Genomic DNA, 70,258 nt, shown 5'->3' on the forward strand with positions numbered 1-70,258 from the left:
AGCGGAGCGGATCAGAGCGTCTCAGAGCGGAGCGGAGCAGAGCGTCTCAGAGCGGAGCGTCTCAGAGCGGAGCGTCTCAGAGCAGAGCGTCTCAGAGCGGAGCGGAGCAGAGCGTCTCAGAGCGGAGCGGAGCAGAGCGTCTCAGAGCGGAGCGTCTCAGAGCGGAGCGAAGCAGAGCGTCTCAGAGCAGAGCGTCTCAGAGCGGAGCGGAGCAGAGCGTCTCAGAGCGGAGCATCTCAGAGCGGAGCGGAGGAGAGCGTCTCAGAGCGGAGCAGTCTCAGAGCGGAGCGTCTCAGAGCGTCTCAGAGCAGAGCGTCTCAGAGCAGAGCGTCTCAGAGCAGAGCGGAGCGGAGCGTCTCAGAGCGGAGCGTCTCAGATCGTCTCAGAGCGGAGCGTCTCAGAGCGGAGTGGAGCGGAGCGTCTCAGAGCGTCTCAGAGCGGAGCGTCTCAGAGCGGAGTGGAGCAGAGCGGAGCGGAGCAGAGCGGAACAGAGCGTCTCAGAGCAGAGCGTCTCAGAGCGGAGCGTCTCAGAGCGTCTCAGAGCAGAGCGTCTCAGAGCGGAGCGGAGCAGAGCGTCTCAGAGCGGAGCGGAGGAGAGCGTCTCAGAGCGGAGCGGAGGAGAGCGTCTCAGAGCGGAGCAGTCTCAGAGCGGAGCGTCTCAGAGCGGAACGTCTCAGAGCGTCTCAGAGCAGAGCGTCTCAGGGCAGAGCGTCTCAGAGCGGAGCGTCTCAGAGCGTCTCAGAGCAGAGCGTCTCAGAGCAGAGCGTCTCAGAGCAGAGCGGAGCGGAGCGTCTCAGAGCGGAGCGTCTCAGAGCGTCTCAGAGCGGAGCGTCTCAGAGCGGAGCGTCTCAGAGCGTCTCAGAGCGGAGCGTCTCAGAGCGGAGTGGAGCAGAGCGTCTCAGAGCGGAGCGTCTCAGAGCAGAGCGTCTCAGAGCAGAGCGTCTCAGAGCGGAGCAGAGCGGAGCAGAGCGGAGCAGAGCGTCTCAGAGCGGAGCGGAGGAGAGCGTCTCAGAGCGGAGCAGTCTCAGAGCGGAGTTTCTCAGAGCGGAGCGGAGCAGAGCGTCTCAGAGCGGAGCGTCTCAGAGCGGAGCGTCTCAGAGCAGAGCGTCTCAGAGCGGAGCGGAGCAGAGCGTCTCAGAGCGGAGCGGAGCAGAGCGTCTCAGAGCGGAGCGTCTCAGAGCGGAGCGAAGCAGAGCGTCTCAGAGCAGAGCGTCTCAGTGCGTCTCAGAGCGGAGCATCTCAGAGCGGAGCGGAGGAGAGCGTCTCAGAGCGGAGCAGTCTCAGAGCGGAGCGTCTCAGAGCGTCTCAGAGCAGAGCGTCTCAGAGCAGAGCGTCTCAGAGCAGAGCGGAGCGGAGCGTCTCAGAGCGGAGCTTCTCAGATCGTCTCAGAGCGGAGCGTCTCAGAGCGGAGTGGAGCGGAGCGTCTCAGAGCGTCTCAGAGCGGAGCGTCTCAGAGCGGAGTGGAGCAGAGCGGAGCGGAGCAGAGCGGAGCAGAGCGTCTCAGAGCAGAGCGTCTCAGAGCGGAGCGTCTCAGAGCGTCTCAGAGCAGAGCGTCTCAGAGCGGAGCGGAGCAGAGCGTCTCAGAGCGGAGCGGAGGAGAGCGTCTCAGAGCGGAGCAGTCTCAGAGCGGAGCGTCTCAGAGCGGAACGTCTCAGAGCGTCTCAGAGCAGAGCGTCTCAGAGCAGAGCGTCTCAGAGCGGAGCGTCTCAGAGCGTCTCAGAGCAGAGCGTCTCAGAGCAGAGCGTCTCAGAGCAGAGCGGAGCGGAGCGTCTCAGAGCGGAGCGTCTCAGAGCGTCTCAGAGCGGAGCGTCTCAGAGCGGAGCGTCTCAGAGCGGAGCGTCTCAGAGCGTCTCAGAGCGGAGCGTCTCAGAGCGGAGTGGAGCAGAGCGTCTCAGAGCGGAGCGTCTCAGAGCAGAGCGTCTCAGAGCAGAGCGTCTCAGAGCGGAGCAGAGCGGAGCAGAGCGGAGCAGAGCGGAGCAGAGCGTCTCAGAGCGGAGCGTCTCAGAGCATCTCAGAGCAGAGCGTCTCAGAGCGGAGCGTCTCAGAGCGGAGCGGAGCAGAGCGTCTCAGAGCGGAGCGGAGCAGAGCGTCTCAGAGCAGAGCGTCTCAGAGCAGAGCGTCTCAGAGCGGAGCAGAGCGTCTCAGAGCGGAGCGGAGCAGAGCGTCTCAGAGCGGAGCGGAGGAGAGCGTCTCAGAGCGGAGCAGTCTCAGAGCGGAGCGTCTCAGAGCAGTCTCAGAGCGGAGCGTCTCAGAGCGGAGCGTCTCAGAGCAGACGACTCAGAGCGGAGCAGTCTCAGAGCGGAGCGTCTCAGAGCGGAGCGTCTCAGAGCAGACGACTCAGAGCGGAGCAGTCTCAGAGCGGAGCGTCTCAGAGCGGAGCGTCTCAGAGCAGACCGTCTCAGAGCGGAGCAGTGTCAGAGCAGAGCCTCTCAGAGCGGAGCGTCTCAGAGCAGAGCGTCTCAGAGCAGAGCAGTCTCAGAGCGGAGCGTCTCAGAGCAGAGCAGTCTCAGAGCGGAGCGTCTCAGAGCGGAGCGGAGCAGAGCGTCTCAAAGCAGAGCGGAGCATCTCAGAGCGGAGCGGAGCAGAGCGTCTCAGAGCGCAGTGGAGCGTCTCAGAGCGGAGCGTCTCAGAGCAGAGCGTCTCAGAGCAGAGCGTCTCAGAGCGGAGCGGAGCAGAGCGTCTCAGAGCGGAGCGGAGCAGAGCGTCTCAGAGCAGAGCGGAGCATCTCAGAGCGGAGCGGAGCATCTCAGAGCGGAGCGGAGCAGAGCGTCTCAGAGCGGAGCGGAGCAGAGCGTCTCAGAGCGGAGCGGAGCAGAGCGTCTCAGAGCAGAGCGTCTCAGAGCGGAGCGGAGCAGAGCGGAGCAGAGCGTCTCAGAGCGGAGCGTCTCAGAGCAGAGCGTTTCAGAGCGGAGCGTCTCAGAGCGGAGTGTCTCAGAGCGGAGCGGAGCAGAGCGTCTCAGAGCGGAGCGGAGCAGAGCGTCTCAGAGCAGAGCGGAGCATCTCAGAGCGGAGCGGAGCAGAGCGTCTCAGAGCGGAGCAGAGCGTCTCAGAGCAGAGCGTCTCAGAGCAGAGCGTCTCAGAGCAGAGCGTCTCAGAGCGGAGCGGAGCAGAGCGTCTCAGAGCAGAGCGGAGCGGAGCGTCTCAGAGCGGAGCGTCTCAGAGCGGAGCGGAGCGGAGCAGAGCGTCTCAGAGCGGAGCAGAGCGTCTCAGAGCGGAGCGTCTCAGAGCGGAGCATCTCAGAGCGGAGCGGAGCAGAGCGTCTCAGAGCGGAGCGGAGCGGAGCAGAGTGTCTCAGAGCGGAGCGGAGCAGAGCGTCTCAGAGCGGAGCGTCTCAGAGCAGAGCGTCTCAGAGCAGAGCGTCTCAGAGCGGAGCGGAGCAGAGCGTCTCAAAGCAGAGCGGAGCATCTCAGAGCGGAGCGGAGCAGAGCGTCTCAGAGCGCAGTGGAGCGTCTCAGAGCGGAGCGTCTCAGAGCAGAGCGTCTCAGAGCAGAGCGTCTCAGAGCGGAGCGGAGCAGAGCGTCTCAGAGCGGAGCGGAGCAGAGCGTCTCAGAGCAGAGCGGAGCATCTCAGAGCGGAGCGGAGCATCTCAGAGCGGAGCGGAGCAGAGCGTCTCAGAGCGGAGCGGAGCAGAGCGTCTCAGAGCGGAGCGGAGCAGAGCGTCTCAGAGCAGAGCGTCTCAGAGCGGAGCGGAGCAGAGCGGAGCAGAGCGTCTCAGAGCGGAGCGTCTCAGAGCAGAGCGTTTCAGAGCGGAGCGTCTCAGAGCGGAGTGTCTCAGAGCGGAGCGGAGCAGAGCGTCTCAGAGCGGAGCGGAGCAGAGCGTCTCAGAGCAGAGCGGAGCATCTCAGAGCGGAGCGGAGCAGAGCGTCTCAGAGCGGAGCAGAGCGTCTCAGAGCAGAGCGTCTCAGAGCAGAGCGTCTCAGAGCAGAGCGTCTCAGAGCGGAGCGGAGCAGAGCGTCTCAGAGCAGAGCGGAGCGGAGCGTCTCAGAGCGGAGCGTCTCAGAGCGGAGCGGAGCGGAGCAGAGCGTCTCAGAGCGGAGCAGAGCGTCTCAGAGCGGAGCGTCTCAGAGCGGAGCATCTCAGAGCGGAGCGGAGCAGAGCGTCTCAGAGCGGAGCGGAGCGGAGCAGAGTGTCTCAGAGCGGAGCGGAGCAGAGCGTCTCAGAGCGGAGCGTCTCAGAGCAGAGCGTCTCAGAGCAGAGCGTCTCAGAGCGGAGCGGAGCAGAGCTTCTCAGAGCGGAGCGGAGCAGAGCGTCTCAGAGCGGAGCGTCTCAGAGCGGAGCGAAGCAGAGCGTCTCAGAGCAGAGCGTCTCAGAGCGGAGCGGAGCAGAGCGTCTCAGAGCGGAGCGTCTAAGAGCGGAGCGAAGCAGAGCGTCTCAGAGCAGAGCGTCTCAGAGCGGATCGGAGCAGAGCGTCTCGGAACGGAGCAGAGCGGAGCGGAGCAGAGCGTCTCAGAGCGGAGCGTCTCAGAGCGGAGCGTCTCAGAGGGGAGCGTCTCAGAGGGGAGCGAAGCAGAGCGTCTCAGAGCAGAGCGTCTCAGAGCGGAGCGTCTCAGAGCGGAGCGTCTCAGAGCAGAGCGGAGCGGAGCGTCTCAGAGCGGAGCGTCTCAGAGCGGAGCGTCTCAGAGCGGAGCGGAGCAGCGCGTCTCAGAGCGGAGCGGAGCAGCGCGTCTCAGCGGAGGGTCTCAGAGCGGAGCGTCTCAGAGCGGAGTGGAGCAGAGCGTCTCAGAGCGGAGCATCTCAGAGCGGAGCGGAGCAGAGCGTCTCAGAGCGGAGCGTCTCAGAGCGGAGCGTCTCAGAGCGGAGCGGAGCGGAGCAGAGCGTCTCAGAGCGGAGCAGAGCGTCTCAGAGCGGAGCGTCTCAGAGCGGAGTGGAGCAGAGCGTCTCAGAGCGGAGCATCTCAGAGCGGAGCATCTCAGAGCGGAGCGGAGCAGAGCGTCTCAGAGCGGAGCGGAGCAGAGCGTCTCCGAGCAGAGCGGAGCGTCTCAGAGCGGAGCGGAGCAGAGCGGAGCGGAGCAGAGCGTCTCAGAGCGGAGCGGAGCAGAGCGTCTCAGAGCGGAGCGTCTCAGAGTGGAGCGGAGCAGAGTGGAGCGGAGCAGAGCGTCTCAGAGCAGAGCGTCTCTAAGCGGAGCGTCTCAGAGCGGAGCGTCTCAGAGCGGAGTGGAGCAGAGCGTCTCAGAGCGGAGCATCTCAGAGCGGAGCATCTCAGAGCGGAGCGGAGCAGAGCGTCTCAGAGCGGAGCGGAGCAGAGCGTCTCCGAGCAGAGCGGAGCGTCTCAGAGCGGAGTGGAGCAGAGCGTCTCAGAGCGGAGCATCTCTGAGACGCTCTGCTCCACTCCGGAGCGTCTCAGAGCGGAGTGGAGCAGAGCGTCTCAGAGCGGAGCATCTCAGAGCGGAGCGGAGCAGAGCGTCTCAGAGCGTTGCGTCTCAGAGCAGAGCGTCTCAGAGCAGAGCGTCTCAGAGCAGAGCGTCTCAGAGCGGAGCGGAGCAGAGCGTCTCAGAGCGGAGCGTCTCAGAGCAGAGCGTCTCAGAGCAGAGCGTCTCAGAGCGGAGCGGAGCAGAGCGGAGCAGAGCGTCTCAGAGCGGAGCGTCTCAGAGCAGAGCGGAGCATCTCAGAGCGGAGCAGAGCGGAGCAGAGCAGAGCGTCTCAGAGCAGAGCGTCTCAGAGCGGAGCGGAGCAGAGCGTCTCAGAGCAGAGCGGAGCGGAGCGTCTCAGAGCGGAGCGTCTCAGAGCGGAGCGGAGCGGAGCAGAGCGTCTCAGAGCGGAGCAGAGCGTCTCAGAGCGGAGCGTCTCAGAGCGGAGCGGAGCGGAGCAGAGCGTCTCAGAGCGGAGCGGAGCAGAGCGGAGCAGAGCGTCTCAGAGCGGAGCGTCTCAGAGCAGTGCGTCTCAGAGCAGAGCGTCTCAGAGCGGAGCGGAGCAGAGCGGAGCGGAGCAGAGCGGAGCAGAGCGGAGCAGAGCGGAGCGTCTCAGAGCGGAGCGGAGCAGAGCGTCTCAGAGCGGAGCGTCTCAGAGCGGAGCGAAGCAGAGCGTCTCAGAGCAGAGCGTCTCAGAGCGGAGCATCTCAGAGCGGAGCGGAGCAGAGCGTCTCAGAGCGTTGCGTCTCAGAGCAGAGCGTCTCAGAGCAGAGCGTCTCAGAGCGGAGCGTCTCAGAGCGGAGCGGAGCAGAGCGTCTCAGAGCGGAGCGTCTCAGAGCAGAGCGTCTCAGAGCAGAGCGTCTCAGAGCGGAGCGGAGCGGAGCAGAGCGGAGCAGAGCGTCTCAGAGCGGAGCGTCTCAGAGCAGAGCGGAGCATCTCAGAGCGGAGCGTCTCAGAGCGGAGCAGAGCGGAGCAGAGCAGAGCGTCTCAGAGCAGAGCGTCTCAGAGCGGAGCGGAGCAGAGCGTCTCAGAGCAGAGCGTCTCAGAGCGGAGCGTCTCAGAGCGGAGCGGAGCGGAGCAGAGCGTCTCAGAGCGGAGCAGAGCGTCTCAGAGCGGAGCGTCTCAGAGCGGAGTGGAGCAGAGCGTCTCAGAGCGGAGCGGAGCGGAGCAGAGCGTCTCAGAGCGGAGCGGAGCAGAGCGTCTCAGAGCGGAGCGGAGCAGAGCGTCTCAGAGCGGAGCGTCTCAGAGCAGAGCGTCTCAGAGCAGAGCGTCTCAGAGCGGAGCGGAGCAGAGCGGAGCGGAGCAGAGCGGAGCAGAGTGGAGCAGAGCGGAGCAGAGCGGAGCAGAGCGTCTCAGAGCGGAGCGTCTCAGAGCGGAGCGGAGCAGAGCGGAGCGGAGCAGAGCGTCTCAGAGCGGAGCGTCTCAGAGCGTAGTGAAGCAGAGCGGAGCGTCTCAGAGCGGAGTGGAGCAGAGCGTCTCAGAGCGGAGCGGAGCGGAGCAGAGCGTCTCAGAGCGGAGCGGAGCAGAGCGGAGCAGAGCGTCTCAGAGCGGAGCGTCTCAGAGCAGTGCGTCTCAGAGCAGAGCGTCTCAGAGCGGAGCGGAGCGGAGCGGAGCGGAGCAGAGCGGAGCAGAGCGGAGCAGAGCGGAGCAGAGCGGAGCAGAGCGTCTCAGAGCGGAGCGTCTCAGAGCGGAGCGGAGCAGAGCGTCTCAGAGCGGAGCGTCTCAGAGCGGAGCGAAGCAGAGCGTCTCAGAGCAGAGCGTCTCAGAGCGGAGCATCTCAGAGCGGAGCGGAGCAGAGCGTCTCAGAGCGTTGCGTCTCAGAGCAGAGCGTCTCAGAGCAGAGCGTCTCAGAGCAGAGCGTCTCAGAGCGGAGCGGAGCAGAGCGTCTCAGAGCGGAGCGTCTCAGAGCAGAGCGGAGCGGAGCAGAGCGTCTCAGAGCGGAGCGGAGCAGAGCGGAGCAGAGCGTCTCAGAGCGGAGCGTCTCAGAGCAGTGCGTCTCAGAGCAGAGCGTCTCAGAGCGGAGCGGAGCAGAGCGGAGCGGAGCAGAGCGGAGCAGAGCGGGGCAGAGCGTCTCAGAGCGGAGCGTCTCAGAGCGGAGCGGAGCAGAGCGTCTCAGAGCGGAGCGTCTCAGAGCGGAGCGAAGCAGAGCGTCTCAGAGCAGAGCGTCTCAGAGCGGAGCATCTCAGAGCGGAGCGGAGCAGAGCGTCTCAGAGCGTTGCGTCTCAGAGCAGAGCGTCTCAGAGCAGAGCGTCTCAGAGCAGAGCGTCTCAGAGCGGAGCGTCTCAGAGCAGAGCGTCTCAGAGCGGAGCGGAGCAGAGCAGAGCGTCTCAGAGCGGAGCGGAGCGGAGCGGAGCAGAGCGTCTCAGAGCGGAGCGGAGCAGAGCGTCTCAGAGCGGAGCGTCTCAGAGCGGAGCGAAGCAGAGCGTCTCAGAGCAGAGCGTCTCAGAGCGGAGCGGAGCAGAGCGTCTCAGAGCGGAGCATCTCAGAGCGGAGCGGAGGAGAGCGTCTCAGAGCGGAGCAGTCTCAGAGCGGAGCGTCTCAGAGCGTCTCAGAGCAGAGCGTCTCAGAGCAGAGCGTCTCAGAGCAGAGCGGAGCGGAGCGTCTCAGAGCGGAGCGTCTCAGATCGTCTCAGAGCGGAGCGTCTCAGAGCGGAGCGTCTCAGAGCGGAGTGGAGCGGAGCGTCTCAGAGCGTCTCAGAGCGGAGCGTCTCAGAGCGGAGTGGAGCAGAGCGGAGCGGAGCAGAGCGGAACAGAGCGTCTCAGAGCAGAGCGTCTCAGAGCGGAGCGTCTCAGAGCGTCTCAGAGCAGAGCGTCTCAGAGCGGAGCGGAGCAGAGCGTCTCAGAGCGGAGCGGAGGAGAGCGTCTCAGAGCGGAGCGGAGGAGAGCGTCTCAGAGCGGAGCAGTCTCAGAGCGGAGCGTCTCAGAGCGGAACGTCTCAGAGCGTCTCAGAGCAGAGCGTCTCAGGGCAGAGCGTCTCAGAGCGGAGCGTCTCAGAGCGTCTCAGAGCAGAGCGTCTCAGAGCAGAGCGTCTCAGAGCAGAGCGGAGCGGAGCGTCTCAGAGCGGAGCGTCTCAAAGCGTCTCAGAGCGGAGCGTCTCAGAGCGGAGCGTCTCAGAGCGGAGCGTCTCAGAGCGTCTCAGAGCGGAGCGTCTCAGAGCGGAGTGGAGCAGAGCGTCTCAGAGCGGAGCGTCTCAGAGCAGAGCGTCTCAGAGCAGAGCGTCTCAGAGCGGAGCAGAGCGGAGCAGAGCGGAGCAGAGCGTCTCAGAGCGGAGCGGAGGAGAGCGTCTCAGAGCGGAGCAGTCTCAGAGCGGAGTTTCTCAGAGCGGAGCGGAGCAGAGCGTCTCAGAGCGGAGCGTCTCAGAGCGGAGCGTCTCAGAGCAGAGCGTCTCAGAGCGGAGCGGAGCAGAGCGTCTCAGAGCGGAGCGGAGCAGAGCGTCTCAGAGCGGAGCGTCTCAGAGCGGAGCGAAGCAGAGCGTCTCAGAGCAGAGCGTCTCAGAGCGGAGCAGAGCGGAGCGGAGCGGAGCGTAGCGTCTCAGAGCGGAGCATCTCAGAGCGGAGCGGAGGAGAGCGTCTCAGAGCGGAGCAGTCTCAGAGCGGAGCGTCTCAGAGCGTCTCAGAGCAGAGCGTCTCAGAGCAGAGCGTCTCAGAGCAGAGCGGAGCGGAGCGTCTCAGAGCGGAGCTTCTCAGATCGTCTCAGAGCGGAGCGTCTCAGAGCGGAGCGTCTCAGAGCGGAGTGGAGCGGAGCGTCTCAGAGCGGAGCGTCTCAGAGCGGAGTGGAGCAGAGCGGAGCGGAGCAGAGCGGAGCAGAGCGTCTCAGAGCAGAGCGTCTCAGAGCGGAGCGTCTCAGAGCGTCTCAGAGCAGAGCGTCTCAGAGCGGAGCGGAGCAGAGCGTCTCAGAGCGGAGCGGAGGAGAGCGTCTCAGAGCGGAGCAGTCTCAGAGCGGAGCGTCTCAGAGCGGAACGTCTCAGAGCGTCTCAGAGCAGAGCGTCTCAGAGCAGAGCGTCTCAGAGCGGAGCGTCTCAGAGCGTCTCAGAGCAGAGCGTCTCAGAGCAGAGCGTCTCAGAGCAGAGCGGAGCGGAGCGTCTCAGAGCGGAGCGTCTCAGAGCGTCTCAGAGCGGAGCGTCTCAGAGCGGAGCGTCTCAGAGCGGAGCGTCTCAGAGCGTCTCAGAGCGGAGCGTCTCAGAGCGGAGTGGAGCAGAGCGTCTCAGAGCGGAGCGTCTCAGAGCAGAGCGTCTCAGAGCAGAGCGTCTCAGAGCGGAGCAGAGCGGAGCAGAGCGTCTCAGAGCGGAGCGTCTCAGAGCATCTCAGAGCAGAGCGTCTCAGAGCGGAGCGTCTCAGAGCGGAGCGGAGCAGAGCGTCTCAGAGCGGAGCGGAGCAGAGCGTCTCAGAGCAGAGCGTCTCAGAGCAGAGCGTCTCAGAGCGGAGCAGAGCGTCTCAGAGCGGAGCGGAGCAGAGCGTCTCAGAGCGGAGCGGAGGAGAGCGTCTCAGAGCGGAGCAGTCTCAGAGCGGAGCGTCTCAGAGCAGTCTCAGAGCGGAGCGTCTCAGAGCGGAGCGTCTCAGAGCAGACGACTCAGAGCGGAGCAGTCTCAGAGCGGAGCGTCTCAGAGCGGAGCGTCTCAGAGCAGACGACTCAGAGCGGAGCAGTCTCAGAGCGGAGCGTCTCAGAGCGGAGCGTCTCAGAGCAGACCGTCTCAGAGCGGAGCAGTGTCAGAGCAGAGCCTCTCAGAGCGGAGCGTCTCAGAGCAGAGCGTCTCAGAGCAGAGCAGTCTCAGAGCGGAGCGTCTCAGAGCAGAGCAGTCTCAGAGCGGAGCGTCTCAGAGCGGAGCGGAGCAGAGCGTCTCAAAGCAGAGCGGAGCATCTCAGAGCGGAGCGGAGCAGAGCGTCTCAGAGCGCAGTGGAGCGTCTCAGAGCGGAGCGTCTCAGAGCAGAGCGTCTCAGAGCAGAGCGTCTCAGAGCGGAGCGGAGCAGAGCGTCTCAGAGCGGAGCGGAGCAGAGCGTCTCAGAGCAGAGCGGAGCATCTCAGAGCGGAGCGGAGCATCTCAGAGCGGAGCGGAGCAGAGCGTCTCAGAGCGGAGCGGAGCAGAGCGTCTCAGAGCAGAGCGTCTCAGAGGCGACATTACAAAGTCTAAACCAGTTGTGCTATAAACACGCCCCCTTCTGTGGCCAACGCGGAAGTGCCTTTTTCAAACAACCGCGGACTCTTTTTTTTCGCCGATAAAGTATAGTTTTGGACCATGACGGAGGCGCGCCGACTCAGCAGACCTTGAGGCCGAGGAGACGCGCCCGAGCGCCTCCAGGCGCGAGTGCCCGCGTCGACCGGCCGAAGGTCTGCTAGTCGACTCAGCGCCGTTCGAGTTGTGTACCGATAGGGACAGAATAGTAAATAATGTTTTGCTGAGAGCGTTTGACCCAACTGTCACTCAAAGTGGCTACTGGCCAATCGCAGCGCGTCCTTGCACAAGCGTATTGGCCAATCATGCACAACTGGTTTAGACTATGGAGTCACGCGTCTCAGAGCGGAGCGGAGCAGAGCGTCTCAGAGCAGAGCGTCTCAGAGCAGAGCGTCTCAGAGCGGAGCAGAGCGGAGCGGAGCAGAGCGGAGCAGAGCGTCTCAGAGCGGAGCGTCTCAGAGCAGAGCGTTTCAGAGCGGAGCGTCTCAGAGCGGAGTGTCTCAGAGCGGAGCGTCTCAGAGCGGAGCGGAGCAGAGCGTCTCAGAGCAGAGCGGAGCATCTCAGAGCGGAGCGGAGCAGAGCGTCTCAGAGCGGAGCAGAGCGTCTCAGAGCAGAGCGTCTCAGAGCAGAGCGTCTCAGAACGGAGCGGAGCAGAGCGTCTCAGAGCAGAGCGGAGCGGAGCGTCTCAGAGCGGAGCGTCTCAGAGCGGAGCGGAGCGGAGCAGAGCGTCTCAGAGCGGAGCAGAGCGTCTCAGAGCGGAGCGTCTCAGAGCGGAGCATCTCAGAGCGGAGCGGAGCAGAGCGTCTCAGAGCGGAGCGGAGCAGAGTGTCTCAGAGCGGAGCGGAGCAGAGCGTCTCAGAGCGGAGCGTCTCAGAGCAGAGCGTCTCAGAGCAGAGCGTCTCAGAGCGGAGCGGAGCAGAGCTTCTCAGAGCGGAGCGGAGCAGAGCGTCTCAGAGCGGAGCGTCTCAGAGCGGAGCGAAGCAGAGCGTCTCAGAGCAGAGCGTCTCAGAGCGGAGCGGAGCAGAGCGTCTCAGAGCGGAGCGTCTCAGAGCGGAGCGAAGCAGAGCGTCTCAGAGCAGAGCGTCTCAGAGCGGATCGGAGCAGAGCGTCTCGGAACGGAGCAGAGCGGAGCGGAGCAGAGCGTCTCAGAGCGGAGCGTCTCAGAGCGGAGCGTCTCAGAGGGGAGCGTCTCAGAGGGGAGCGAAGCAGAGCGTCTCAGAGCAGAGCGTCTCAGAGCGGAGCGTCTCAGAGCAGAGCGTCTCAGAGCAGAGCGGAGCGGAGCGTCTCAGAGCGGAGCGTCTCAGAGCGGAGCGTCTCAGAGCGGAGCGGAGCAGCGCGTCTCAGAGCGGAGCGGAGCAGCGCGTCTCAGCGGAGGGTCTCAGAGCGGAGCGTCTCAGAGCGGAGTGGAGCAGAGCGTCTCAGAGCGGAGCATCTCAGAGCGGAGCGGAGCAGAGCGTCTCAGAGCGGAGCGTCTCAGGGCGGAGCGTCTCAGAGCGGAGCGGAGCGGAGCAGAGCGTCTCAGAGCGGAGCAGAGCGTCTCAGAGCGGAGCGTCTCAGAGCGGAGTGGAGCAGAGCGTCTCAGAGCGGAGCATCTCAGAGCGGAGCATCTCAGAGCGGAGCGGAGCAGAGCGTCTCAGAGCGGAGCGGAGCAGAGCGTCTCCGAGCAGAGCGGAGCGTCTCAGAGCGGAGCGGAGCAGAGCGGAGCAGAGCGTCTCAGAGCGGAGCGGAGCAGAGCGTCTCAGAGCGGAGCGTCTCAGAGTGGAGCGGAGCAGAGTGGAGCGGAGCAGAGCGTCTCAGAGCAGAGCGTCTCTAAGCGGAGCGTCTCAGAGCGGAGCGTCTCAGAGCGGAGTGGAGCAGAGCGTCTCAGAGCGGAGCATCTCAGAGCGGAGCATCTCAGAGCGGAGCGGAGCAGAGCGTCTCAGAGCGGAGCGGAGCAGAGCGTCTCCGAGCAGAGCGGAGCGTCTCAGAGCGGAGTGGAGCAGAGCGTCTCAGAGCGGAGCATCTCTGAGACGCTCTGCTCCACTCCGGAGCGTCTCAGAGCGGAGTGGAGCAGAGCGTCTCAGAGCGGAGCATCTCAGAGCGGAGCGGAGCAGAGCGTCTCAGAGCGTTGCGTCTCAGAGCAGAGCGTCTCAGAGCAGAGCGTCTCAGAGCGGAGCGGAGCAGAGCGTCTCAGAGCGGAGCGTCTCAGAGCAGAGCGTCTCAGAGCAGAGCGTCTCAGAGCGGAGCGGAGCAGAGCGGAGCAGAGCGTCTCAGAGCGGAGCGTCTCAGAGCAGAGCGGAGCATCTCAGAGCGGAGCGGAGCAGAGCGTCTCAGAGCGGAGCAGAGCGGAGCAGAGCAGAGCGTCTCAGAGCAGAGCGTCTCAGAGCGGAGCGGAGCAGAGCGTCTCAGAGCAGAGCGGAGCGGAGCGTCTCAGAGCGGAGCATCTCAGAGCGGAGCGGAGCGGAGCAGAGCGTCTCAGAGCGGAGCAGAGCGTCTCAGAGCGGAGCGTCTCAGAGCGGAGTGGAGCAGAGCGTCTCAGAGCGGAGCGGAGCGGAGCAGAGCGTGTCAGAGCGGAGCGGAGCAGAGCGGAGCAGAGCGTCTCAGAGCGGAGCGTCTCAGAGCAGTGCGTCTCAGAGCAGAGCGTCTCAGAGCGGAGCAGAGCGGAGCAGAGCGGAGCAGAGCGTCTCAGAGCGGAGCGTCTCAGAGCGGAGCGGAGCAGAGCGTCTCAGAGCGGAGCGTCTCAGAGCGGAGCGAAGCAGAGCGTCTCAGAGCAGAGCGTCTCAGAGCGGAGCATCTCAGAGCGGAGCGGAGCAGAGCGTCTCAGAGCGTTGCGTCTCAGAGCAGAGCGTCTCAGAGCAGAGCGTCTCAGAGCAGAGCGTCTCAGAGCGGAGCGGAGCAGAGCGTCTCAGAGCGGAGCGTCTCAGAGCAGAGCGTCTCAGAGCAGAGCGTCTCAGAGCGGAGCGGAGCAGAGCGGAGCAGAGCGTCTCAGAGCGGAGCGTCTCAGAGCAGAGCGGAGCATCTCAGAGCGGAGCGGAGCAGAGCGTCTCAGAGCGGAGCAGAGCAGAGCGTCTCAGAGCAGAGCGTCTCAGAGCGGAGCGGAGCAGAGCGTCTCAGAGCAGAGCGGAGCGGAGCGTCTCAGAGCGGAGCGTCTCAGAGCGGAGCGGAGCGGAGCAGAGCGTCTCAGAGCGGAGCAGAGCGTCTCAGAGCGGAGCGTCTCAGAGCGGAGTGGAGCAGAGCGTCTCAGAGCGGAGCGGAGCGGAGCAGAGCGTCTCAGAGCGGAGCGGAGCAGAGCGTCTCAGAGCGGAGCGTCTCAGAGCAGAGCGTCTCAGAGCAGAGCGTCTCAGAGCGGAGCGGAGCAGAGCGGAGCGGAGCGGAGCGGAGCAGAGCGGAGCAGAGCGGAGCAGAGCGTCTCAGAGCGGAGCGTCTCAGAGCGGAGCGGAGCAGAGCGGAGCGGAGCAGAGCGGAGCGGAGCAGAGCGTCTCAGAGCGGAGCGTCTCAGAGCGTAGCGAAGCAGAGCGGAGCGTCTCAGAGCGGAGTGGAGCAGAGCGTCTCAGAGCGGAGCGGAGCGGAGCAGAGCGTCTCAGAGCGGAGCGGAGCAGAGCGTCTCAGAGCGGAGCGTCTCAGAGCAGTGCGTCTCAGAGCAGAGCGTCTCAGAGCGGAGCGGAGCAGAGCGGAGCGGAGCAGAGCGGAGCAGAGCGTCTCAGAGCGGAGCGTCTCAGAGCGGAGCGGAGCAGAGCGTCTCAGAGCGGAGCGTCTCAGAGCGGAGCGAAGCAGAGCGTCTCAGAGCAGAGCGTCTCAGAGCGGAGCATCTCAGAGCGGAGCGGAGCAGAGCGTCTCAGAGCGTTGCGTCTCAGAGCAGAGCGTCTCAGAGCAGAGCGTCTCAGAGCAGAGCGTCTCAGAGCGGAGCGGAGCAGAGCGTCTCAGAGCGGAGCGTCTCAGAGCAGAGCGGAGCGGAGCAGAGCGTCTCAGAGCGGAGCGGAGCAGAGCGGAGCAGAGCGTCTCAGAGCGGAGCGTCTCAGAGCAGTGCGTCTCAGAGCAGAGCGTCTCAGAGCGGAGCGGAGCAGAGCGGAGCGGAGCAGAGCGGAGCAGAGCGTCTCAGAGCGGAGCGTCTCAGAGCGGAGCGGAGCAGAGCGTCTCAGAGCGGAGCGTCTCAGAGCGGAGCGAAGCAGAGCGTCTCAGAGCAGAGCGTCTCAGAGCGGAGCATCTCAGAGCGGAGCGGAGCAGAGCGTCTCAGAGCGTTGCGTCTCAGAGCAGAGCGTCTCAGAGCAGAGCGTCTCAGAGCAGAGCGTCTCAGAGCGGAGCGGAGCAGAGCGTCTCAGAGCGGAGCGTCTCAGAGCAGAGCGTCTCAGAGCAGATCGTCTCAGAGCGGAGCGGAGCAGAGCGTCTCAGAGCGGAGCGTCTCAGAGCGTCTCAGAGCAGAGCGTCTCAGAGCAGAGCGTCTCAGAGCAGAGCGGAGCGGAGCGTCTCAGAGCGGAGCGTCTCAGAGCGTCTCAGAGCGGAGCGTCTCAGAGCGGAGCGTCTCAGAGCGGAGCGTCTCAGAGCGTCTCAGAGCGGAGCGTCTCAGAGCGGAGTGGAGCAGAGCGTCTCAGAGCGGAGCGTCTCAGAGCAGAGCGTCTCAGAGCAGAGCGTCTCAGAGCGGAGCAGAGCGGAGCAGAGCGTCTCAGAGCGGAGCGTCTCAGAGCATCTCAGAGCAGAGCGTCTCAGAGCGGAGCGTCTCAGAGCGGAGCGGAGCAGAGCGTCTCAGAGCGGAGCGGAGCAGAGCGTCTCAGAGCAGAGCGTCTCAGAGCAGAGCGTCTCAGAGCGGAGCAGAGCGTCTCAGAGCGGAGCGGAGCAGAGCGTCTCAGAGCGGAGCGGAGGAGAGCGTCTCAGAGCGGAGCAGTCTCAGAGCGGAGCGTCTCAGAGCAGTCTCAGAGCGGAGCGTCTCAGAGCGGAGCGTCTCAGAGCAGACGACTCAGAGCGGAGCAGTCTCAGAGCGGAGCGTCTCAGAGCGGAGCGTCTCAGAGCAGACGACTCAGAGCGGAGCAGTCTCAGAGCGGAGCGTCTCAGAGCGGAGCGTCTCAGAGCAGACCGTCTCAGAGCGGAGCAGTGTCAGAGCAGAGCCTCTCAGAGCGGAGCGTCTCAGAGCAGAGCGTCTCAGAGCAGAGCAGTCTCAGAGCGGAGCGTCTCAGAGCAGAGCAGTCTCAGAGCGGAGCGTCTCAGAGCGGAGCGGAGCAGAGCGTCTCAAAGCAGAGCGGAGCATCTCAGAGCGGAGCGGAGCAGAGCGTCTCAGAGCGCAGTGGAGCGTCTCAGAGCGGAGCGTCTCAGAGCAGAGCGTCTCAGAGCAGAGCGTCTCAGAGCGGAGCGGAGCAGAGCGTCTCAGAGCGGAGCGGAGCAGAGCGTCTCAGAGCAGAGCGGAGCATCTCAGAGCGGAGCGGAGCATCTCAGAGCGGAGCGGAGCAGAGCGTCTCAGAGCGGAGCGGAGCAGAGCGTCTCAGAGCAGAGCGTCTCAGAGGCGACATTACAAAGTCTAAACCAGTTGTGCTATAAACACGCCCCCTTCTGTGGCCAACGCGGAAGTGCCTTTTTCAAACAACCGCGGACTCTTTTTTTTCGCCGATAAAGTATAGTTTTGGACCATGACGGAGGCGCGCCGACTCAGCAGACCTTGAGGCCGAGGAGACGCGCCCGAGCGCCTCCAGGCGCGAGTGCCCGCGTCGACCGGCCGAAGGTCTGCTAGTCGACTCAGCGCCGTTCGAGTTGTGTACCGATAGGGACAGAATAGTAAATAATGTTTTGCTGAGAGCGTTTGACCCAACTGTCACTCAAAGTGGCTACTGGCCAATCGCAGCGCGTCCTTGCACAAGCGTATTGGCCAATCATGCACAACTGGTTTAGACTATGGAGTCACGCGTCTCAGAGCGGAGCGGAGCAGAGCGTCTCAGAGCAGAGCGTCTCAGAGCAGAGCGTCTCAGAGCGGAGCGGAGCGGAGCGGAGCAGAGCGGAGCAGAGCGTCTCAGAGCGGAGCGTCTCAGAGCAGAGCGTTTCAGAGCGGAGCGTCTCAGAGCGGAGTGTCTCAGAGCGGAGCGTCTCAGAGCGGAGCGGAGCAGAGCGTCTCAGAGCAGAGCGGAGCATCTCAGAGCGGAGCGGAGCAGAGCGTCTCAGAGCGGAGCAGAGCGTCTCAGAGCAGAGCGTCTCAGAGCAGAGCGTCTCAGAACGGAGCGGAGCAGAGCGTCTCAGAGCAGAGCGGAGCGGAGCGTCTCAGAGCGGAGCGTCTCAGAGCGGAGCGGAGCGGAGCAGAGCGTCTCAGAGCGGAGCAGAGCGTCTCAGAGCGGAGCGTCTCAGAGCGGAGCATCTCAGAGCGGAGCGGAGCAGAGCGTCTCAGAGCGGAGCGGAGCAGAGTGTCTCAGAGCGGAGCGGAGCAGAGCGTCTCAGAGCGGAGCGTCTCAGAGCAGAGCGTCTCAGAGCAGAGCGTCTCAGAGCGGAGCGGAGCAGAGCTTCTCAGAGCGGAGCGGAGCAGAGCGTCTCAGAGCGGAGCGTCTCAGAGCGGAGCGAAGCAGAGCGTCTCAGAGCAGAGCGTCTCAGAGCGGAGCGGAGCAGAGCGTCTCAGAGCGGAGCGTCTCAGAGCGGAGCGAAGCAGAGCGTCTCAGAGCAGAGCGTCTCAGAGCGGATCGGAGCAGAGCGTCTCGGAACGGAGCAGAGCGGAGCGGAGCAGAGCGTCTCAGAGCGGAGCGTCTCAGAGCGGAGCGTCTCAGAGGGGAGCGTCTCAGAGGGGAGCGAAGCAGAGCGTCTCAGAGCAGAGCGTCTCAGAGCGGAGCGTCTCAGAGCAGAGCGTCTCAGAGCAGAGCGGAGCGGAGCGTCTCAGAGCGGAGCGTCTCAGAGCGGAGCGTCTCAGAGCGGAGCGGAGCAGCGCGTCTCAGAGCGGAGCGGAGCAGCGCGTCTCAGCGGAGGGTCTCAGAGCGGAGCGTCTCAGAGCGGAGTGGAGCAGAGCGTCTCAGAGCGGAGCATCTCAGAGCGGAGCGGAGCAGAGCGTCTCAGAGCGGAGCGTCTCAGGGCGGAGCGTCTCAGAGCGGAGCGGAGCGGAGCAGAGCGTCTCAGAGCGGAGCAGAGCGTCTCAGAGCGGAGCGTCTCAGAGCGGAGTGGAGCAGAGCGTCTCAGAGCGGAGCATCTCAGAGCGGAGCATCTCAGAGCGGAGCGGAGCAGAGCGTCTCAGAGCGGAGCGGAGCAGAGCGTCTCCGAGCAGAGCGGAGCGTCTCAGAGCGGAGCGGAGCAGAGCGGAGCAGAGCGTCTCAGAGCGGAGCGGAGCAGAGCGTCTCAGAGCGGAGCGTCTCAGAGTGGAGCGGAGCAGAGTGGAGCGGAGCAGAGCGTCTCAGAGCAGAGCGTCTCTAAGCGGAGCGTCTCAGAGCGGAGCGTCTCAGAGCGGAGTGGAGCAGAGCGTCTCAGAGCGGAGCATCTCAGAGCGGAGCATCTCAGAGCGGAGCGGAGCAGAGCGTCTCAGAGCGGAGCGGAGCAGAGCGTCTCCGAGCAGAGCGGAGCGTCTCAGAGCGGAGTGGAGCAGAGCGTCTCAGAGCGGAGCATCTCTGAGACGCTCTGCTCCACTCCGGAGCGTCTCAGAGCGGAGTGGAGCAGAGCGTCTCAGAGCGGAGCATCTCAGAGCGGAGCGGAGCAGAGCGTCTCAGAGCGTTGCGTCTCAGAGCAGAGCGTCTCAGAGCAGAGCGTCTCAGAGCGGAGCGGAGCAGAGCGTCTCAGAGCGGAGCGTCTCAGAGCAGAGCGTCTCAGAGCAGAGCGTCTCAGAGCGGAGCGGAGCAGAGCGGAGCAGAGCGTCTCAGAGCGGAGCGTCTCAGAGCAGAGCGGAGCATCTCAGAGCGGAGCGGAGCAGAGCGTCTCAGAGCGGAGCAGAGCGGAGCAGAGCAGAGCGTCTCAGAGCAGAGCGTCTCAGAGCGGAGCGGAGCAGAGCGTCTCAGAGCAGAGCGGAGCGGAGCGTCTCAGAGCGGAGCGTCTCAGAGCGGAGCGGAGCGGAGCAGAGCGTCTCAGAGCGGAGCAGAGCGTCTCAGAGCGGAGCGTCTCAGAGCGGAGTGGAGCAGAGCGTCTCAGAGCGGAGCGGAGCGGAGCAGAGCGTGTCAGAGCGGAGCGGAGCAGAGCGGAGCAGAGCGTCTCAGAGCGGAGCGTCTCAGAGCAGTGCGTCTCAGAGCAGAGCGTCTCAGAGCGGAGCGGAGCGGAGCAGAGCGGAGCAGAGCGGAGCAGAGCGTCTCAGAGCGGAGCGTCTCAGAGCGGAGCGGAGCAGAGCGTCTCAGAGCGGAGCGTCTCAGAGCGGAGCGAAGCAGAGCGTCTCAGAGCAGAGCGTCTCAGAGCGGAGCATCTCAGAGCGGAGCGGAGCAGAGCGTCTCAGAGCGTTGCGTCTCAGAGCAGAGCGTCTCAGAGCAGAGCGTCTCAGAGCAGAGCGTCTCAGAGCGGAGCGGAGCAGAGCGTCTCAGAGCGGAGCGTCTCAGAGCAGAGCGTCTCAGAGCAGAGCGTCTCAGAGCGGAGCGGAGCAGAGCGGAGCAGAGCGTCTCAGAGCGGAGCGTCTCAGAGCAGAGCGGAGCATCTCAGAGCGGAGCGGAGCAGAGCGTCTCAGAGCGGAGCAGAGCAGAGCGTCTCAGAGCAGAGCGTCTCAGAGCGGAGCGGAGCAGAGCGTCTCAGAGCAGAGCGGAGCGGAGCGTCTCAGAGCGGAGCGTCTCAGAGCGGAGCGGAGCGGAGCAGAGCGTCTCAGAGCGGAGCAGAGCGGAGCAGAGCAGAGCGTCTCAGAGCAGAGCGTCTCAGAGCGGAGCGGAGCAGAGCGTCTCAGAGCAGAGCGGAGCGGAGCGTCTCAGAGCGGAGCGTCTCAGAGCGGAGCGGAGCGGAGCAGAGCGTCTCAGAGCGGAGCAGAGCGTCTCAGAGCGGAGCGTCTCAGAGCGGAGTGGAGCAGAGCGTCTCAGAGCGGAGCGGAGCGGAGCAGAGCGTGTCAGAGCGGAGCGGAGCAGAGCGGAGCAGAGCGTCTCAGAGCGGAGCGTCTCAGAGCAGTGCGTCTCAGAGCAGAGCGTCTCAGAGCGGAGCGGAGCGGAGCAGAGCGGAGCAGAGCGGAGCAGAGCGTCTCAGAGCGGAGCGTCTCAGAGCGGAGCGGAGCAGAGCGTCTCAGAGCGGAGCGTCTCAGAGCGGAGCGAAGCAGAGCGTCTCAGAGCAGAGCGTCTCAGAGCGGAGCATCTCAGAGCGGAGCGGAGCAGAGCGTCTCAGAGCGTTGCGTCTCAGAGCAGAGCGTCTCAGAGCAGAGCGTCTCAGAGCAGAGCGTCTCAGAGCGGAGCGGAGCAGAGCGTCTCAGAGCGGAGCGTCTCAGAGCAGAGCGTCTCAGAGCAGAGCGTCTCAGAGCGGAGCGGAGCAGAGCGGAGCAGAGCGTCTCAGAGCGGAGCGTCTCAGAGCAGAGCGGAGCATCTCAGAGCGGAGCGGAGCAGAGCGTCTCAGAGCGGAGCAGAGCAGAGCGTCTCAGAGTAGAGCGTCTCAGAGCGGAGCGGAGCAGAGCGTCTCAGAGCAGAGCGTCTCAGAGCGGAGCGTCTCAGAGCGGAGCGGAGCGGAGCAGAGCGTCTCAGAGCGGAGCAGAGCGTCTCAGAGCGGAGCGTCTCAGAGCGGAGTGGAGCAGAGCGTCTCAGAGCGGAGCGGAGCGGAGCAGAGCGTCTCAGAGCGGAGCGGAGCAGAGCGTCTCAGAGCGGAGCGTCTCAGAGCAGAGCGTCTCAGAGCAGAGCGTCTCAGAGCGGAGCGGAGCAGAGCGGAGCGGAGCGGAGCGGAGCAGAGCGGAGCAGAGCGGAGCAGAGCGTCTCAGAGCGGAGCGTCTCAGAGCGGAGCGGAGCAGAGCGGAGCGGAGCAGAGCGGAGCGGAGCAGAGCGGAGCGGAGCAGAGCGTCTCAGAGCGGAGCGTCTCAGAGCGTAGCGAAGCAGAGCGGAGCGTCTCAGAGCGGAGTGGAGCAGAGCGTCTCAGAGCGGAGCGGAGCGGAGCAGAGCGTCTCAGAGCGGAGCGGAGCAGAGCGTCTCAGAGCGGAGCGTCTCAGAGCAGTGCGTCTCAGAGCAGAGCGTCTCAGAGCGGAGCGGAGCAGAGCGGAGCGGAGCAGAGCGGAGCAGAGCGTCTCAGAGCGGAGCGTCTCAGAGCGGAGCGGAGCAGAGCGTCTCAGAGCGGAGCGTCTCAGAGCGGAGCGAAGCAGAGCGTCTCAGAGCAGAGCGTCTCAGAGCGGAGCATCTCAGAGCGGAGCGGAGCAGAGCGTCTCAGAGCGTTGCGTCTCAGAGCAGAGCGTCTCAGAGCAGAGCGTCTCAGAGCAGAGCGTCTCAGAGCGGAGCGGAGCAGAGCGTCTCAGAGCGGAGCGTCTCAGAGCAGAGCGGAGCGGAGCAGAGCGGAGCGGAGCAGAGCGTCTCAGAGCGGAGCGGAGCAGAGCGGAGCAGAGCGTCTCAGAGCGGAGCGTCTCAGAGCAGTGCGTCTCAGAGCAGAGCGTCTCAGAGCGGAGCGGAGCAGAGCGGAGCGGAGCAGAGCGGAGCAGAGCGTCTCAGAGCGGAGCGTCTCAGAGCGGAGCGGAGCAGAGCGTCTCAGAGCGGAGCGTCTCAGAGCGGAGCGAAGCAGAGCGTCTCAGAGCAGAGCGTCTCAGAGCGGAGCATCTCAGAGCGGAGCGGAGCAGAGCGTCTCAGAGCGTTGCGTCTCAGAGCAGAGCGTCTCAGAGCAGAGCGTCTCAGAGCAGAGCGTCTCAGAGCGGAGCGGAGCAGAGCGTCTCAGAGCGGAGCGTCTCAGAGCAGAGCGTCTCAGAGCAGATCGTCTCAGAGCGGAGCGGAGCAGAGCGGAGCAGAGCGTCTCAGAGCGGAGCGTCTCAGAGCAGAGCGGAGCATCTCAGAGCGGAGCGGAGCAGAGCGTCTCAGAGCGGAGCAGAGCGGAGCAGAGCAGAGCGTCTCAGAGCAGAGCGTCTCAGAGCGGAGCGGAGCAGAGCGTCTCAGAGCAGAGCGGAGCGGAGCGTCTCAGAGCGGAGCGTCTCAGAGCGGAGCGGAGCGGAGCAGAGCGTCTCAGAGCGGAGCAGAGCGTCTCAGAGCGGAGCGTCTCAGAGCGGAGTGGAGCAGAGCGTCTCAGAGCGGAGCGGAGCGGAGCAGAGCGTCTCAGAGCGGAGCGGAGCAGAGCGGAGCAGAGCGTCTCAGAGCGGAGCGTCTCAGAGCAGAGCGTCTCAGAGCAGAGCGTCTCAGAGCGGAGCGGAGCAGAGCGGAGCAGAGCAGAGCGGAGCAGAGCGGAGCAGAGCGGAGCAGAGCGTCTCAGAGCGGAGCGTCTCAGAGCGGAGCGGAGCAGAGCGTCTCAGAGCGGAGCGTCTCAGAGCGTAGCGAAGCAGAGCGTCTCAGAGCAGAGCGTCTCAGAGCGGAGCGGAGCAGAGCGTCTCGGAGCGGAGCAGAACGGAGCGGAGCAGAGCGTCTCAGAGCGGAGCGTCTCAGAGCGGAGCGTCTCAGAGGGGAGCGAAGCAGAGCGTCTCAGAGCAGAGCGTCTCAGAGCGGAGCGGAGCAGAGCGTCTCAGAGCAGAGCGTCTCAGAGCAGAGCGTCTCAGAGCAGAGCGTCTCAGAGCAGAGCGGAGCGGAGCGCCTCAGAGCGGAGCGTCTCAGAGCGGAGCGGAGCAGCGCGTCTCAGAGCGGAGCGGAGCAGCGCGTCTCAGAGCAGAGCGTCTCAGAGCGGAGCGTCTCAGAGCGGAGTGGAGCAGAGCGTCTCAGAGCGGAGCATCTCAGAGCGGAGCGGAGCAGAGCGTCTCAGAGCGGAGCGTCTCAGAGCGGAGCGGAGCGGAGCAGAGCGTCTCAGAGCGGAGCGTCTCAGAGCGGAACGGAGCGGAGCAGAGCGTCTCAGAGCGGAGCAGAGCGTCTCAGAGCGGAGCGTCTCAGAGCGGAGTGGAGCAGAGCGTCTCAGAGCGGAGCATCTCAGAGCGGAGCGGAGCAGAGCGTCTCAGAGCGGAGCGGAGCAGAGCGTCTCAGAGCAGAGCGGAGCATCTCAGAGCGGAGCGGAGCAGAGCGCCTCAGAGCGTCTCAGAGCAGAGCGTCTCAGAGCGGAGCGGATCAGAGCGTCTCAGAGCGGAGCGGAGCAGAGCGTCTCAGAGCAGAGCGGAGCATCTCAGAGCGGAGCGGAGCATCTCAGAGCGGAGCGGAGCAGAGCGGAGCAGAGCGTCTCAGAGCGGAGCGGAGCAGAGCGTCTCAGAGCAGAGCGTCTCAGAGCGGAGCGTCTCAGAGCGGAGCGGAGCAGAGCGTCTCAGAGCGGAGCGGAGCAGAGCGTCTCAGAGCGGAGCGTCTCAGAGCAGAGCGTTTCAGAGCGGAGCGGAGCAGAGCGTCTCAGAGCGGAGCGGAGCGGAGCGGAGCAGAGCGTCTCAGAGCAGAGCGTCTCAGAGCGGAGCAGAGCGTCTCAGAGCGGAGCGGAGCAGAGCGTCTCAGAGCGGAGCGGAGGAGAGCGTCTCAGAGCGGAGCAGTCTCAGAGCGGAGTTTCTCAGAGCGGAGCGGAGCAGAGCGTCTCAGAGCGGAGCGTCTCAGAGCGGAGCGTCTCAGAGCAGAGCGTCTCAGAGCGGAGCGGAGCAGAGCGTCTCAGAGCGGAGCGGAGCAGAGCGTCTCAGAGCGGAGCGTCTCAGAGCGGAGCGAAGCAGAGCGTCTCAGAGCAGAGCGTCTCAGAGCGGAGCGGAGCAGAGCGTCTCAGAGCGGAGCATCTCAGAGCGGAGCGGAGGAGAGCGTCTCAGAGCGGAGCAGTCTCAGAGCGGAGCGTCTCAGAGCGTCTCAGAGCAGAGCGTCTCAGAGCAGAGCGTCTCAGAGCAGAGCGGAGCGGAGCGTCTCAGAGCGGAGCGTCTCAGATCGTCTCAGAGCGGAGCGTCTCAGAGCGGAGCGTCTCAGAGCGGAGTGGAGCGGAGCGTCTCAGAGCGTCTCAGAGCGGAGCGTCTCAGAGCGGAGTGGAGCAGAGCGGAGCGGAGCAGAGCGGAGCAGAGCGTCTCAGAGCAGAGCGTCTCAGAGCGGAGCGTCTCAGAGCGTCTCAGAGCAGAGCGTCTCAGAGCGGAGCGTCTCAGAGCGGAGCGGAGCAGAGCGTCTCAGAGCGGAGCGGAGCAGAGCGTCTCAGAGCAGAGCGTCTCAGAGCGGAGCAGAGCGTCTCAGAGCGGAGCGGAGCAGAGCGTCTCAGAGCGGAGCGGAGGAGAGCGTCTCAGAGCGGAGCAGTCTCAGAGCGGAGCGTCTCAGAGCGGAGCGGAGCAGAGCGTCTCAGAGCGGAGCGTCTCAGAGCAGACGACTCAGAGCGGAGCAGTCTCAGAGCGGAGCGTCTCAGAGCGGAGCGTCTCAGAGCAGACGACTCAGAGCGGAGCAAACTCAGAGCGGAGCGGAGTAGAGCGGAGCGTCTCAGAGTGGAGCGGAGCAGAGCGTCTCAGAGCAGAGCGTCTCTAAGCGGAGCGTCTCAGAGCGGAGCGTCTCAGAGCGGAGCAGAGCAGAGCGTCTCAGAGCGGAGCAGTCTCAGAGCGGAGCGTCTCAGAGCAGAGCGTCTCAGAGCGGAGCGTCTCAGAGCGGAGTGGAGCAGAGCGTCTCAGAGCGGAGCATCTCAGAGCGGAGCGGAGCAGAGCGGAGCAGAGCGTCTCAGAGCGGAGCGTCTCAGAGCAGAGCGTCTCAGAGCAGAGCGTCTCAGAGCAGAGCGTCTCAGAGCGGAGCGGAGCAGAGCGTCTCAGAGCGGAGCGTCTCAGAGCAGAGCGTCTCAGAGCAGAGCGTCTCAGAGCGGAGCGGAGCAGAGCGTCTCAGAGCGGAGCGTCTCAGAGCAGAGCGGAGCATCTCAGAGCGGAGCGGAGCAGAGCGTCTCAGAGCGGAGCAGAGCGGAGCAGAGCAGAGCGTCTCAGAGCAGAGCGTCTCAGAGCGGAGCGGAGCAGAGCGTCTCAGAGCAGAGCGGAGCGGAGCGTCTCAGAGCGGAGCGGAGCGGAGCAGAGCGTCTCAGAGCGGAGCAGAGCGGAGCGTCTCAGAGCGGAGTGGAGCAGAGCGTCGCAGAGCGGAGCATCTCAGAGCGGAGCGGAGCAGAGCGTCTCAGAGCGGAGCGTCTCAGAGCGGAGTGGAGCAGAGCGTCTCAGAGCGGAGCATCTCAGAGCGGAGCGGAGCAGAGCGTCTCAGAGCGGAGCGTCTCAGAGCAGAGCGTCTCAGAGCAGAGCGTCTCAGAGCAGAGCGGAGCGGAGCGCCTCAGAGCGGAGCGTCTCAGAGCGGAGCGGAGCAGCGCGTCTCAGAGCGGAGCGGAGCAGCGCGTCTCAGAGCAGAGCGTATCAGAGCGGAGCGTCTCAGAGCGGAGTGGAGCAGAGCGTCTCAGAGCGGAGCATCTCAGAGCGGAGCGGAGCAGAGCGTCTCAGAGCGGAGCGTCTCAGAGCGGAGCGGAGCGGAGCAGAGCGTCTCAGAGCGGAGCGTCTCAGAGCGGAACGGAGCGGAGCAGAGCGTCTCAGAGCGGAGCAGAGCGTCTCAGAGCGGAGCGTCTCAGAGCGGAGTGGAGCAGAGCGTCTCAGAGCGGAGCATCTCAGAGCGGAGCGGAGCAGAGCGTCTCAGAGCGGAGCGGAGCAGAGCGTCTCAGAGCAGAGCGGAGCATCTCAGAGCGGAGCGGAGCAGAGCGCCTCAGAGCGTCTCAGAGCAGAGCGTCTCAGAGCGGAGCGGATCAGAGCGTCTCAGAGCGGAGCGGAGCAGAGCGTCTCAGAGCAGAGCGGAGCATCTCAGAGCGGAGCGGAGCATCTCAGAGCGGAGCGGAGCAGAGCGGAGCAGAGCGTCTCAGAGCGGAGCGGAGCAGAGCGTCTCAGAGCAGAGCGTCTCAGAGCGGAGCGTCTCAGAGCGGAGCGGAGCAGAGCGTCTCAGAGCGGAGCGGAGCAGAGCGTCTCAGAGCGGAGCGTCTCAGAGCAGAGCGTTTCAGAGCGGAGCGGAGCAGAGCGTCTCAGAGCGGAGCGGAGCGGAGCGGAGCAGAGCGTCTCAGAGCAGAGCGTCTCAGAGCGGAGCAGAGCGTCTCAGAGCGGAGCGGAGCAGAGCGTCTCAGAGCGGAGCGGAGGAGAGCGTCTCAGAGCGGAGCAGTCTCAGAGCGGAGTTTCTCAGAGCGGAGCGGAGCAGAGCGTCTCAGAGCGGAGCGTCTCAGAGCGGAGCGTCTCAGAGCAGAGCGTCTCAGAGCGGAGCGGAGCAGAGCGTCTCAGAGCGGAGCGGAGCAGAGCGTCTCAGAGCGGAGCGTCTCAGAGCGGAGCGAAGCAGAGCGTCTCAGAGCAGAGCGTCTCAGAGCGGAGCGGAGCAGAGCGTCTCAGAGCGGAGCATCTCAGAGCGGAGCGGAGGAGAGCGTCTCAGAGCGGAGCAGTCTCAGAGCGGAGCGTCTCAGAGCGTCTCAGAGCAGAGCGTCTCAGAGCAGAGCGTCTCAGAGCAGAGCGGAGCGGAGCGTCTCAGAGCGGAGCGTCTCAGATCGTCTCAGAGCGGAGCGTCTCAGAGCGGAGCGTCTCAGAGCGGAGTGGAGCGGAGCGTCTCAGAGCGTCTCAGAGCGGAGCGTCTCAGAGCGGAGTGGAGCAGAGCGGAGCGGAGCAGAGCGGAGCAGAGCGTCTCAGAGCAGAGCGTCTCAGAGCGGAGCGTCTCAGAGCGTCTCAGAGCAGAGCGTCTCAGAGCGGAGCGTCTCAGAGCGGAGCGGAGCAGAGCGTCTCAGAGCGGAGCGGAGCAGAGCGTCTCAGAGCAGAGCGTCTCAGAGCGGAGCAGAGCGTCTCAGAGCGGAGCGGAGCAGAGCGTCTCAGAGCGGAGCGGAGGAGAGCGTCTCAGAGCGGAGCAGTCTCAGAGCGGAGCGTCTCAGAGCGGAGCGGAGCAGAGCGTCTCAGAGCGGAGCGTCTCAGAGCAGACGACTCAGAGCGGAGCAGTCTCAGAGCGGAGCGTCTCAGAGCGGAGCGTCTCAGAGCAGACGACTCAGAGCGGAGCAAACTCAGAGCGGAGCGGAGTAGAGCGGAGCGTCTCAGAGTGGAGCGGAGCAGAGCGTCTCAGAGCAGAGCGTCTCTAAGCGGAGCGTCTCAGAGCGGAGCGTCTCAGAGCGGAGCAGAGCAGAGCGTCTCAGAGCGGAGCAGTCTCAGAGCGGAGCGTCTCAGAGCAGAGCGTCTCAGAGCGGAGCGTCTCAGAGCGGAGTGGAGCAGAGCGTCTCAGAGCGGAGCATCTCAGAGCGGAGCGGAGCAGAGCGGAGCAGAGCGTCTCAGAGCGGAGCGTCTCAGAGCAGAGCGTCTCAGAGCAGAGCGTCTCAGAGCAGAGCGTCTCAGAGCGGAGCGGAGCAGAGCGTCTCAGAGCGGAGCGTCTCAGAGCAGAGCGTCTCAGAGCAGAGCGTCTCAGAGCGGAGCGGAGCAGAGCGTCTCAGAGCGGAGCGTCTCAGAGCAGAGCGGAGCATCTCAGAGCGGAGCGGAGCAGAGCGTCTCAGAGCGGAGCAGAGCGGAGCAGAGCAGAGCGTCTCAGAGCAGAGCGTCTCAGAGCGGAGCGGAGCAGAGCGTCTCAGAGCAGAGCGGAGCGGAGCGTCTCAGAGCGGAGCGGAGCGGAGCAGAGCGTCTCAGAGCGGAGCAGAGCGGAGCGTCTCAGAGCGGAGTGGAGCAGAGCGTCGCAGAGCGGAGCATCTCAGAGCGGAGCGGAGCAGAGCGTCTCAGAGCGGAGCGTCTCAGAGCGGAGTGGAGCAGAGCGTCTCAGAGCGGAGCATCTCAGAGCGGAGCGGAGCAGAGCGTCTCAGAGCGGAGCGTCTCAGAGCAGAAAGTCTCAGAGCAGAGCGTCTCAGAGCAGAGCGTCTCAGAGCGGAGCGGAGCAGAGCGTCTCAGAGCGGAGCGTCTCAGAGCAGAGCGTCTCAGAGCAGAGCGTCTCAGAGCGGAGCGGAGCAGAGCGTCTCAGAGCGGAGCGTCTCAGAGCAGAGCGGAGCATCTCAGAGCGGAGCGGAGCAGAGCGTCTCAGAGCGGAGCAGAGCGGAGCAGAGCAGAGCGTCTCAGAGCAGAGCGTCTCAGAGCGGAGCGGAGCAGAGCGTCTCAGAGCAGAGCGGAGCGGAGCGTCTCAGAGCGGAGCGTCTCAGAGCGGAGCGTCTCAGAGCGGAGCGGAGCGGAGCAGAGCGTCTCAGAGCGGAGCAGAGCGTCTCAGAGCGGAGCGTCTCAGAGCGGAGTGGAGCAGAGCGTCTCAGAGCGGAGCGGAGCGGACCAGAGCGGAGCGGAGCGGAGCGGAGCGGAGCGGAGCGGAGCAGAGCGTCTCAGAGCGGAGCGGAGCAGAGCGGAGCAGAGCATCTCAGAGCGGAGCGTCTCAGAGCAGAGCGTCTCAGAGCAGAGCGTCTCAGAGCGGAGCGGAGCAGAGCGGAGCGGAGCAGAGCGGAGCGGAGCAGAGCGGAGCAGAGCGGAGCAGAGCGTCTCAGAGCGGAGCGTCTCAGAGCGGAGCGGAGCAGAGCGGAGCGGAGCAGAGCGTCTCAGAGCGGAGCGTCTCAGAGCGGAGCGAAGCAGAGCGTCTCAGAGCAGAGCGTCTCAGAGCGGAGCGGAGCAGAGCGTCTCGGAGCGGAGCAGAACGGAGCGGAGCAGAGCGTCTCAGAGCGGAGCGTCTCAGAGGGGAGCGAAGCAGAGCGTCTCAGAGCAGAGCGTCTCAGAGCGGAGCGGAGCAGAGCGTCTCAGAGCAGAGCGTCTCAGAGCAGAGCGTCTCAGAGCGGAGCGGAGCAGCGCGTCTCAGAGCGGAGCGGAGCAGCGCGTCTCAGAGCAGAGCGTCTCAGAGCGGAGCGTCTCAGAGCGGAGTGGAGCAGAGCGTCTCAGAGCGGAGCATCTCAGAGCGGAGCATCTCAGAGCGGAGCGGAGCAGAGCGTCTCAGAGCGGAGCGTCTCAGAGCGGAGCGGAGCGGAGCAGAGCGTCTCAGAGCGGAGCGTCTCAGAGCGGAGCGTCTCAGAGCGGAACGGAGCGGAGCAGAGCGTCTCAGAGCGGAGCAGAGCGTCTCAGAGCGGAGCGTCTCAGAGCGGAGTGGAGCAGAGCGTCTCAGAGCGGAGCATCTCAGAGCGGAGCGGAGCAGAGCGTCTCAGAGCGGAGCGGAGCAGAGCGTCTCAGAGCAGAGCGGAGCATCTCAGAGCGGAGCGGAGCAGAGCGCCTCAGAGCGTCTCAGAGCAGAGCGTCTCAGAGCGGAGCGGAGCAGAGCGTCTCAGAGCGGAGCGGAGCAGAGCGTCTCAGAGCAGAGCGGAGCATCTCAGAGCGGAGCGGAGCATCTCAGAGCGGAGCGGAGCAGAGCGTCTCAGAGCGGAGCGGAGCAGAGCGTCTCAGAGCAGAGCGTCTCAGAGCGGAGCGTCTCAGAGCGGAGCGTCTCAGAGCGGAGCGGAGCAGAGCGTCTCAGAGCGGAGCGTCTCAGAGCAGAGCGTTTCAGAGCGGAGCGTCTCAGAGCGGAGTGTCTCAGAGCGGAGCGGAGCAGAGCGGAGCAGAGCGTCTCAGAGCGGAGCGTCTCAGAGCGGAGCACTCTCAGAGCGGAGCGTCTCAGAGCAGAGCGTCTCAGAGCGGAGCGTCTCAGAGCGTCTCAGAGCAGAGCGTCTCAGAGCAGAGCGTCTCAGAGCGGAGCACAGCGTCTCAGAGCGGAGCGGAGCAGAGCGTCTCAGAGCGGAGCGGAGCAGAGCGTCTCAGAGCGGAGTGGAGGAGAGCGTCTCAGAGCGGAGCAGTCTCAGAGCGGAGTGTCTCAGAGCGGAACGTCTCAGAGCGTCTCAGAGCAGAGCGTCTCAGAGCAGAGCGTCTCAGAGCGGAGCGTCTCAGAGCGTCTCAGAGCAGAGCGTCTCAGAGCAGAGCGTCTCAGAGCAGAGCGGAGCGGAGCGTCTCAGAGCGGAGCGTCTCAGAGCGGAGCGTCTCAGAGCGGAGCGTCTCAGAGCGGAGCGTCTCAGAGCGGAGCGTCTCAGAGCGTCTCAGAGCGGAGCGTCTCAGAGCGGAGTGGAGCAGAGCGTCTCAGAGCGGAGCGTCTCAGAGCAGAGCGTCTCAGAGCAGAGCGTCTCAGAGCGGAGCAGAGCGGAGCAGAGCGTCTCAGAGCGGAGCGTCTCAGAGCATCTCAGAGCAGAGCGTCTCAGAGCGGAGCGTCTCAGAGCGGAGCGGAGCAGAGCGTCTCAGAGCGGAGCGGAGCAGAGCGTCTCAGAGCAGAGCGTCTCAGAGCAGAGCGTCTCAGAGCGGAGCAGAGCGTCTCAGAGCGGAGCGGAGCAGAGCGTCTCAGAGCGGAGCGGAGGAGAGCGTCTCAGAGCGGAGCAGTCTCAGAGCGGAGCGTCTCAGAGCGGAGCGGAGCGGAGCGTCTCAGAGCGGAGCGTCTCAGAGCAGACGACTCAGAGCGGAGCAGTCTCAGAGCAGACCGTCTCAGAGCGGAGCAGTCTCAGAGCAGAGCCTCTCAGAGCGGAGCGTCTCAGAGCAGAGCGTCTCAGAGCAGAGCAGTCTCAGAGCGGAGCGTCTCAGAGCAGAGCAGTCTCAGAGCGGAGCGTCTCAGAGCGGAGCGGAGCAGAGCGTCTCAGAGCAGAGCGGAGCATCTCAGAGCGGAGCGGAGCAGAGCGTCTCAGAGCGCAGCGGAGCGTCTCAGAGCGGAGCGTCTTCTCAGAGCAGAGCAGTCTCAGAGCGGAGCGTCTCAGAGCAGAGCGTCTCAGAGCAGAGCAGTCTCAGAGCAGAGCAGTCTCAGAGCAGAGCAGTCTCAGAGCGGAGCGGAGCAGAGCGGAGCGTCTCAGAGTGGAGCGGAGCAGAGCGTCTCAGAGCAGAGCGTCTCTAAGCGGAGCGTCTCAGAGCGGAGCGTCTCAGAGCGGAGCGTCTCAGAGCGGAGCAGAGCAGAGCGTCTCAGAGAGGAGCAGTCTCAGAGCGGAGCGTCTCAGAGCGGAGCGTCTCAGAGCGGAGCGTCTCAGAGCGGAGCGTCTCAGAGCGGAGTGGAGCAGAGCGTCTCAGAGAGGAGCATCTCAGAGCGGAGCAGAGCGTCTCAGAGCGGAGCGTCTCAGAGCAGAGCGTCTCAGAGCAGAGCGTCTCAGAGCAGAGCGTCTCAGAGCGGAGCGGAGCAGAGCGTCTCAGAGCAGAGCTTCTCAGAGCGGAGCGTCTCAGAGCAGAGCGTCTCAGGGCAGAGCAGTCTCAGAGCGGAGCACTCTCAGAGCGGAGCGTCTCAGAGCAGCGGAGCAGAGCGGAGCGGAGCAGAGCGGAGCGGAGCAGAGCGTCTCAGAGCGGAGCATCTCAGAGCGGAGCGGAGCGTCTCAGAGCGGAGCGGAGCAGAGCGTCTCAGAGCAGAGCGGAGCCTCTCAGAGCGGAGCGGAGCAGAGCGTCTCAGAGCGGAGCGTCTCAGAGCGGAGTGGAGCAGAGCGTCTCAGAGCGGAGCATCTCAGAGCGGAGCGGAGCAGAGCGTCTCAGAGCGGAGCGGAGCAGAGCGTCTCAGAGCAGAACGGAGCATCTCAGAGCGGAGCGGAGCAGAGCGTCTCAGAGCGTCTCAGAGCAGAGCGTCTCAGAGCGGAGCGGAGCAGAGCGTCTCAGAGCGGAGCGGAGCAGAGCGGAGCAGAGCGTCTCAGAGCTGAGCGGAGCATCTCAGAGCGGAGCGGTGCATCTCAGAGCGGAGCGGAGCAGAGCGTCTCAGAGCGGAGCGGAGCAGAGCGTCTCAGAGCAGAGCGTCTCAGAGCGGAGCGGAGCAGAGCGGAGCAGAGCGTCTCAGAGCAGAGCGTTTCAGAGCGGAGCGTCTCAGAGCGGAGTGGAGCAGAGCGTCTCAGAGCAGAGCGGAGCATCTCAGAGCGGAGCGGAGCAGAGCGTCTCAGAGCGCAGCGGAGCGTCTCAGAGCGGAGCGTCTCAGAGCAGAGCGTCTCAGAGCAGAGCAGTCTCAGAGCAGAGCAGTCTCAGAGCGGAGCGGAGCCTCTCAGAGTGGAGCGGAGCAGAGCGTCTCAGAGCAGAGCGTCTCTAAGCGGAGCGTCTCAGAGCGGAGCGTCTCAGAGCGGAGCAGAGCGGAGCGTCTCAGAGTGGAGCGGAGCAGAGCGTCTCAGAGCGGAGCGTCTCAGAGCAGAGCGTCTCAGAGCGGAGTGGAGCAGAGCGTCTCAGAGCGGAGCATCTCAGAGCGGAGCGGAGCAGAGCGTCTCAGAGCGGAGCGTCTCAGAGCAGAGCGTCTCAGAGCGGAGCGTCTCAGAGCGGAGCGTCTCAGAGCGGAGCGGAGCAGAGCGTCTCAGAGCAGAGCGTCTCAGAGCGGAGCGTCTCAGAGCAGAGCGTCTCAGGGCAGAGCAGTCTCAGAGCGGAGCACTCTCAGAGCGGAGCGTCTCAGAGCAGCGGAGCAGAGCGGAGCGGAGCAGAGCGGAGCAGAGCGGAGCGGAGCATCTCAGAGCGGAGCGTCTCAGAGCGGAGCGTCTCAGAGCGGAGCAGAGCGGAGCAGAGCGTCTCAGAGCGGAGCGGAGCATCTCAGAGCAGAGCGTCTCAGAGCGTCTCAGAGCAGAGCGGAGCAGAGCGTCTCAGAGCGGAGCGGAGCAGAGCAGAGCGTCTCCGCTCTGAGACGCTCTGATCTGCTCCGCTCCGCTCTGAGACGCGGAGTGGAGCAGAGAGCGGAGCGGACTGGAGTCTCAGAGCGGAGCGGAGCAGAGCGTATCAGAGCAGAGCGTCTCAGAGCGGAGCGTTTCAGAGCGGAGCGGAGCAGAGCGTCTCAGAGCGGAGCGTTTCAGAGCGGAGCGGAGCAGAGCGTCTCAGAGCGGAGCGGAGCAGAGCGGAGCAGTCTCAGAGCAGAGCAGTCTCAGAGCAGAGCAGTCTCAGAGCGGAGCAGTCTCAGAGCGGAGCAGTCTCAGAGCAGAGCAGTCTCAGAGCAGAGCGTCTCAGAGCGGAGCAGTCTCTGAGCAGAGCGTCTCAGAGCAGAGCATCTCAGAGCAGAGCTGTCTCAGAGCGGAGTGTCTCAGAGCGGAGCTTCTCAGAGCGGAGCGTCTCAGAGCGGAGCGTCTCAGAGCAGAGCAGTCTCAGAGCGTCTCAGAGCAGAGCGTCTCAGAGCAGAGCGTCTCAGAGCGGAGCAGTCTCAGAGCAGAGCAGTCTCAGAGCAGAGCAGTCTCAGATCAGAGCGTCTCAGAGCAGAGCAGTCTCAGAGCAGAGCGGAGCGTCTCAGAGCGGAGCAGTCTCAGAGCAGAGCGGAGCGTCTCAGCGCGGAGCAGTCTCAGAGCAGAGCGTCTCAGAGCAGAGCGTCTCAGAACAGAGCGTCTCAGAGCAGAGCAGTCTCAGAGCAGAGCGTGTCAGAGCAGAGCGTGTCAGAGCAGAGCGGTCTCAGAGCAGAGCGTCTCAGAGCAGAGCAGTCTCAGAGCAGAGCGTCTCAGAGCGGAGCAGTCTAAGAGCGGAGCAGTCTCAGAGCAGAGCGTCTCAGAGCATAGCGTCTCAGAGGAGAGCGTCTCAGAGCAGAGTGTCTCAGAGCATAGCAGTCTCAGAGCATCTCAGAGCAGAGCAGTCTCAAAGCAGAGCGACTCAGAGCAGAGCGTCTCAGAGCAGAGCAGTCTCAGAGCAGAGCGTCTCAGAGCAGAGCGTCTCAGAGCAGAGCAGTCTCAGAGCAGAGCGTCTCAGAGCAGAGCGTCTCAGAGCAGAGCAGTCTCAGAGCAGAGCGGAGCGTCTCAGAGCGGAGCAGTCTCTCAGAGCAGAGCGTCTCAGAGCAGACCAGTCTTAGAGCAGAGCGTGTCAGAGCAGACCAGTCTCAGAGCAGAGCGTCTCAGAGCAGAGCGTCTCAGAGCAGAGCGTCTCAGAGCAGAGCGGAGCGTCTCAGAGCGGAGCGTCTCAGAGCGGAGCGTCTCAGAGCGGAGCAGTCTCAGAGCGGAGCAGTCTCAGAGCAGAGCGTCTCAGAGCAGAGCGTCTCAGAGCAGAGCGGAGCGTCTCAGAGCAGAGCGTCTCAGAGCAGAGCGTCTCAGATCAGAGCGTCTCAGAGCGGAGCAGTCTCAGAGCAGAGCGGAGCGTCTCAGAGCAGAGCAGTCTCAGAGAAGAGCAGTCTCAGAGCGGAGCGTCTCAGAGCGGAGCGTCTCAGAGCAGAGCAGTCTCAGAGCAGAGCGTCTCAGAGCAGAGCGTCTCAGAGCAGAGCAGTCTCAGAGCAGAGCGTCTCAGAGCAGAGCGGAGCGTCTCAGAGCAGAGCAGTCTCAGAGCAGAGCGTCTCATAGCAGAGCGTCTCAGAGCAGAGCAGTCTCAGAGCAGAGCGGAGCGTCTCAGAGCGGAGCAGTCTCAGAGCGGAGCGGCGTCTCAGAGCGGAGCAGTCTCAGAGCAGAGCAGTCTCAGAGAAGAGCGTCTCAGAGCAGAGCGTCTCAGAGCAGAGCGTCTCAGAGCAGAGCAGTCTCAGAGCAGAGCGTCTCAGAGCAGAGCAGTCTCAGAGCAGAGCGTCTCAGAGCAGAGCAGTCTCAGAGCAGAGCGTCTCAGAGCAGAGCGTCTCAGAGCAGAGCAGTCTCAGAGCAGAGCGTCTCAGAGCAGAGCAGTCTCAGAGCAGAGCGTCTCAGAGCAGAGCAGTCTCAGAGCAGAGCGTCTCAGAGCAGAGGCGTCTCAGAGCAGAGCGTCTCAGAGCAGAGCAGTCTCAGAGCAGAGCGTCTCAGCCTACATTGTAAAATCCTCATTGTACACTCATTTGAATTATATTAACACTAAGAATTTTACTTTGTATGAATTCATAACTTACAGACTAAATGAAAACCATTTGACGACTATGAATTGAATACTAAGGACCTCAATGAAAACAAGTATTTTAAATTGTATTTAAAGGGCAAGACCACTTTGGTAGAGGTTTGGGTTGTGTATTTACCTTGCCAATAATTTATTATTAATAATTGCTGCTGTAAAACATATTGATAATCCTCACATCTTTACAAGAGACCATGGGGCACATTGATATATAGTTGTTGGGTGATAACTATGTTTTTTGAATTGTTTATGATCTTTTGAAAAATTACATTGAAATGGATGGGGATTCTGTAATATTTCAATATTTTATTATTAATAATTGCTACTGTAAAACATATTGGTAATCATCACAGGTGTACAAGAGACCATGGGGCACATTAATATATAGTTGTTGGGTGATAACTACGTTTTTAGATTTTTTTATGATTTTACAAAAAATTACATTAAACTGTATGGGATTCTGTAATATTACAATATTTTATTATTAATAATTTGTGCAGTAAAACATTTCGGTAATAATCACAGACGAGAACATTAGACACAAACAATGTTTTTAGTTTGTTTTATTACATTTTTACATGTATATATTGAAGTAACTGGGATTTACGATTTCATTGAACGCACCATCAGTTCGCCTAACCGTAAAAAGCCACGTAGCTGCGCAATCATTTTTGAAGCACGGCTAGTGCGACTGACTCTCTCTGAAGAGCGGCCAGCGTGACCGTAGTTGCTAAAGGATACAGACAAAAGGGTTCCCATAAGGGTTCATGCATGCGTGCCCATATGTAATAATCAGAAATGTAATCATGCAAATATAGCTTTTATTGTAATTTTATAGCTGTTTCCTGACTTGTTTCAGCTCGGACAGTACATTTCCACACAATCCACAGCAGGTATAAATGTATTACTGAATGTGGATGCATGGAGTTTATTTAGGATTAAGTTATATCATCCCCCTGAGAGTAGTATATTAAGAAGGAGTGATTGTCTGATTACAACAGCAAAATCAATGTTAGATTAGAAACAATTAATTTAGAGCGAATTTTCATGACATTATTCCCAAATAACCTACACAGCAAAATCCCCAGTTAGCTGAGGATTTTGCTGCTGTTTATTTAATTCCTAAATCCCCTTTGATTTCGATTGATGTTGATTTACACCTCTAGTTAATGTTGTTTACGGTATATAACATTTTCAACTTGTTCTGACCATAAGCACCAGCTGATTTCATCCCAATAGCGTGAAGTAGTTTAACTAGGCTACCTGGCTACTTAACTTCTATTTCCAGTAGTATGATTTCAAAATAAACTGTGTTTTGAATTATAACATTACAAGTATAGAGTGAAAAAAATATATATTTATTTTGAAATGTGCATCGTTTTGAAAGGAAACAGATGTCTGGGGGCTCCTTGACTACGTGCGTCAAGCCGTAAAAAGTAAACAACACGGACATGGTGGGACATTTATGGAATATAAAGACTTTGGGGCAAAACTAAAAGTTCATATTTACCACCATGCTCTGAAACCAAGACAATGTGGGCACATGTGTGGGATAAGCCTAAAATAAGCCTAAGCCACCCCCTATTTTTTGTGTTTATTGAGCTATATTTTGTTGTTTATTTCATTGTAATTCATGCTATTCAAGTTCATAGTATTTTTCATGGTATTACAAGTTAAATAGTTAAAAAGAGAGTTCATGCTTAAGTGTATTTCATTTCTGTCATATTGTTTTCTGTAATGTTAGTCTTTACTAAAATAGTCAGTGTGTTCCAATCCTGCCAAAGATAACACATACAGAGCAATAGCAAGGGGGCACAAGGGGGCATTACACTCCAGTGAGCGCTACAGGTGGCTGTCAGTCAAAGAGAAGGATCCAGTACATGTCCTGAAGCAGACTGGACAGAAACGTGCCTAATTCATGTTTATGTGTTTAAACTGTCTTGTTGCAGGTGAGATATGATAAAGTGGGTTAACTGAGACACATGAAGTAGAATATGACCAGGGGGTATTTTGATGGTGGAAAAGTTGGCCGTTTTGACTCCACAATGTTTGTTTGGTAGTAATTGCCCTCCATGCTGGCAGTTTAGCTTAGCAGCTTAGCTTAGCCTACTAGCTTAGCAGCTAAGGCTAACTCCAGGTAGTGACTGCAGAGGCCCCAAGCTGCTACTGTGTGACTCTTGCTGTGAATAATTAATTAATTCTACCCCACAATAATAGTAATACTATGTTGGAACAGAACTATTTGGTGCCATGTATGTTATTTTGTGTAAAACTGATTTTTGTATGAATGTGATGTTATTTCTGTGTATGTATGATTCAGTCCAGTTACAGTATCCACCTGTTTCCTTGGCTTTTCACTGTGTTCCACTTCCTGTCTTTTGATCCAATGAAATCCAATGAAACCGGTCAGATGACTAATGATATCCAATGAAATCCGACAGGAAGTGGAAAACATAAGCCTAGGAAACAGGTGGATAAGTGTCAGTCAAGAAGGACCCAGTACATGTCCTGAAGCAGACTGGACAGAAACGTGCCTAATTCATGTTTATGTGTTTAAACTGTCTTGTTGCAGTAAAAGGATGAACAACCCAAATCACACTGATATGGACTCCTTCATTCATTGAAGTGTGTAACATATGGAACAAAAGTGTGTTATTTTTCGTCATTTTGCAGAAGGTGAGTAAGTAATTCATCTAATGCTGACAGTGGTGGAAAGCAACTAAGTACATGTACTCAAGTATACTGTACTTGAGTATAATTTTAAGGTATTTTTACTTGACTGGAGTATTTCCAATTTGCAATACTCAATGCTCCAGCCTGTCCGGGCTCCAAACATGTACAAATGCAAAAATAAAGGTGCTTACCCCCACGCCCCAAATGTTACTAACTGTCCGGAGTTCTAGTGCAAGTGCAATGTAATAATCCATATTCTTCAATAAAGAAGTGTTTTAATGCCGTCTGTGGCCGATTCTGTCGGAAATTCACAATGGGCGGTAGTGATGAAGCGCATCCAGAAATACAAAAAAATGTAACCAGGAAGTCAACGAGGGGCGGGGGAGACAGACGGCATTAAAACACTTCTTTATTGAAGAATATGGATTGGAGCCTGGACAGGCTAGGAGCTGAAAGTCCAGTTGTCCATGGGGGATAGTGTCTACCACTCTCACATTGAAAATGTCAGAATCATTCCAATACATCTCAGAGGCAAATATTATGCTTTTACTCCACTACAATTATTTGAAAACTTTCGTAACTAGTTGCTTTGTAGATTTTAATTATTATGGCAAAACATATATTAACCACTTCAGCCCTATTTAAACTTTTGCTATTTGAAAATAGCTGATCTACAAGCTCACAAGCGATGCGATGCGTTGTGAGCTTGTAGATCTGCTATTTTCAAAATATTTTAATACATTTGATTTTAGCCATGGACCCCCATCTGAAAATGGTTTGTGCCAGGGACCCCATGACTGGAATCACGTTTATTAAGATTAACATTTAAAAAGTATGCTGTGTTATATTTTGTTTAAAAATACAATGTGAAATTCATGGTAGCTTACAATTTAATTTATTGGGAGTTTATTTTTGTTTTGTTAAGAAGAGCTAAACCAGCTGAATTTAAAGGGATATTTCACTTTAAAAAAAAACTTCGGTCGTTTTATCGTCTACTCAGGCTTTTGTGAGCCCCCCAGACCGCTTTTAAGTTGCTTGATTCATTATTTAGATATTTGATATTCATTTTATCAGACACGCCCCCTTCCTATAAAGAACCCATTATAACTTCAAACTCCATTTTTAACATGTTAGATTCATCAAAAACACCCGTCCTTGGTTCTGGTGACTCACCCTGCCCTCCTAATACGCGAGGGGGCCGTGTTTTTTCGATTATTATTTAAATTTATTTTATTTAATTTTTTTATTGGATTTTTTTTTTTTTTTTTTTTCCCAAAAAAATGTAATAAATGAAAAAAGTTAAATGTACCCTATAATATCTAGATGAGACCAACTACATGTGCCATATGTTCTGTTTGTTGTCGCTGTCTGTCAGAAACCTTGTATGTCCAAAACCGTTACTTTTCAAGAAAAGAACCTGTTACAATTGATCCAATGCAGTTATAAGCTCTTGTTAATACTTTTCTTTGGTTACATTTTTATAAAACCCACAAACGAACAATGTGGCTTGCAGATCGGCTATTTTTGCTATAGAGCATTCATTTATGTAAATAACTTAAAAGGCCGAATGTGGAGAAACGCTTCTGCCTGACAGCGACGATATGCACTATAGCTATTCTATTGTGACTAAATGTTTTATGCATTATTTTATGCACACCACAGTTTCATTTTGCTACAGTGAAACCATGAAATGTATTGTAACTTGCTTGTTAACAAACGTATTGCAGTGCAAGAGGTTTTCATGATGATGCAGTACTTTTAAATGGACCATTTGGAAGGTTTATAAACTCCTGATGAAACAATGGCCTGGTTTAATTACTGTGCATTGCTACCAAATGCATACTGAGCTATTTACAGAAACCAGAGATAGGCTACTCAACAATACATGTGGTCAACACACTGCTGTTATGAAAGCAGTTCACAGATGTGTTATTTTCAACATTATGATCATTAAAACAAGGAAAGATAATAAAACATGTAAATGTCCACGTCGGGGGCAGACAGCAGCCACCATGTTGTTACCATGGAGCAAATATGATTCCAAACATAGGAGTAGTTTGCAAAAGTATGGGGACAATAACTTCCAGGTGCCAGTAGGTGGTGCTATGAGTATGATTAATGTTTGCCAGCATGACAGTGCTTTGTTTGTGAATAGGCTCTATGCACAACAGCATTTTGGTGCCATTTGTACACTCTCAGAGTTATGGAGGTCTTTGAAATTAAGTTTTGAGAACCACTGTGCTACACTAAATGGAATGGAGCCTTCGTTAGTACCATTGCTAACACCTGTGAAGGAAGTAAGGAAGGGGCCCAAGTTTTTCCAATTTGGCTATAGTGGTGTATGTTCGGACACTGACACTATGTGATGTCTACACGATTGTCACATATTTCTGCAGGTCACCAATTTCACCGTAATGAGAGAGGAATTTGAGTAATGGAAATTTACACAACAGACCTACTTTCCTAACCTGACTCCGCCAGAATGTGACGTAAGCTTCTTCCATCTGGCGGAGTCAGGTTACTACTTTCCATCCACACACCTGCACTATACCATGTTCCACACATTCATACACCACTGATTTATTGACTCCACACCTCATAGGACCCTTATATCCTCTGTTCAGTTATGCCATGCATCGATCTATACTTCAATTAATTATGTTAGGTTCATTCTTTAATAAACCTTGTTATTGATTTTACACCCTGGTGTTCCTCCCCTAATTTGTCACGACCTTGAGCCAGCCTTGAACCAAAACAAATCGTGGAAATCGTGGAATAATTTGTGCATCATGGTACTTGGATTTACAAAAGAATTTAGACAAATCTCTCCCCATAAAAATGTACATCTACATGTGTGTTCAGGTGGAGACTCTTATCAAACTGTGCAGTTTGAGGCAGATTTGGCAGTGTACAATCGAGTTACTGTACAAACCACTTTCTTTTTGGTGGTGAAAGATGGACGTTCAACGCTTTGCCATGGCCACACCATTTGACGAAAGATCACACTTTTGATAACTTTTCAATATGTTCTTTTCTATACATTGAGCCAAGGGCGCTTGGTGTGCATTGGTGTCTCATAATCTGTCTTGTCTCGGTTTTGTAATTTCATGTGTATTATGTTCCCTGGTCCAATTGTCTTAGTTCTATGTTCCTGTGTGCCCCAGATGTATCTGGTTTGTAATCACCCCATGTGTAGGCCTATAGCGAGGGACAGTGAGTGAGCAGTGTTTCCTCTGCCGCGCAGGTGTGTGGATTTATACTGTGGTGCTTTCTTTGGTAAAATAGCAGATATACAAGCCCTGGAACAACATATTTTGATGGAGGTCGGCGGCCAAAACATATCATCGTCGTCCCTTGGAGTCAATGAATGGTTGTGTATGGGGAAAACGCTTGCTGCACGTGACTGTGTGAGTCCGGCCTCAGTGCTACAACTTGAATTCAGCACCATGGCTAGAGTCACAGCTAGTCTCAGTGCTACAACATGAATTCAGCACCATGGCTAGAGTCACAGCTAGTCTCAGTGCTACAACTTGAATTCAGCACCATGGCTAGAGTCACATTTGGTGAAATATATATATATATACATATATATATACATATATATATATATATATATATATATATATATATATATATATATATATATATATATATATATATATATATATATATATATATATAATACACACACGTGCGCACACGCATACGCGCACACACACACGACAGCCAAAGTTCAAGACCAATTTCTTCCTACAAATAGACACGGGACTACAATGCTTTCCACTATGAAGCCTAGAGGATATGAAGGCATTAACCGGTGATTCTGCTATTGTGGCACGTATCAGTAGAGGCCAAGAGATGGAGTACAGAGGACTGGTTAACAGCTTTGTGCAGTGGTGTGAACAGAACCACCTATTACTCAACATTGCCAAAACGAAGGAGATGGTGGTGGATTTCAGGAAGAAGGGGGCTCCCCCCTTGTCCTCTGTTTCCACCAAGGGAGATGATGTGGAGGTGGTCCAGAGCTACACGCATCTGGGGTTGCAATTGGACAATAAACTGGCCTGGACTGGGAACAGAGATGTCCAGTACAAGAAGGGCCAGAGCCGGCTTTACTTCCTGAGGAGGCTCAGCTCCTTTGGTGTGTGTAGGACGCTGCTGAACATATTCAACCTATCAGTGGTGGCCAGCGCGGTGCTGGGGGGGGGGGGGGGGAGTATCAAGGAAGGCAACAGCAGGAGGCTAAATTGGCTTATCAAGCTAGCTGGTTCTGTCCTCGGTACCACCTTGGATACTGTGGAGGAGGTGGCCAAAAGCATGATGAAGACTAAAGTCCTGGCCATCATGGACAATCCCTCTCACCCCCTACATGACATTGTGGTAGGGCAGAAAAGCTCCTTTAGCAACAGACTGTTACACCCATGTTGCGAGAAGGAGCGCTATAGGAGATCTTCTCTGTCTGCAGCAATACAACTCCTCATCTAGTTGGCTTGATTAGGATGGGGGATGTTGAATTCAATGTAGAGAGAGGATCTGCACACGTCTTAATGCTCCCGGAAAAATAATGTATTTATTTATGCAGCAGTATTACATCTGTGGCCTTCGTCGGTATACTCTGTTGAATTCAAGCCATTGGACTCTTAGTAGTGTTTGGTTTGTCGTTTATTTATATTGTAGGTTGAGATGCCTATTTTAGATGTTTTTTTTATTATAATGTGTTTTATTGATGTCTCTGTGAGAGCTTCTGTAACACCTTAATTTCCCCTCAGGAATGAATAAAGTACGTACCTACCATGAGATACTGAGGTGTGCGCAACACAGACCGGTTCAGTTTTATTATTAATGGTAACATTCCGAACATTCAGAGTATACAGGGGTGATGGTGAGTATGTCTTCCTGCTGAATGCAGAAGTACCAATACAGTGCATGCAGAAATAACTGTTGGCACCTGTTATCTCCCCATTGTACACCAGGTGGCAGAGTCGTACAGAATATAATGATGCTGTCTCTAAGCTTCACAAAAGGCTATGATGACAGAATCAATCACTCCACTACCAAAGAGAAATTACTTGACAAATATTGACACAGCAAGCTTCTCTCGAGAGAAGATTCACTCTCTTACCTGTATTTTATCTTTTACTTTACCCACAATAGTGTACATACATTACATACTATACACTAATCTGCATGCATGCAATTCTCTGTGAGGTACTAATCTATTTCTGTAATAAAAACTGAACGTGTAAGATTAAGGAAGTAAGCATATATAGTGTCTAGTGTACTGTCTACCTACTGTAGTATGACTAATATTCATAACCTCCCACAAACTAACATACTCTATAACAGTGGTTCTCAAACTCTTTCATGTCAAGGACCCCCAAATTGACACTTATTAGCCCGCGGACCCCCATTTCAAAAGATATGCCAGGGACCCCCTTAAGAGAAGATTTTTTTTACAGCTCTAGCAGTGATTCTCAATCATTTTAATTTCAAGGACCCCCAGTTTAACATGCAGTAGGGCTACAGACCCCCATTTAATGGCATTTCTATCACTTGGACCGCAATTTATATTGTAAAATCTACGTCAATTTAACTCTGAGAGTGTACAAATGGAACCAAATGGACCCGTTAGGGTCCATTTGGTTCCATTTGTACACTCTCAGAGTTACAGACCCATAAGGGTCCATTTGGTGCCTAATCTATCATTCAGCTGGGGACCCCCTGGAACTCCCTCAAGGACCCCTGGGGGTCCCCGGACCCCACTTTGAGAACCAATGCTCTATAAGTTATGAACCTGTGTTTACATACTGTACCACAGTGCATTATCATGGACATAGAGAGCTTTGTCCTAAATTACGGGTAGGCAAAATTGCAAAAACAGATGAATTGCGATTAAAATAATGAACATAAGTGAGTTAACTTTGAAAGCATTTTGTATATACATATGCAAGGGGAAGACTTTTGATGAGGTTCATTTCTGATTATAGCCTTTTCTTATTGAAGCTACAAGCATGGCATTAGCATCATCTCCTCCCTGAGGCAGAAGACATCTGGAATTTCTAATCTAACCCTGTACTGTATAGTAAGGCAACATTAAATCCTCATCCTCATCACTGAAATCACTGTGAAGAAAGCTTTTGATACATATCTGACATGACCTTTTGAATAGCCAGAATAACCATATTCAGCGAGCTAAAGTTATGCATTTTTAATACATTTTGACTCTGGTGATACCATGCATTTGACCCCGACACATGCGGAAAATATGATGTACATTTTATAAAACAAACTGCATTGGCATTAGGATAGAGCCTGCTTTATTCAGATTGGCAAAGTCTTATCAAGTGAGTAATAAAACTGTTAAACCGACCAAACTGCTGAAAGATGCTGAACTCTTTTTCTAATCCAGTTAAGCATTGATGAGATCTCAAACCACTTACTTTTCACACTATTGTTCTTTTAGAACTCAAATCCTTATACTTTTGCCCTAGAAACTGTAGGAAAAGGGATGCAATGTCCAAGAGACATCATTTTCATAGAAAAATGTGATATGAACTTGCACTATCGCAGATTTTGGTAGGTTAATTTCTTAACACAGTTTACTGAAACTACAAAAAAAATTGTCTATATAAAAGGTCCCATAGCTTGGTAAGGCCTGATATCTGCCATAGAGAAAGGCTTTGTGGTATGATAGGCCATAGGCCTATCCTTGCTGGGAGGACAAAAAAGGTGGTTGTTAGGGCTGTGGTTTCAAACTGTCTGTCATTATGCAATGATATATCTTGCATGTTTTCTTCTCTGGGCTCTCTCTAGAACTGCATGCAAAGTTATAATAGGAGTAGCCAACAAGTTGCTGTAAATGGTTGGTTAGATTGTGCTGTGAGATTTGGGAGAGGCTGAACGCACGGCCTGGAGCAGCCACAGATACCTGGTTATTTTTCTCAGAGCACTTTAGTGATAAATTATTGTCAAGATATAATCAGAATATCATCAATAATATGAATATGGTGGTAAAAGCAACTTACCCACAGCAATATACAGCCACTACTGGTAGACCGCAGAAATCATGCCATTTTGTGTCAAGAAAAGCGAGCTCTGCCCCTACCTTCACATGAGCCCAACAGACTGCAGCAGCCAAAGCCAGACAAACCTAACTACTTGGTCTAGATCATTTATTTTGTACCAGTGGAAAGCTTGAGTATTGGGATGGGGCTGGGGTTCCAGGCAATTCCAGTGAGGGTCTTAGGGGAACTGGCTTTTGACGCTGTGCACAATGCAAGTTATGATACCTTCATACAGTGCTTATTATTTTCAGACTATCACTAATATAGCACAATGCATTTTTAATGCTATCATTATAGTTATTTATTCATGATGATAAATTGTACCATACTATACAACAGTGTGCATCTGCTCGTGGATGGCTATAGCCTGGAAAACAAATGAGCGAAGCGCATGGATGCTTAACAGCAAACTAACAGCTGTTTTGAGGGGCCTAAGTCACCTTCTAGCCAGATGTGGAAATGAAATAACTTACGTACAGTTGTCAGATTGACCTAATGTCTTCAGCCGCTGGGCTTTCAATGTCACATACTGGTATTTGATAATACAGATGCATTGTACCACTAACATGTGATATTAGGACATGTACAGTGCTAGACTAATGATGATACTCTGCTGAGATGACAGTCTGTCTAAAAGAGTAATAAGCCCAGAGATGATCTCAACAAAGGTCAATGTCTCGCCTCGCTGAAAAATACACGTGCACATGGGTGTGTGTGTGTGTGTGTGTGTGTGTGTGTGTGTGTGTGTGTGTGTGTGTGTGTGTGTGTGTGTGTGTGTGTGTGTGTGTGTGCGTGCGCGCGCGTACGCACACGTACATACTGTACCATAAAATACTGTATGTTCAGTCTGTACATGTGTGAGACAGAAAGATGACTTGTGCGAGCATGACAGCTTGTGTGCATGCATGCATGTACTTGTGTATATGTGTGTGACAGTTAGTATTAATACATGTCTGTGTGTGCGTCTCCGTCTATATTGTGTATATGAATGATGCGGTCCATAGGCTACTTTAAGTATGCGTGTGTGTGTGTGTGTGTGTGTGTGTGTGTGTGTGTGTGTGTGTGTGTGTGTGTGTGTGTGTGTGTGTGTGTGTGTGTGTGTGTGTGTGTGTGTGTGTGTGTGTGTGTGTGTGTGTGTGTGTCCGCACGCCATCATGTTACTCTCATCCCTTGGAGGCATGATCACAGAGTCACTAGGTACACCTTAGACCCTTCTAGTGCTGCACCGTATGCTGTTCTGTATGGTTATTACAGTATATATGTGCAGTGTGAAGGCTCCCTATGGACTTGGATGACATTGCTCAGTCAGTGTCACATTGCAGCTTCTGCAATGTACTGTACTTTCTAGGCCTTGATGCAGCTGTACAGTAACTTGGCAAGTGTGAGTTGTTGGTCAGCTGTTACGTTTTAAGAAGAACAATGCAGAGTCCTTGGATTCCAACCTGATTCTGGTACTTCACGTGGCTGAACCTGCAATGTTATACGTTCTGCTCTCTCAGAAGGATAGAATAAAACATATTTTTTTGAATACTTGCTGTACAAGTATGCTGTTACTGCTACTAGTCATTAGGGTTGCGATCCGGAACCGGAGGAATCAGAGGAACCGGATCCAACATTGAGGAACCAGAATCGGTTCCATGACATTTGGAACCGTTGCTGGAACCGGTTTTTATCACACTGTCAGAGCAGACATGTGGACTTCACGTCTGCTCTGACAGTGTGATACAATTACAAAACGTTGGTTCTCAAACGTTTACATTTCAAGGACCACCATAACTCTCAGAGTGTACAAATGGAACCAAAAAACAACAACAAAAGCATACAGTATGGGTCAGAGTGTGAGCCATTACAGACTAGGGGACAGAATCATGTTCTGAAGGCAGAAATCAAAGAGGCGGGGGGAATTGGACCATTAAGAGGAAATCGTTAAGGAACCGCAATCGTTAAAATCCTAAAGAATCCCAACCCTACTAGCCATTTGCTAACTGGAATGGAACTCTAACCTAGGGCTGTCTCCTAAATCACTCACTACTCACTATATAGTCCATAGGGAGCTCAACATGTTAAAGTGCTGTCTGAATGTATAGTGATATAGTGGACTCATACCCCACAATGCATCATGGGAAGTACAGTAATGTACAACTAATGGTCACAAAACAACAAGCAATGTCATTCTCAAGAGCATGAAAGAAACACGATGAGAGGAGAGCGAGCAGTGCAACAGTGTCCATATAGCGAATATATTTAATTTCATAAAAAAATCTCATTGTAATGAAAAATACATGACAGTATTTATTATGGATGTTCCACCAGCTGACATTGATCTGGCACTGGTTTTAATTGTGCAGCAGCAATGATATAACTATAGTGTCCGCAAGTGTTTTATTTCTTTTTCTTTTATTTTGCAGATGAACTCGCCTCCTTTACACAGAACTTCTATGGAGTAGGGAGTAGTTAATGATTTCAAACAGCCTGGTTTTTGTATTACTGAAATATATTTGACATGACCAGTAGTCACCACTAACCAAAAACCTCTATATATAGACTTTAAATGTGTGACTCTGTGTGCTTATGGTAATTATCCAACCTAAGCATACAGTAGCTAACTAACATTAGGAGATAATTACAGCAATGTGAGTGTGTGCGTGTGCATTTGCGCGTGCGTGCACATGTGGGTATATTGGGGGCATGGCCAGTGTTAGTTTCCAGTGAACAACCAACAGTTTACTCTCTCACCATGATTAATGATGGGTGCTGGCCACACCGACTCTTAATATAACAGACGGAGGAGAGAGGTCAAACAGGTTGTGTGCACATGTGCATTAATGAAGGTTGTACATACTTACTCAGTCTGGTGGAGAATATTAACTGATAATTTATGTTTTTAACTTCAGAAGAACTTTTGGGTCAATCAGTCGAACTTTTGGGTCAATCAGTCACGTAGCCAGACAACTATTCCACAATCTCCAAATGCTATATACAGTAGAGTCCTGGGCATGACGTTAAACTGCCCCGTTGTAACTACCATCGTCAATGTAGTAGGTGCAGTAGATGCATTTGCAATTTCTGTGGACTATGTAGCTTGCATACAAGAAGGCATTTCTTACCGGTGGACTTTACCAACAGCTGACGCTAGCTACGTGACGACGGCCCCTCCCGTGAACAGCTACCGGGAAGAGAGGCAATAGACGTGGCGGCACTTCCCGCGGTGCGGTGGGTCCGTCCGCTGTCGGAATAGCAATGGGTGGACTTCCAGGCCCATGAGAACAACTAGAGAGAGCGCTTTAACACCAAGCAGCAGTGCAAGACTAAGAACTTTGTCTCCTCTGGTGATCCAACCTAGGACATACCCAAGGACTGTTTGTTGGAGGGTTTCGACAACTTGGGATGACATATGGATGTGGCGGAGCCGCCGCTACTTGGAGTGCTGAGTGACATGCGTGTTGTGTCATGAGGACATATCCATGAGTTTGTGAATGTAACCTTTACTGCGCCTAAAATATGTGTCCCTGTATGCTTTTCCTGTGTGTGGACATAAATAAATTGTTAAACTACTAGAAGGTCGGGCCGCCCTCCCGTCTAGTAGCCTGGCCCGCACATCGGAGACAGAGACAGTGGAGCGTGTAGATGTTCATTGCAACACCGCTGCTTGTTTCTCGCACATGATTTGGCAACGCACAAACCGAAAGCGACACCTAACTGCAGCATGCAAACCGAAAGCGAAACCTAACTGCAACATGCAAACCAAAAGCGAAACCTAACATGCACAGTTTTTTTGGGGGGACAACCCCTTTTTTTGGGACAAACCGCGCATGCCAATTGTATTATAAGATGTATGTATGTATGTATGTATGTATGTATGTATGTATGTATGTATGTATGTATGTATGTATGTATGTATGTATGTATGTATGTATGTATGTATGTATGTATGTATGTATGTATGTATGTATGTATGTATGTATGTACAGTATGTCCCCTCAAAAGTAGATCACAGCTACTATATGGGCATGATGACATAAAACACACTCACCTCTGGCCTGCAGTCTGCACCAAATGCCTGGTGAAGTCAAAAACAAAGTGAAACTCATGAGTGTGAAGTTTTGATTGTAATAGTAATCTATGCATTAAAGAACAAAGTCGTCTACATGTTCATGTTGCCACTCTAACTTGAAGGGATGGGTGATATAACATCACAAAACAACATGGTGCATGTAAGAAAAACTAGAAGCTGCTGATATAACTATTCATAGGGGTGGGCAATAAATATCAATATTTGAGCCGACTGATGAAAGCCTAGTTTTCAACGGTTGTATTTACCATACAACCGTTGTAGATGTGCACCTTATAACTGCCTCTGTGTCAGTTTGAAGTTTTCTTTTGGTAACGCGGAACTGTTGTTTATAAAGTCATTTTATGAGGCTAACGTGGTTAATCATTTTGTCTTTGGGATATATACATGACACGGAAATTACCTTAATATTGACGTGACTGGGGTGGCTAAGTACAGTATATGGAATACAGGACAAAGACACCCATTATGCATAATGGGAGTTGTGGCGAACTTTGTCTGGAAATTTGACATGTTCTTGTGGTAGAACATATAGCTACAATGAAAAGAGGACGGTGATAACAGTACATAACAGGAAGCGCTGAATTAGCCAAATGTATTATTAGATAGATGCTGGGGCGGCACAGAACTTGTATCGTATCTATGTCAAAAGTGCAGAAAGTCACCATTATTTGACAAAAGCGTTTCCATCGTTATTTAGCAAATTAATCTGCATTCCTCAGCGCATCATTTCATTTTGTGATCTGACATTGAAATTTACTGTTTCTGTTTCCCTTCATGCTGTTTTTCTCTGTAAAAATAGAGTAAATTCCCAACACATCCAATAATAGGCTTTTGCCGCTCACATCCATCAGTGGCCTTTGATGACGCTACTGTACAATTTGTATGCATGTCTGCCCAAGGGATAGATAATTTAATGATCTACATCTTGAACCAATCAAATTCAAAAGGGTCCACAAGGGTCTCAGAATTGTGACAGGTCTATACCTAAATGAACGTGACTTGTGAACAAATCCAGAGACAGAGACAAAGAGTTATTGATTCAAGAGGTTATTGATCCAACTTCTTTGTAATTTCAGCAAACCATAAAGGTCAGCACAGATCCATCTCTCTGCATTTGGGTGTGGGTTTGGAGTCCATCACATCTCTGTCTACCACTGTCATTGTCTGTGCTGTTAGAATTCAACTAAGAATGGCCGAATATAGCATTTTAGCATATAACACATTGAATATGGAACTGAAAAAGTACTTGTCAAGAAGAATTTAACGACATGCATGGAACTTTGGGAGGGAGATGGAATAAGATTTCATTATTTTGGGATAATTTAGAATTAATCTGCAACATTATAGTAAGGTAAGACAGTCTATTAAAATGTATCTATCCAACACACTGTAGGCTATAACTCCCTCACCTTTTTGTTAAAATTATGTTGTTTATATATTGACTAATTGAGCAGTTTATTTATTGTTTATGTTTATTGAAACACTTATATATACTTGTATAATACACCCTTGTTTTCAACCAATGTTTGAACTAGACAGTGCCCACCAGATTGTAAGCTGCTCTGTACAGTTGTTGCATGGTGGTTATGGCTGGGTTGAAGGTTTATCATGCGCTAGCCACAATCACCTCAGTTTTTTTCATCATAAAAAGTGTTGCACTTTCAGTGGTGCAGGCTACTTTAATCACCAATCAAAGTCTAGCTTTTAACCATTCTTTTAACCATTCTATCATGGCAGTATTACTGCCATGGAACACCCCTGCCAGAGACTTTTAATACCAGCACCCACTAAGCCCGTTATGAGAGCTGATCTGCACCACCCATACCACAAAAATCATGCATTAATCAACCATCTGAACCCTACCTGACCTGCAAAACAACTGTATGCATTAATATAGCTTATTACACGGCTTGGTTGAATGCTCGATTCTGATTGGTCAGTCATCGGTCATTATTTCTGGATAATGACCGATGAGCTCTATAACGGACCACTGTGTAATCAGAGACTCAGATCACCTGCTCGTGCCAACCTGCGCTGCTTGGTTTTATGCTTTATCCAACATGACAGCCATGTAAAATGTCATTTACAACTAAACGTTTCTCTCAAGAATGTTTTTGAAAACATTTGAAGCTTCAAATTTCAATAATGACCACCTCCCCATGCATTATCCCTTGCACAATAGTCAAGACTGAGCTATAAACAGAAATAGTTCAACATTTAATTATTTATTGATTAGCAGAAAAAAAGTAACCCTTGATTAAAGTCACAAACTCTCTCTCTCTCTCTCTCTCTCTTGCACACGCGCGCGCGCGCACACACACGCACACACACACACACACACACACACACACACACACACACACACACACACACACACACACACACACACACACACACAAAACCAGAGCGCACACACACACACACACACACACACACACACACACACACACACACACACACACACACACACACACACACACACACACACACACACACACACACAAATAGTAGCCTAGCCTTAGCCTACATGTGTGTCTGTTTAAGCCCAGTGTTTGGCTGCACTGTATATAGAAAAAGAATGCGTCCACAACTTGTTTAACCTATTTTGACGAGCTTTGATCAAACGACCAGCTGAGCTGAAAGTCCACTCACTGGATGAGCTTGTTGCTGGAATGCACAGCACCGCTGTGGGGCACCAATCAGGGCCCAGAATGCAAAAATGCAGGTTCCACACAGATTCCAGACTAGTATCTAGGCACTGATATTAGTTTGGCCATGCCAGGCTACCCCACACATGCTCACTTGAGAAGCTGAAACTGAATTTACCCTGTGGGATGAAATAGCGCTAATGTATCAATTGTTGAATGGTTCAGCACCACTGCCGATGGACAGCAACACGCCATGCACTTTGACTCAGCATCCTGCCTTTTTTATATGGGGATACATTACCCAAGAGAGCAAAGCATTGTGAGAATCACAACAAATGCATTAGCTCTCTTTAATATCTAATCATTAAAATGCAAAGTAGATACGTCAGTCTGCAACATTATAAGACCTATTCAAAGATAAAGTAGTAGTACAGCGAGGCGGTAGCGACACCTGTGCATAACTAAAATAACCATCACATTGAACACAATTTCAGTTCAACTTTGGGATAAAATGTTACCAAATCATATATAGTTAAATAATTATATATAGTTAAATAACATGCTTTTCTTTGGTCGGTACATCACTGAAAAAAGATCGAATAATGAAAAGTAAATTACCCTTCATGTTTTGCCCAAACGGTAGTTCCGCTGTTACAGGCTGAAGCTTACCTTGATTTGTTTGCTCAGACTGGGCGTGCAGGTTTGAGATTAGGGCTGTTGTCATTCTTCAGGGTTGGACTGCCAACCTTTCATCTGTCGGAAGCACTTTCTATCTCTACAAATGTGGACTGAGGAAGGTGGCAATTTTATGGGTGGGGGTAATGACAAACTTCTCATTTCCTGCATGGCTGTGGATGTGATGCATGATCCCCGCACTGCTGTTTACAATGTCCCTTCAACCAGTGGCCACACCAGGACTGAGTTGATCGTTGGGTACCCACTACCCTCCATATCTTCTGATTCATGACAAGAAGTCTTAATTTGTGAGGCATTATTGACAGTATTGATGCACAAATAGTTCTTAATTGCAGCTTTTCTTTTGGACCCTGATCACTTACAAATTAAACTTTTGGTTGTGATTATGATGAAAGAATCACAGAGAGGGAGCTTCACACACAATATATGACATGAATGCCAATTCAGGTTTCATGCAGATTATGATACAGATACCTGTCTTATTTGCACAATACCTCATAACTCAAGCAGATAACATATGCTGTAATTGTGTCATCGGACAGGACAACCTGCCCAGATCTCTCCCACACCTGACTTCTTTGGCCCACTTTACGTGCAACCTTGGCATCACACATTTTCAACTTTGCTCTGATTAATCGGCTATCATCTTCAGAGGTAGATAGCTAGCAAACACATATGCTCTCTGACTTCTGACCTGACGCCAACTGGTGTAATCAGATATGGATACCACTTATGGAAATAAGTGGTATCCATCCAAATAAATACGTTTAGCCTGAATATCCCCAAAAAAGATGTGTGTTTCAATCAGGACATAAACATTCTGCTCCCAGGATGCTCCAGAACAAATTTGTGCAAGCGTGACACAGATTTAACTCTGAGCTCTCAACCCCCCCCGAAGCAGAGCCTGAAGATACATGGTTATTACATGGACATGATAATAGACACATGAAACCCCTCAAGGGCAGAACCAAAAGAACCTCAGATATTAAAAGAACATGATACTATATGGAAGTGGCTGGAGGGGGAGGGTTTGATCACTGACAAGCTAGCAATAATGTAGCGAGAGATATGCTGAGCATGTAGAAGTGAGTGTCGGTCTGTTTAAATAGACCATGTAGATTGAACTATTGACCGTGGGCGTATGTGATTGGACGGTGAATGAGGCGTGGGACCTCTTTGAATGCATATCTGAACTATTAGATTGTGTGGGTGAATGTGATTGGAGGCTGGATGACTGTGGGACCGGTTCGACTTGCAAATTTCAAAGAAAACGTTTCACCATTGGTTCCCAAATAGGGTTGCAACTATTGATTATTTTCTCTCTCCCTCTCCAGGTTGCATGGTTGCATTTTCTGCATCAGAATGGCTTGGTGTCATTCTTTGGGGTTATAATTGAAAGATTATAGCCAAATCAGACCAATATACAAGTGGTTATACCTGTAAAAGGCCATTTATGCCATAAAAAGCAGTTTTCCTCCTGCCAGAAAGTGATTGCAGCTCTTACCTGGTCACTGGAAGGTATGTTCTGCATCAGAATGGCTTGGTTCATTCTTGGGGGTTATATTTCAGGCATTGATGCCCAATGAGACCAATAAACCAGTGGTTATACTGTACTTGTAAAATGCCATATATGACACTAAAAGCAGTATTCCTACTGCCAGAAAGTGATTGCAGCTCCTACCCGGTCACTGTAAAGTATATTCTGCATCAGAATGGCTTGGTTTCATTCTTGGGGGGTTTCATATAGCCCAATCAGACCAATATACCTGTAAAAGGCCATATATGACATGGCTGAGGTCTGCCCGCCCGCCCTCACATTAGACAATTTTAATATACTAGAGCAGTGGTTCTCAACCTGTGGGTCGGGACCCCCAGGGGGGTCCCCACATGATTTTTGGGGGTCCCCAGCTGACAGTAAAGTGACAATTTAAGGACTTTTAAGACCTTTTTAATACCTTGAATAAAAAAAGAAATTAAATGAAAAATGTTGACAATAGTTATCTGTGGGAACTGAGTCAAACAAAATGTAGACTGAGAGAACGAGAGCAATCCATGGTCTCGAAGGGCGGATCCAAACCCAGGCGCCCGGGGCAGCCGCGTCCTCCGATTGCTTCACCAATCTATGTCCCCGCCTCCCCTCCCCCCCCCCCCCCCCCCCCCCCCCCCCCCGGTCTGTGCACGGAGCAGGCTGACGTCACCAAATTTAGAGCGACGCCCCTCTGCACAGACTGCACTCTGGTTGGTTAGGAGTTAACAAGGTCCTAAGACCATCGTTCCTGCACCGTTCGCCCAGACGTTTTTCTTTTGAAACAAAAAAAAAGGCTGGGATTCCGAGGCTAAACAAAATGTAATGCCTCAACTCCTACAATTACAAGTGCTTGTCAGGGTGGTGGTGGTGGTGGGTCTGGGTCCCCAGTTCAAATATGATTATTTTGGGGAGTCACTGTCTGAATAATCTCTCGAACGAACAGCAGAGGTCACTGTTTTTCCTTTTCAGTTGTACTCTGGGTTCCGAGATTGCTGTCTGAATAAATGGGTTCCCGAGGCTACTGCCAGAAAAGGTTGAGAACCACTGTACTAGAGTTTGGGGCTGCTACGCGGCCCTCACAACTACGTCGCACCGCCGATCCAACCAATATATCCATATATGGAGATCTCTGTATCTGTCAGTCCTTGTCCCTTTTATGCCCATATATGGAGATCCCTGATGTCATCAGTATATGTATATGCCCATATATGGGCACGCCCCCTTTTGTGCCCATATATGGAGCTGACTGATTTGATTGCGCCTGATGCCATGACGACACATTGAGGTTAGACAACACACATATTTGGGTGTAGCTGCATTGGGAACTCCTTATTATTATGTTTAATATGGCTGAGTCATAGTGACATGAGTGTGATGGGCTGGTCCTCCCTTAAGCCAAGATATATAAAACTGTGCAGGGATTCCAAAATATAGGTTTATGTGTGCACAAAAGACTTGCTCAAAAGCATTCAGATTAAAAAACTGTGCACATGCACACCGGTACGTAATTTTCCCTTTATAAATCACAATCAACTTGAAAATGTGCCCACGTGCAATAGCCTAATATCCTGCCTATTAACTACGACATTTATCCATAATATACACACTTGTATATTCACAAAAGCACATCTATGTCAATGTGCATCAGCACGAGTGGTATATTCTTTGTTAACAGCTATTTTAGTACTTCCACAAATGATTTATTCAGTGGTTGTGAAGAGTTATTAGTATTAATCTTTAATCGATACTGTATGTACAATTGTCCAAATATATTTTAGGTGCAACACATAATACAAAATCAAGAAAATACATGTACATTGTTGTTTTAATAAAGCAGTTACTTAACACTTACTACTGTATGATACTTACTAATACTTGCAGTTTATGTATTTTAAAGGAAAAGTATTGGACATTGGTACACAAAAAGATGTCCCATATTCAGCTGCAAGCTTATACAAGACATCACATATCACGACAGCACAACATGATATGTTATTTCAAATAAATTCAACTTTCTCTACACAGATGGGTCACCCACATGGTTATTGTTCACCACAGCATCTTATTTTATTTGGTAAAAATGTAATAATGTCTTCAAGGTTTGTTATTACCTTCCAACAAAAAGTGCTTGTCCATGTCCTTGCTACAGTACATTGTGTCGAATTCAATTGTGTGTGGATGGCAAATTCTCTTCTGTAGAACTTATATAGACAATTAAAAGTTTTGCAGTTCTGGGTGACTGGCCTAAGGTTTCAGCAAAGGGACTGAAAGCTCTATCTCCACCAAGCCAGAGGCATCATTTCATCAGAAAAAAATAGGGGGTGGCAAAAATAAATGACCACTTAAACTCCATTTCCAAAATAGTGTAAATAGTGTATCTATAACGCTACGCTACGTGTTGTGAGCTTGCTATTTTCATTTATTTGGGGGGAGAAATGTTTGAAAATGTTCACCTCTGACATGCCCAAAATTGGGATGCAAGGTGCAGTCAGCAGGAATTCAGATGAATCTGCAAAATATGGATATGCATAAAAGAAGTTGAACTGAATTTGGGCTTAAATGTGAACACTAAGGGGTGGCAATTGCCATCCCCTGAGACCCCATTCTATGTCCATATTTTACTGTACATTCATTGGGCTGCATCATCTGTCAGCTGAGCCATATTCCATTAGTTCCTCACAGTGCTGCAGGCATGCATTTTTAACATGTAAAGACCCAGTGGGGATCTAACTTTATAGCCCCTGGCAGGGCTTATGACATTCTGCACCCACTAAGCTGTGCACGACCACGTAGAGTTGAATAATGAATTCAAACAGACACGTGGATATCCACGTCCGTCCATTTTAAAACACACTACTAGCTGCTCAAGACAGAGTGATCCAAATGTATGCAAAAAAGTATTGTGTAATAAAAACTCAACAAAACATTGTACCATCTTGCAGCTCAATGGCAAAGCATTGCAGTTGATTGATAATACAATACCCCACAGGTTTACTTGACATCATACAGTGAATACAATGAATGTTTTGGTACACATGACATGTACCTGGCAGTACACTGCGATGCTCCAATTCAGCCGCATGCTGACGTGCTTTGCTTTTCTATGTAAAGTTGACATACCCTTGTAAACAACAAAGAATGAAGGGCTTGCATTATGAATGAATGAGCTGTTTCAAATACAACTTTTCAAGGTCTTGTCTCTGTGTGCGTGCACAGTCGCATGTGTGTGTTCAACTTTTTATTTTATTTTTCTTGTTTTGATCTTGAGGAAAAAACCCTTTTCTTCAGAGATGTGGTTGTTCTGTTTCAGGGTCAAACGATGAGGAAGACTAGACTAGACTAGACTAGACTATTGCTGCGTTAAATTCTGTGAGTGAGTGAGGACTGTTTCTTAATAGCCTGTTTCTCACACACAGAGAAGATGCCGCTCCACAACGGTTTGTGAGGCAGGAGCACTAACGACATCCAATGTCACTGCAGGGTACGTTTTGGATAGACATCAAACGCACCCTGTTTGACGTTGTTGACATACTTCTTTGTTTCAGTCAAAAAGAGTATCGGTCACATTAGGCTGATTTGTGGATGTGGATGTTGACCTCCATACAGGATGCAAGCAACCAGTATTTTGGAAGCACAGTAGGAGAGGTGGCAGTTGGAGTCTGCAGTGGCAACATCATCCTAAGAAGCAGTAGCTGGGTTATACTGAGCTGCCAGGTTCTGCATAAATGACTGTGCTGCCCTCCTCAGTGGCATGTGGCTGGTGACTGAAGAACTAGCAAAACACTTAGATCCATTAGACAGGCTCCTGCTGGTGTAGCATCAAACTGTGGGGGAATCAGGGATAAAAATACCAGCGAAACCTTCTCGGAAGGACTACAGCAGCTAATTGGTTCTCGACAGCAGTAGTCAGCAGGTGCGCCTCAAGGTTGAACAGGTATGGCACTACTTGTGAGAGTGACTGGCTGTCACTCTGAAGCTGGTCTATGTGAGAATGGAAACAGGGCTCCTCTAGCTTAGCCCAATTTCTGGTGAGAGTGTGTCCATGCCAAATCCTCATATTTAGTTTAGTTCAGCAGTCATCTCAGCATACCAAAAGTGCTGTTCCAGCATATGAGTTTTGCCACACCTTTTGATGATTGCTTCATTCGCCACTGATGGATTCCTCTCTCTACCAGCTTTCTTGCTTCCATTATGAATGAGTCAGCACTTGGGTGCTTTATTGCGTCTTTGAGGGGGAGCTGAAGGGTGCCAGACATGAGATTCTCTGTTCTCCCCATCATCTGGCAGGTCATGTTCTTAGCAAAGCAATAAGAGAAAACAGACAGGCTATGGATAATTAAAACATAAAGCTCTCCAAGAATAGTTGTAAAGTTCTGATTCTGTTATAATCCCACTTGAGCCGTATATTTGATTTAATAAAACCTGCTTTATGAAGTAGGGATTTGGGCTGTACTCACGCTAGCAGGGATCATATACTATACTGTAAGTAAGCTCACTTGTTTTATTATATTTAATATGTTGCGCTGTGAGCTCCATTGGACCCCTCCACTGTTTGCCATTGTATCTCAGTAATTTTGATCTTGGATGTGAAATTATATGAAAAACTTTGATGTAAAAGTACAGAATATCAGTGTCATTTTCAAACCTTTGAACCTAGGCTAAGATAGGCTATACCTTGAATTATAAAAGGTGTAACCTACAGGGTTGGGATTGGAAAATGAGTATAGCCTATATTTTCATATAGGCTACTGTTGGCTACTGATGCAGGATAATTGAGTACAAAACATTAATATAATTACAATTATTTTAGTGCAACATATAGGCTATCTGCAATTTGTATTAAAATTCTATCTAGCCTACTTGTTTTGTTTGTATTGAATACTATGGGGAAATATTATCATACAAAGCTACAGTAGCTATGCTGTTATCATTGTGAAAAAAGGAAATCATTAACTATTCAAACCCATACATTGACTGACAATTGAATTGACAAGCTGACAACGCATTGCAACACTTGATCACCTGTTACATGATACATCATGTCCAGACTCCAGAATAGGGACGCTATGGTTCGTTAAGACAAAAAGTATAACCACTGAGGCGTCCACTCTTGTCATCAGACTGCTCTGTCCCTGAGTCTATCCACAATTCATCCTGCCTGTCTCCAGCACCTCTTGGCTGAGCCTGTGAAATATCAACATCTGCTGACTCCACTTTGCTCTCGCCTTCTATCACTAAGCAGCCGCACTGCATTGCCGATGTTGGAGCAGTTATCTGTCACAATGAGCAGCACCGTGTCTTCTCCTTTACCCCATGCATCTAACGTCTGATCAATGCAGCGGGCAATGGACTCCCCTGTGTGTGAGTGCCCCATTCGGTGCAGGTTAAGCAGAGCATGGTGAACCTGCCCTGTGGGTGGATGATAAAAACAAGCTGACACACACAAGAATGAAAGATGGTGTTAATCCTCTCTTGCTCCGACCATCTATACCAACAGGTTCAGCTTCTTTGCCTTATGATTTCTTTCAATTTCTGATTTGCTGTATCCATCTTAGCCCCAATACCCACAGCCCTGGCTATGGCAACCCAGCCTGACAGATATGCGCTGCGAGGAGAGCACTTTTCTAGTTGTTGTCTCCGCCAGGCCGAAAGGCATGGCGAGAGAGTATGTTTTACCCCCTGTCCGTCCGTCCGTGTGTCCGTCCATTTGGATATTACTCCTACAGATTTTTTCCAAACATCACGCAAATGGGTACACAGTATCTCTATAGTCACATGATCAAGTTATTGCCCTGTTATAGCCTAGCGCCACCAGCAGGTCTAATTTAGCAAAACACATGTTTGCAACAAAATGCCTCAAATCACAAATGCACGCACATTCCCACTAGGCCGAGGAAGAACTGCCACCCTTTTCACATTGGCCTATTATAGCACCACCAGGATAACCTACCTGACCTGGCGGAGACCTGTGCACTTTTGCTAGTTTACTTTGTTTCTGGTGGTTTGACGACATGCACAGTTTGGTATACCTATCTCCATTTATGGGTCTGTTGTGACCTCCACCAGACCAGCTGCATGAAAATGCTTGTCTACTGCAAGTCGCCTGTGGCATGGCCTGAATGACAGGAATACAGTAGGCTGTGACCTTTATGCTCCTCCAGTCAAGCTCTGTCAACATGATTATGCAAGTGGAAGGTCAGACAGGTTGTTCTGACAAGTTATTCTTTATTTTTAATAGAGTCTTCTGTGACTACGAGGTCTCTACAAGGCAGAAAGATGATTCCATTTTACAACAGAAGTTGTTGTGAACTTTGTTCCACCGTTTACTGCTACTCAAGTAATTAGTTAAAATAAATAAGAAGAATTTGGTGGTGTGAATATAGTGTTGATAGTTCAAAGCTTAATTTCAGTGAACAAGTTTAGATAGTTTTTTTCTCCACAGACAATATGAAAAATAAAAAAGTAAAGGAAATCATTAAAATAATAACAATAATACAATAAAAACAGGAAATTACAATGCATTAACTAAAAAGTGAAAGGTAAAACAGTAAAGTTAGCCCCCTAGCATTGGGACTGCTCCTTACACCCAACTGGAAATTGAGATAAAACTGGGAAAGAGGTTAATTTATGATCTGCTATTTTCAGCGAAAGCTTTCCCCACAATACAGATGCTGGTGTTTAAGTGGTTAAATAATTATACCCAACAAAGTGGTCATGCGTCACGTCGCACACACAATACTGAAGGCATACTGCTCAGTCAACAAAATATATATTTTAAATCCTTTGAAAACTCACTTATAGATTTAGCTTCTTTTGTAGGCTATATCTATTTGCTTGGCATTTGGGCCTATTGGCTGAAACAGAAAGAAAACTATAGGTTATGCAAGGCTATTATGTGTCTGTGTGTGTTTTACAGGAACAAATTCCGAAAATTATTGGGACATTAGAAACGTTAATGGAAATCACTTTTATTGTTTGTTCTACTGCTGCTGCAGGACTGTATATATGTCATATATTTAAATTAATAAATTCACAGTCATTCTCACTTTCTCAGGCTGGGCACAAAGGTCGTTCAGCCACCTGAAGATTTGGTAGTCATTCAAAGTTGTTTAATATACTCTAGTTCAGGTCACGTATAGTCAGATGGCAGGGCACAGGCTCTTTTTGCATGGAATGTATACATTTACCACATAATTAATCTCAACCGTTATTCTGATTTGTTGTAAAAAAAGAAAAAAAGAAATACGAGTAAAAAAAAATTGTAACCACAAAAAGTGGTCACAACTTTTCTTTGCTGACTTTGGGATTATTTGCCAGGTCATGTTTGCTTTGGCAGAAATCACAGTGAGAGGATGTGGGTCTGTCATCATTGGCGAGCAAGAGGTTACAGTAGACTGCGAAGGGAGAGGGCTGGGCGAGTGCATGCTATGCCTCACAGGTCCGCAGTAGCAGTTGTACCTCTGACATTGTGTGTGTGTGTGTGTGTGTGTGTGTGTGTGTGTGTGTGTGTGTGTGTGTGTGTGTGTGTGTGTGTGTGTGTGTGTGTGTGTGTGTGTGTGTGTGTGTGTGTGTGTGTGTGTGTGTGTGTGTGTGTGTGTGGCTCAATGAGACAACAGTACGCCTTGGGCTCTCTATCTCCTCTTTCAACTTTTTCAAGCTCCAGTTGTAATTGGTGTCCATCGCCCCTCTGTGCTGAGGTCTATCCCTGCAGGCATTATGTGATTCATCAAATCAGCAGAGTTAGTGAGAGGGACAGAGGGGAGAGAGATAAGAGGGACAGGTTTATATACTGTATGGAAGGAAGGAAGAGTAAAAACAAACAAAAGTGAAAGACAGGCAGAATGATGAGCAGAGGAAAGAAAACTGACAAATAGCTAGAGAGTATGATAGAGAGTACGTGGCATCCAGAACATGGGCAAGACGAAGGATGAATGGAGAGAGACACAGAATGAAGAACTAGACACGCAATAGAAGGACAGAATGATTATTTCATGTGCTTCCATCCTAGGCACTGCAAGGCTGCCATAGAGGCTGTCCCAGGGCCATGTCCGATGTGGTGAACCATTCATGGAGATGTAATTTCGCAATGCCAAAAAAACTCCCCTATGGAGGTCACAGCTATAGTGCCAGGTTCAGAAACCGCTGTGCATAATGCACAGAGTTGACTCCATCTCAGTCTCAGAGAGTTTCATAAGACGACAGTAGACTACAGGATGAACAGCTGTCACCCCAGTGGCGGCTAATGGGAATCCAAGAAAACTTGGAAAAGAAAAAAAAATGAAAATATGAAGGAATGTTTAGATCAAATATACATCATTTTACATCAATAATATCTAACTAACATAAACAATGCATAACATGTACGGATGTATGTTTACATAAAGTAGTGCCAGGTCAGTGTTAGAGATGCACCGATTGCACTCACACACGATATCCAGTCTAATATCATATCATAATATTGATTCCCTGCCCATGCACTGAATGGCTAAAGTGATTACAAAAATAACTAGAAAAAGTGCTCCTCGGAGCACAACTCTCCGCCAGAAGACTTGTGTTGGTTCGAAGGTCGCGAAGGTCGCTATCCCTCTTGTATATGTAAGTGTCCTATCCATCCTGTCTGGGTAAGTGTCCTCTTCCGTTCATTCTGTGTAAGTGTCCTATCCCTCCTGTCCTATCCCTCCTGTCCTATCCCTCCTGTCTATATAAGTGTCCTATCTGTCCTATCTGTCCAATAAGACAGATAGGAACAATTGGACCGCGACTACTTGACTACTTCCGGTTCGAAGGTCTGGGAGTGAGCTAGTGGCCGGATTTTCGGTATTGGAATCTGGCTTATCACAGTGACACATGTATTTATAGGTCGCTATCCCTCTTGTATATGTAAGTGTCCTATCCAACCTGTCTGGGTAAGTGTCCTCTTCCGTTCTGTCTGTGTGAGTGTCCTATCCCTCCTGTCTGTATAAGTGTCCTATGTCATATCCCTCCTGTCTATATAAATGTCCTATCTGTCCTATCTGCCAATTATGTATCAGCCATGCAACCATTTCATGGTTCCCGTCTTACCTCACTCTGACAGTGGCATGTATATATAGGCCCGGTGGCGTCACTAGCCAATCAGATCACAGTATTTCACGTGTCACGTGAGGCTTGACCAATCGGTGTGTCATGTTTAGAAAGTGAAAACGCAGTGATAACAATACTCTCCTGGCGGAGAGTAATAATAATATTTGTATTTTTATTTGAATATTTTTAATACTTTTGATAAGAAAAATACTACTATAGCCCATATAAGACTTTTTGTACCATTGGCTGTGTCACTGTTATAGAGCTGCATGATTATGGCAACATATTGAGATCAGTTATAAAAATTATCATTTAAAAAATGACAATCTTTTTAACAGACAAAATCTTACCTTAATGCAATATTTTTTCTTATTTTGAGTTTTGACTAAAAGCAACAATACATTCTCATTCAGACACATAGCAGTACATGCATGTCTGCATTTCATTGTTTTCCAGGTGAGAATTTACCTTACAGTATGTCACTAGTCTGTTGCCTTTCAATGATATCAAAGGCAAAAAAAATTACCTTATGTCACTGCTTCAGTTGTGTTGGTTTGTTTTAACCTCTGTATAGGGACTTAAAATGTTGCTCAGTGGACTTTGTTAAACTTCAGACGAGGCTTAACGAGTTAACGAGCTTTAATAGGCTTCAGCTGGATAGAGGAGAAGACGTTGACTCTGTATGCATGTATGTATTGTATGATCCAGTGGTGTGGGTGGACATGCTCACAACGTCTTGTTGTTGGAAGCTGCTTGCTTTATTAAGGACTTTTCAGATGGCGCCTAGTCATTTATTTGGAACAAGAGGCAAACATGAGGTAGGAGGGCAGCTACTGTCTGTATAAGAAGTGTATACACACACACAGGCACGCACGCACGCACGCACGCACGCGCACACACCCACACCCACACCCACACACACACACACCATGCCATATCAATTTGATACATCATAAAACCGGAATTTATGACAGTGACGGTTTGATATAAAACCGTAAATTTTGATTGGTGGTCGATTAATCGGTGCATCTCTAGTCAGTGTACATGTGTGCAAAATAGAGCATGTAAAAACAGAAGCAAGTATACAGTCAAACTGCAGCAGGTAGGCTACCTATGGGAGGATGTGTACAGACTAACACATCAAGGGCTCAGCACCTGTTCAGCAGCCTCATGGCCTGGATGTTGAATATGTGGCTTATTAGTCTGTTTGTATGTATGTATGTATGTATTATCTGTATGCATTTGATACTGCAGAATTGCAGCATGAACAAATTGTGACTGGTTGGTTATTGTCGGTCCTAATTGTTTTATCCACTGTCTGTCTGTCTGTCTGTCTGTCTGTCTTTAGCCTGACTTAAAAATAACTTCATACTGACAAGTCATTATTTCCAAGCTTATATTTGACTACATGTTGTTGTTGTTAGTCTGCCTGGTGAGCTACCAATCTTTATCCTTTCAATATTTTTGTAGAATTCCACAGTTGGCTACAAAACATGCATCTAGCTATTGTAGTATAAAACACCAACCATAGAGAATTGTTAATATATTCATCTGTTCATATTTTCAGAATACTCTGTCTAAGAGCTGTTTTCACATTCTTTGGGTACTTTGTATTCGTTTATCACAACTCGGTAGAATTATACACTTTGTGTTGTGTTTAAAATATAGAAATAACATGAAGACGATTTATTTTATTTTATTAAAACCCAACTCAATAGCTCTCTTCCCCTCTTTTCATTCAAAGTGAATCTGGGTGATGGATGGATAAAACAGTTAACTGCACTGTATGAAAGCAAAGCACCTCATTGTGCCTCTGCAAGAATTAGGCATGGTGTATGTAAGTACGGAGTGACAAATGGAAAAGTCTTGACCGGGGGCCTGCTATGGTCCCTTCTCTCTTTAAAAGGCCCCATGGATCTTGATAGTAATCTTAACTGGGTGTTTGCTAAGGCCATAAAAAGGCCGTAAAAAAGTTCCTTAGTTTATCTTGGGGAAAACAATGCGGCTGGAGACAAAATTATGGACGGCCATTTAAACACTGAACCAGACAATGTGTAGCTCACCATTGGGACTGCAATGCAAAAGTGACACAGCAAAAACCATACAGACAGGCCATTTGTAATTTTAGGATGAATAACACAAGAATACCAAAGGTTACTGGCAGATATAAAGGGCTGGAAAGAAGCCAGAGATTATGTAATTTATGTAACGACAACCGAGTTTGGGATGAGTTCCACATACTGTTTGAGTGCAAGAATACTATAGCATTATGAATTTTAGACAAAAATATCTGCCAAAATATTGTATAACTCACCCATCTATGTTGAAATACATTTTATAATACTGCAATCTGATAAGCCAAAAGTTATTTGTAAATTGGATGCTTTTCTGAAAAGTGTTCTTATACTCTACAAATAATGCATGTCATGCCTTTTGCTACGTCTGTATGAATATTGTTATGTATTGTATACTGTCTATTTATGAATCTGTGCTCCATACCATGTGAAAATGGTCGTGAGTTAAATAAATGATGATGATGATGATGATGATGATGATGATGATGAAAAATGAATACATGCATTCCCCGAAGCACAAGGATCCAGGAGTGTTTTGCTATTCCTAATTCACACATCAAACATAGCTAGCTTTGAAGGGTAGGGGTCAGCAAGGGCAGAGACCACCATTGTCTACCGTTATATATATATATATTAGTCCGAGGGAGGATACCTGGGGGTGTTGCTATTCTGTGCAACAAGAAGCTTGACTCACTGATAAAAGTGATCAGACTTGGTATTGCTATACATTTTATCCACAATGATAAAGATTTTGTAATCCTCAATGTGTATACACCCTATGAATGTCGGGAGAATGAAGATGAGTATTTGCATAGACTTGCATTTATTAATTATTTTATTCAGGATAACTTGTCATCTAATGTGTATATTATTGGAGATATGAATGCAGGCATTACTGATAGCAGGTCAATGTTTGCATCCCATTTGATTCAATTTTGTGAGGATAATAAACTTATATTGTCAACCAAAGGGTATCTGCCTGCATAGTTATACATACATCAGTGAGGCTTGGCATACTACATCATGGCTGGACCATTGCATCAGCACTGCTGATGCACATGCTTCCCTGGGGAGTATGGATATCTTGTATGGCACAGCAACAACTGACCATATTCCCTTTTTAATGTCAATCAAAGTTGAGCAGTTACCTGGTGTGTCAAGTGTTGAAGGGAACAACAGCATAGTAAAGGTAGACTGGTCTACACTTACAGAGGCAGATCTTTCAGTTTTTTATGCTCTCACAGAGAAACATTTAAAAAATATACATGTTTGCAAAAATGCTGGTTGGAATGAGATTGTAGCCGAGCATCATGGGGAAGCCCGTGAAGCCTTTAAGGCCTGGGACAGAGCAGGCAGACCTAGACAAGGGCAGCTGCTTGAGCATAAGAAGCTCACCAATGGCCAGGTTTAAGTATGCTGTTCGCTACATACAGAAAAATGAACAAAACATGAGGGCTGACTACATGGCAAAGAAGCTTAAGTAATAATGTGGTTGATTTTTGGAAAGAAGTCAGAGTTCTAAACAACTGCAAAGCACCCTTACCATGTACTGTAGGTGGAGCTTCAGGTGCAAACAATATAGCTGAGGTATGGCGCCTGCATTATAGTGCTCTGTTTAACTGTATCAACAGTGAGCCATATAAGGCAAACAACATCATGAGTGATGACCCCATGGTTATCACAGCACAGGAGGTGTATAATGCCATACACAAGCTAACTAACAACAAAGCAAGTGGCCTTGATGGTGATGAGTACATTCACTCCACAGATAATCAATTTGATTTTAAACCCAAGCATGGCACTGACCTCTGCATTTATGCGCTAAAGGAAATAGTAGATAAATATAGAGGACAAAACTCATCAGTCCTTATGTCCTTTATTGATGCGTCACACGCTTTTGATCGCATCAATCATTTTAAGCTTTTCTCTAAGCTAACCCAAAGAGGGGTGCCTGGGAGCATAGTTAGGATTTTAGCCTACTGGTATACCAACCAGACTATGAAAGTTAAGTTGGGAGATAGTTTATCTCTCCCTTTTCTAGTCACTAATGGTGTCAGGCATTTTTTTTCCCCTGTACTTTTGAATTTATATATGGATGATCTGTCTAAGCAGTTAAATGCTTGTAACACTGGATGTATGCTGGGTGATAATCTAGTGAATAATCTGATATATGCAGATGACCTGGTGGTACTGAGCCCAAGTAGTGCTGGTCTCCAGCAGCTTCTCAACATTTGCACCGGGTATGGTATTGAAAATGATGTCATGTATAATGCCAGTAAGAGTGTTGTTTTAATCTGTAGAACTAAAGAGGACAAGGGATATTTCCCGATTTTAAACTTAATTTTAATGTTCTCAATGTCTGTAGTAACTCAAGTATCTCGGCCATTTTGTTACAGAACACATGACAGACGATGGTATTCACAGACAGTGCCGTAGGATGTATGCGCAGGCGAACATCCTCACACGTAAGTTCAGCATGTGCTCTGAAGCAGTTAAGATCACTCTGTTCAGAGTTTACTGCACACCACTCTACACTGCCCACTTGTGGTCAAGGTACAAGACAGCTAGTTTTCAGAAACTGCAAGTTGCATATAATGATGCAATGAGAATTTTACTCAAAAGGCCTAGATGGAGCAGTGCAAGTGAAATGTTTGTGGCTGCAAGAGTCAATACTCTGTCTCTCCAAGCTGTTCTTCCGAGAATAGCATCATTGTCAATATAAATAACCCTGTGAAGAGTTCCATCAGATATACCTCTAGTCTTAGGAGACATTGGCTTAACTGCTTGTAATTATAACCGTCCCAATGTATTGTGTAAAGGACTGTTTTTAATTCATGTTTATTGTTGGAGTCTGTATTTGTATGTATATATGGACCTTGAGTCTGCAATAAAGACATTCATTGTCTTCAGTCTTCATAGCTTAGTTTTTATTCAGTTTTTATCGGTGAATCTTTTTTGTCGATGAACATTTTGCCTCATAGTTTTAGTTGACAAAATTAACCCTGCTGGGGGAACCCGAGGTGTTCCCAAGCCAGCATGGAGATACAATCCCCCAACTGGTCCTTGGCCTCCTCCCAGCTGGGCATGCCTGGAAAACCTCCTTCAGGAGGCGCCCAGGAGGCATCCTTATAGACGCCTGAACCACCTCAACTGGCTCCTTTCAACGCGAAGGAGCAACTGCTCTCATGGTTGACTGAGCTTCTCTTCTCACCCTATCACCAATTACTAATTCCGTACTAATATAAGGCTCTCATTTGCACTGTTGACATGTATTTATTTATTTATTTATTTGTTTCATTCATTCATTCATTCATTCATTCATTCATTCGTTTAAAATTCTCTGCATGACAATCAAACTTATCTTGAGTGTGTGAAAGCTACTGTGTATATACAAGCTATACAAAGTACAAAAGGTTCTGGCCAGTGTATTGTATGCTATACTGTATACAGCTGGTGTGAAAAACTGATGAAGTCTGACAGTCTGTTTTCTTTGATGTAGTATTCTGAGTGGAATGAGAAGATTTGTGTGTGTGTGTGTGTGTGTGTGTGTGTGTGTGTGTGTGTGTGTGTGTGTGTGTGTGTGTGTGTGTGTGTGTGTGTGTGCGCACGTGTTGGGAGTGGGGTTGCTACAAAGGGCATAAGCATTAGCCTGTGTGTCTCTGTCTCTCTTAGACCTGTGCCCTTCTCACCCTGTTACCTGTTGTTGCATTATGCAACAGTACTACAGTATAACGGGGCCTCATGCCATCCCCTTGCTCTGCTTCTGCTCTTTTTGCTCCTATTTAAAGATGAGATGAGACACATTCAGTCACTGCACGTCCGCACAGGGCCAGATAGTGTAGAACTGTTCCATAGTGTCTGTTCCTGGCTGTTTGGTATGGAAGCCCATTTCCAAGCCCAACACAGAATCCAAATTAAAAGGTCTGGATGTGTTTTTTGTCTCACAATTGTGACTTTATAATACAGTTGTTGTACTTTTCTTCAGTGACGGAAGTAGGCTTAAATAGTTTGGTGATGGCTGGTGGAGAGAAAACCATGATGCTGGAGAGCAGTAGGCCTACATATCATCCATCCATCTATCTATCTTTCTATCCATCCGTCCATCCGTCCGTCCATCCATCCATCCATCCATCCATCCATCTTTCTTCAGAGTTAAAACTGCAACGATCCCGGCATGAGAATTCAGATAAAAACACACATATATAGCACCAAACTGCGGGGGAATAAAACAATAAAAACATGACCTTGCTTCACACAGCTACTCAAGCAGTCTTCACTCAGCAGAGTGCGACTTTTATTGAACACACCCCAATTATCTCAATACAGGGCCATTACACAGGTGCCGTTCAAGCGTTCAGTTAATCAAATCATAGCATTAACTAGAAAAAGTGCTCCTCAGAGCACAGATCTCCACCAGGTCAAGTAGGTTGTGGGCCAGCAACGTTGATGGAATATGAAGAATCGAACAGATCCATCTTGATCACATGACTATAGAAATTATGTGTAATGATTTGCGTGATGTTTAGACAAAATCTGTAGGAGTAATAAAAAAATGTGTTTTGCAAAAATCACTCTCCTGGTGGCGCTATAATAGGGCAATGTCAAAAGGGTTCCATTTGTTCCCAACGTAGTGTGAACGGACGCACACACACACACACACACACACACACACACACACACACACACACACACACACACACACACACACACACACACACACACACACATACCACACACATACACATACACGGACGGACGGACGGACGGGCGGCAGAGACAATAAACAAAACAAAAAACATTCAACATTAAGCGAATGGAACTGGAAGCATATTCAGCACCAGGTAATATAGGCTAGACTCAGGTTCGGTAAGCTGGGAATCTAAAATGACACGGATGTTTTCCTGGTTTTAATGGGTTAAACTCTACACATTAAAATATAAATTAGCTAGATACAGTGGCCTTACTAGCCTACAACATTACAAGGCATATTCGAAGATAAAGTTGACATGAGTACAGCGAGGGGATATATCACTAGACGCAGCTGCGCATAATTGATCAAATAAGCAAGACACTCAACACAGGCTCAGATGATTCCAGGAGGAGATAGGAGGATAGGGGAGACACGAGAGGAAGAGAGATAGAATAGGGGAGAGAGAAGATACCAGAATGCTTTATTTGTTTTATTTTTATTTCGCATTTATCACACCCACGATAATTAGGTCTTAAGTAAAAACGTTTTGCCATTCTTACAATATGTTTCTAGGGTTCCCCTGTTAGCAATAGCACCTGTACATTTCAGTCAGATAACTCACAAATAGATTGAAACCAATATTTTATTTATAGAATGTAAATACACATATGAAATGTATCTTGGCGTTCCGCTACATTTTTCTCCCTACTCAGCACAATTAGACAACCATCATTAACCATTAAGAGCAGCCAGGGATAGCCTAACAACCCCCATGGGGAACAGAAGTATTAGCAGAGCCCACTGGTGGTGCTGGGGTGGCAGTGGGAACAAAGTAGGTGCACACCAACAGTCCAGGGACACGACAATGTATGACACATCTATGACACTTCAGGCTACATCCATATACACCCACATAGTAATGTGCAACAAACACTAGCATTAATATGTTTATAGGATTCTTGTGTATTGGATAAACGTACTCTTGACAGCACATTCTTGGCCTGTGCAACACTCTTTATCAGGTCAACAAGGGTTGGTGCGAGTCGCAGTAAATGACAGGTCATGAAAGTACAAACGATCCAACATAGATTTGCATGTGTCTGCATAGGTTGTTTTTACACCAGGGAGTGTTGCAGATCGCGAAAAGCGGCTTTGTCATGCCGGAAAAGCACTTTTTTGCCATTGCTACATAAAGTATAGTTTCTTGTTGCATACACAACAGCAACAGAAATGCTCCGCACCATGAACAGAATCGGCATCACTGTTTTTGTTACTGCCTGAGTTGCTGCCTGGTACCCCAGTGCCTCTGTCACTGTTATAACTCTCCCGTCAGGGATTGCAAGGGAGCCATGGCTGATGGGAGAGGCACCATGTGGCCCCACCGGGCTATCGGTTGTGGCCGGCACGTCAAACCTATTAAAGAACAGGTTAAACTTGTTGGCATACTCCTGGGACACTGACGCCGCCGTACTCGACGATCTGTACCCAGTGATCGTCCTATACCTCCCTGGAGTTATTTCCCTCCAAGCAACTACATAGTATGTCAGAGAAAACCGATTGAGTACATGGGCTGGGTTTACTGTGATCTGAAGAGCAGCACGTGCTGCAGCCTGGTCCGAGAAACATTGGAGCTAATTACGCAGTCTGTGTAGAGAACTTGCCTCTGGTTACATTTTGTGTCTGGCATATAAGCACACTAGTTGAA

Source organism: Gymnoscopelus microlampas, assembly GCF_963454915.1.
Source record: "Gymnoscopelus microlampas genome assembly, chromosome: 5".
In the NCBI taxonomy this organism is placed as follows: Eukaryota; Metazoa; Chordata; class Actinopteri; order Myctophiformes; family Myctophidae; genus Gymnoscopelus; species Gymnoscopelus microlampas.